This window comes from Gymnoscopelus microlampas (genome assembly GCF_963454915.1).
Source record: "Gymnoscopelus microlampas genome assembly, chromosome: 4".
In the NCBI taxonomy this organism is placed as follows: Eukaryota; Metazoa; Chordata; class Actinopteri; order Myctophiformes; family Myctophidae; genus Gymnoscopelus; species Gymnoscopelus microlampas.
In genome coordinates, this window is record NC_139941.1 from 30,006,839 (window position 1) to 30,078,927 (window position 72,089).

General features: G+C 39.4%; 3 protein-coding genes across 4 annotated transcripts; 1 reads left to right on the top strand and 2 right to left on the bottom strand.

The window, feature by feature from the left end:
• Window positions 1–4,475: 4,475 nt before the first annotated feature.
• On the bottom strand, window positions 4,476–10,321 carry LOC311044214 (beta-1,3-galactosyl-O-glycosyl-glycoprotein beta-1,6-N-acetylglucosaminyltransferase-like). Of its 2 annotated transcripts, none has more exons than XM_084055656.1 (5): window positions 10,252–10,321; window positions 9,364–9,777; window positions 8,682–8,775; window positions 5,481–5,885; window positions 4,476–5,296 (listed from the first exon to the last, which is right to left on the bottom strand). In XM_084055656.1, the coding sequence occupies exons 2-5, from the start codon at window positions 9,687–9,689 to the stop codon at window positions 4,811–4,813; spliced, it is 1,311 nt and encodes a 436-aa protein (XP_083911782.1). In that variant the 5' UTR covers window positions 9,690–9,777; window positions 10,252–10,321; the 3' UTR covers window positions 4,476–4,810. The 2 variants fall into 2 exon arrangements, with proteins under 2 accessions (XP_083911782.1, XP_083911781.1); XM_084055655.1 differs by having other exon boundaries at window positions 9,364–10,076; window positions 10,252–10,319.
• Window positions 10,322–30,155: 19,834 nt separating this feature from the next.
• LOC311044215 (beta-1,3-galactosyl-O-glycosyl-glycoprotein beta-1,6-N-acetylglucosaminyltransferase-like) lies at window positions 30,156–35,220 on the bottom strand (the record flags this gene model as incomplete). Its single annotated transcript, XM_084055657.1, has 4 exons — window positions 34,979–35,220; window positions 34,254–34,347; window positions 33,244–33,651; window positions 30,156–30,641 (listed from the first exon to the last, which is right to left on the bottom strand). Exons 1-4 carry the CDS (start codon window positions 35,215–35,217, stop codon window positions 30,156–30,158), a joined length of 1,227 nt encoding a protein of 408 aa, XP_083911783.1. The 5' UTR covers window positions 35,218–35,220.
• A 9,535-nt stretch (window positions 35,221–44,755) lies between these two features.
• rfk (riboflavin kinase) lies at window positions 44,756–52,394 on the top strand. The gene is made up of 4 exons (XM_084054088.1): window positions 44,756–45,259; window positions 47,733–47,884; window positions 48,882–48,984; window positions 49,284–52,394. The coding sequence occupies exons 1-4, from the start codon at window positions 45,178–45,180 to the stop codon at window positions 49,439–49,441; spliced, it is 495 nt and encodes a 164-aa protein (XP_083910214.1). The 5' UTR covers window positions 44,756–45,177; the 3' UTR covers window positions 49,442–52,394.
• Window positions 52,395–72,089: the final 19,695 nt, after the last annotated feature.

The following is a 72,089-nucleotide window of genomic DNA, read 5'->3' on the forward strand; positions in this document are numbered from 1 at the left end:
TAGTTGTACAGGAAAAACAGGTAATGGCTCATTTGTCGAACTATACGGGAACTATTTGAGACCCCCTTTCAGTGGGTCTCAACAATGTACTTGTGGATTACTAAAATGACAAAAAGTATAATGTTATACATGAATGTTTGAATAACAGATGCAGTCCTCTACAACTACTATGACATTCAGACAGACAGATACAGGTCATACACACTAATACATGTAATGTTAGTATCAGTATCAGTATCAGTGGCAGGGATTGGTTTACTGTGGTTTTAAAGTAGCTGTTATATGTTACAAGTTAAAAAGCATTTATTAAGGTGGCTATTGCATGCTATTTTGCATGTTAAGACATAGCTGGGTTACAACCCACACGCAGTGGCACAAACAGCCAGGCATAGCCCTCAACAAACAGTTTCCCCATTAATACATACACAAGATAATTGCAAACACCTGAACAGGAAACCAGTAAACTCACATGTGACAAATGGAAAGCATGACCACTGTGATTGGCTGCGACGCATGGATGGAGCAGGTAATGAGGGAGTGCTGGTTTTGGTTCACGCGATAACCGATGCCATCAGTTGCTCGCCTATCGGCTTGCACACCTCAAGAGCCTCAAGGCTTTCGGCATATTTTTGTTGTTGAAACTCCAGCGATTTAAAAAGTCTTTGTAAAACCTCACATTATGCAGCACATTGTGTGAACCAAAATTAGCACTCCCCCAAAAAATGTTTTTGGGCATAGCATACTGTACATGTGTTTGTGCAGCTATGCATCTGGTGCAACCCAGCTCTATTTTAACTTTTTTTTTTTGTCTTGATTTTCTTTACATTTGCACCATGAAATAATTGTGTTCCCTAGCACCTTCTTCACACATATTTGGATTACCAAGCACAATAGACCTTTTCTAGTTTTCTGTAACTTTTTTTTAATGTTTAACTTCACCCTGTTCGTAAGTTAGTTTCAGCTCATATAATATTATACTGTATGTACAGTAAAACATATATAATAATGTTAGTTGATAGTTTCAATACTCAATCCCACCGAAGTAGACATTCCATCGTGAGTCTGTGTAGTGACAACATATCTTTGTCTTTGTCTCTCCCTCTTTCCCTCACTTTTAGAGCTGATAAGAGGGGAAGCTCAGCTGTTTGACAATTAGATGATGTCTGGATGCCACCTGTCCTCAGCACCCTACAGTATTCTGTCCTTTACAGTATGTACAGTATACAGTATGCACATATTAATCAACCTGCACTGCAGTGTACAGTATGGTCGATCTACAAAACATAATGGGCAAAGTATCAGGGAGTTGCTCATGCAGAGTGTTAATTTGTTTGTATCTAAATCAATTAAGCTTTAGGTAAAGTAGGAATGAAACTGTATTCACATTATTCTGAGTACAGAGACTGACACAGAACAGGCGTTATGCTGTGTATGTTACAGAGTAGCCTACTTTAGGTCTACACTGCCTGTATTCATTTTATGTATTTTGCTGAGTTTCGTTTTTTTCTCTCAGTGAGTTCCTCTGTAACTTGAAAGTTTCACATCTTTTCACATTACATGCTGGAATGGCTCTCCTACTCACAGTATCACACCCCATAGAAATGTGCTGCCTAATTTATACTTTATACTTCGTTCAACTGAAAGTATGATTTCTAACCCGATAAAACGCATTGGTTAAAAATGTTTGGTGAACGCCAAATTTCGTACAACAAAGTTGGACTTAACATTCACCTCTAGTCAACTCTCTGCCATGCTATAACTTCACATGTGTAACTTCTCTTCTCTTATAAAGGGTGCGTTCGGAAATGCGCACTGGGAGCGCACTCACGTATTAGTTTGTATTGGCCAGTGCGCTCAGTGCTATATATCCGAACGCACCCTAAATATGGGAAAACAAGCTGTTGGGCATTGTAAAGAAGTGTTACATTGTAAATGCATTATTGATATTAAATGGACAAAAAACAATGGAGACGAATTTTGGTACTTTCAACCTTAAGTTTTGTACATTTTTGTTTTACAGTTTCACTTCGTAAGATGAATTACTACATCTAAATAAACTGTATTTATGACCTCAAATATTGTGACAAGCATGGATACAGAAGAACATTTTAATCTATCCCTAAACCTTGCCTTATACTGTACTGCCGAAAAAGAGCAGATACCGTCTATTTTCGTTGTGCGACACTATTGAACGACAAAGTATAAACAAGACTTAACACTTGTTCCCATTGCTACTAACTATTTTAGTTGGTAAGAAAAAACTGTCACAAATTTCTACTGGAATTAAGGGACACTGAACAGAATTTAGATCACCTAACCTAGATCACCTAATATCTAATGTTAATAAGAAGCAGTTGAAATGACGTTGCTGCATTGATAATTTTATCAAATAATATAACATTGTCTCCACTCCAGTGACAATCCTACAGTACATGGATTACCTGTGTGAAACAGTCCATTGCTTTTTGCCTCAAAGAAGGTATGAAAACATTGTGCTTAAATACAGTAAAAACAGAATGTTGTATTTAAACTCTGTATAGACACGAACAGGGCTACATTTGTGTATTTGGTCGAGCTTACTGTGTATTTTGAATGGTCTCCATCATGCTGTTCATGCCTATGTTATCGAATGACTTGGCTTTGGCTTGTGTTATCCTAAATAATGATTGAGTTACGTGTGTGTGTGTGTGTGTGTGTGTGTGAGAGAAATAAATTATACTGAAGATTGTATGGTACCTGTATAGGTTAATGTCAGTGTGTATTCATTCACCTTTCACTTTGTCTGTGTATATGTAGGCTATGTCAAAGATTGCCCACAGCCTATTAATCTGCTGTAAAATGTCTTTTGCTTTAATAAAGATTTGTTCCTGTACCTTCTCCCCATGATCAAATTCTGGTGTTTTCTCTGTAATACTATCTTGAATTTGAGCAAAAACTTTTTTGCTTCTTCTTATTTATTAATTTATATTTCTGTTGTTTTAGAGAACTTTGTCATGTTTTTACTATTTATTTATTTTATAAGTGTGATACAGATCACTTTTTAAACCCTATGGCCTAGCTTTCCCCTTAGTGCTCAAATACAAACATTAATGTGAAATAATTCCAATATTTGGGGTTATGCTTAACATTTGGCAAGTGAAGTGTCTCACTCGGAGTGAGAAGATCAGTGAGTTTTTATTTCTCCATATGCACAAATGAACAAACGTTTCGGCTATCCAGCCTTCATCAGTATGCTTAACTACATGAACCCTAGGGTTCATATTTTGGGGCAAACATTCAGGGCAAATGGCAGATCTACAAGCTCACAATGCGTTTGGAGTTTGTGGATTGATTATTTTCAGCAAAGAGATTTGGTGTAGGGTAAAAAGGAGCAGACCAAGTAGGTGAGAATGGCACTTCTGCTTTCCAGTACAAGTGGGACAATTGGGGAGCATTGTAAAATGACCATCACCTAGGTCCTAGGCAACAGGCAGTAGTACGCACTGTACAGAACAGAACACACACAACCAAAGGTTTATGAGGATAACAAAGGCGCTATTGCACTGGCAAATAACCCTGTAATCATAAAGATGTACAAACATGTTGATATGAATTATAATTTTAATAAGACAACTGTAAATGACGGGAGGGTGAGCTTGGAAACAATGGTGGCAGACATTACGACAAATCGTGCAACATAAAAAGTCAAAGAAATATAGAAAATATGCTTGACAGATTATAACAACTGGTTCAACCATTTTGCATGCAATGACTTATTCAATGAACTCATGCCAACCTCTTAAACCCATACGGTATACTTCCTCGATCGGGGTCCCCCAGGGGGCTATCCTTGACCAACTCCGACGTTCAAGCACACAGCACATTGCATTCTGAAACATTGTAGATCCGTAACAGGGCCACTTGGGTTCAAGTGGTTTAAAAGCAGGCATTAATAAGTAACTTAAACCTCAATTAGACTGCTATAGGCAGAGGTAGGTCATTCCATAGTCATCAAACATACAGTACGTCTATACTTAAATGGTAAACATATGGATGGACATGTTTATCTAATCATGGAAGTGAAGTGATATAAGAACACATTTCCTCTTTATAGTATCCACAATATTTTCTTATATTGTTAGTACCCATTGATTTCTGGGATATACTAATGTTTTCTTATTGGATGTGAGCAGTACTGAGATAAGAGAAAAAAACATCTTGTTTTCAGTCCACATATTTTATGTCAAATTCAAGGAAATATAAGTTTTAAATGTGAGGAACATGAAGAGAAAAAAAACATGAATATCATAATAAAATGTATATATTTTAGAGTAATTATAATAATTGCATTATAAAATGTGTCGGCTATAGAAATACTATTGGTTCAATTATCCCAAAGAAGATCATAAAAACCCAGCTTCTTTTAATTTCTTTTAAAGTTACAGTGTATCGCACTACTGACACAGCATTTACAGCATTAAAAATGTTCATTGCTGGCTTTTTGATTTCCTTTAATGTCAGTGCTGACTCACTGGAAAATCACATCAAATTCAACTTATTGTTTGAATTGTTTCCCACAAAATTGCAGTTTCTTTTAAAATAAATAGTAAGAGTGCAAGTGAAAGTAAGAAGGTTCAAGTGGTTTTGAACCAGACATAAATTAGCTATCTTCTAAAATGCCTGTAGAAAGTGCAGTCCTTAACCACATAACCACTTCCTCTAGGGCTCGATTATACTTGGTCTTCTCCTTTTTACCCTCAACACCAAATGTCTTTGCTGAAAATAATCAATGGATTCTTGGGTCTATGAGTCTGAGACCTTCTGAAAACACTTAATGTTGCTGTGCCAGTGCCTTGTTTCTGAGGTACTTTTCCAGACATTGGATAGCGATGACGTCCGTGTCTACATCAAACTTATTGGCAAAAAGGTGATGTTGCTGAATAATCCACTGCAGATCCCCAGCACCATATACACATATTGCCCTAACATGTGTGCCATGACACTCTGGGTACACAGCCTCCAGCTTACCCTGTGGCCCCTCATGCCACACCCACTTCACTAGCCGTGCAATAGCATTGATATCCGTCATATCATATTTGGAATTTGGCCACACTGAGCCAGGAACAGCAGGCATGCGCTGGATGGTGGACCAGAGAAACTCATCAGGACTGAACGTGTCTTTTGCCCAACTGATCAGTTCCTGTATGCGGTTGTCTTCCAACACACTGCGGACATAGCCCCGGCTAACCACGATGTAGGCATTTCCCGAGAAGATGGGCAGATCAAAAGGTGGTGGGCTCTTAGCCTGCTCCGTTTTCTTAAATGAGAAAGAATAAATAAATGAATATTGTGTGTCTTATAATTGAAAGCAATCTAAATGGAATATATTCTATGTATAGCAATGCTTAACATGCAACTGCTTGGCTGCACATTTCTTATCCAAAAAGAGAATCAAAGAGACTTTTGACAATAAAATCTGACATATGCACATGAATGATTACCTGGATCTCTCCATCTACTATCTGATGAACTGACTTCACCCTCTCCTTCTTCCCATCAGACATTTGCTCTGACTCCATGCTGTTTCTACCATTCAGTGCTCGCACGCTCCTCACAATTTCTAGGTTGGTTTTCAGTGGGAAATCCTGACCACACAGGTTGATGAAATACTTCCAGGTTGTGCTAACATTGTAGAGATCAGCCATGCAGTTGAGATCAGCCTGTACGCGTGGCCAGGCAGCGTAGACTACACTCACAGGCTGGCTGACCATGAAGACATTAGGGAAACAAGAAGAGATACCCGAGACAGCAGCCAGGACTGAAGCCTCTGCCTTCTTGTCAATGTGGATGCAGTAAACATTCTGAGGGGCGTAGATGGCTCGCAGCAGATGCTCAAAGTTCTGCACCTGTATGAATAAAAATAATTAAATGCTTTTGTACCAATATTCATAATTTGCATAATATTTTTATCTGTCATTATCTCTGCTCATTATCACACTTTTTTCTACTCCGACAGATTTCTTACAAACATTTATCTGGAGTTATGTGATAAAAATGTATCATACAGATTTTCGATATTACATACCAAATGGCTATAAATGGCTTGGATCGCTTTGACTGCTTGTTCTTCTAAGGGACCAGTCGAAATTTACAGAAGGGGGTCCCTGGAGGAAAATAGGGGAGGGTCATGCCTTTCTAATCTATATATACAATTGGCAAACTGGATGTGTGTGTGTTTGCGTGTTTGTCACTTGCATGTTAGGTTTGGCTTTTGGTTTGCGTGTTGCAGTTAGGTTTTGCTTTCGGTTTGCATGCTGCAGTTAGGTTTTGCTTTCGTTTTGCGCGTTGCCAAATCATGTGCGAGAAACAAGCACCGGTTGAATTGATTGATAATTAATTGATAAAAAAACGTTTTTTATATACCTCTTTAGTACAGCAGAACAGTGGTCAATGACCCCTCTATATTTCAAAGGATACAAAGGATTCAAATCCAGTAACACCTTGGTCTATTTAGAATCAATGACGGTCATTAACAAGCCATCAACGCACAGCGAGTGTGAACAACCCAGTCAAATCTATTCAGCGTCTTAACGATGGTGGTTGAACAATTAAGCAACACTTCAACAGGCGTTAGGCATATTGGAGAGATGCATTATCGCAATTTCCAACACAGAGATATCCTCTTTTAAGTGTTTTTGTTGCTCATAGAATTACATACACCAGGTAGGTTACAATGACCAATTTATAACTGGATATTCATAATCATTTGAAGTAATTCTGTGCATGTGATTAATTTGGATCTATATGGACAGCTGTGCATAGATGCCAGCTTAGCTCCACAAGTAAAACCAGAATCATCAGGCCATAATTGATAGCCTAATTTGTTACATGTAGGCCATGGGTTTTCAATTGATTATGAACCAGGGACCACCACCCTGACTGAGAATCAACCTGGGGACCACTGTTGTGTTGGGAGGGGGGATATGGGCGTGGTGTGGGGGAAAAAGCTTGAAATTAAATAATGACTGTTAAGGCCTCAATTTAATTTGTTAATTGGAGGTGAATTAAATCAAGCCCTTAACAGTCATTATTTAACTGAGATATGCCAGTGGAAGAGCTCAAAAAAGATTGAGAACCACTGATCCATTCCTTTCCCATGGTTGCGCTTATAGAGCGTCGCAGTTCCCGCCCACTTCCTGGTGCCGGAAGTAAATACTCAATGCATTTTTCCCATTGACTTATACAAAAATATTTATATAAATTAATTTAAGCCTAGAATCAAGCTATCCAGGATAGCGGTGAATCATGACCATAAAACGTTTGATTCTGTGAAAAAACTTTTTTGAAAACGGCAAAACAAAGGGTATTTATTAAATATAGCATATCATATCATTAAATATAAAATAAAATAAAAACACAGAAAAAAAGGTTTTATGGTCATGATTCACCGCTATCCTTGATAGCTTGATTCTAGGCTTAAATTGATTGATATAAATATTTTTGGAAAAGTCAATGGGAAAAATGCATCGAGTATATTACTTCCGGCACCAGGAAGTGGCGGAACTGCGATGCTCTATTCTGTTCTCTTAACCATCCATATTAAACTCATGTTAACTGATTCATTGCAACATATGTATGAGCAAGCACATGCGATTGATATGGGCACATTTCCTACTAATGATGACTCAACCAGGTAAACCGGTGCAGTTTTCCTTGAAATTCAAACTCCCATTTCAGTGGAAGTTCTTCACATCCGACTTCCAAGTAACTGACAACATTGATGCGTCATCATACATCATACTGTTTGTCAACCTGTGGTCGATAAAATATAATACAAATCTTCACTTTCCTACATTACTAAATGCATGGTCAGGGACCACATGCAATACCTTCACGGACCACCAGTGGTCCAAGGACCACTAGTTGAAAACCCATGATGTAGGCAACAGTGTAGTCAATGTAGTTAATAAGTAAAAGGGCAGAGTGACAAAAGTTGTAAACTACTGACTACCAAATATTCAACTTTCTTCAATCTGCCCAGGATTCAATGGGTTTCCCACATGCAAGTTGAGAACACTGTCCATTCTGCTACCACTACAGGCACTACACTGTGCATTTAGATATCATACACCATACAGTAAGAACTCCTATAACTTTCACCGGCAAAAAAAAGTTTATTTATTTATTTTTTATTAAAAAAATAATTAAAAAAATATTATGATACAGTTTGACATCATGACAATAGCTATTGTCACATTTTAATACCACGATAGGCTATATCGTGGGACAATATATCGTGACACTATAGGCGGGCAGGGTTAATCTTTTTTTTTTAATCACTTGGGGATGGTCATTGATTATTTTTTTTAGTCAAAGGGAAGGTCATGGCATTTTAGATCAGGGCACATACATTTTCTCCAGGGGTACCCTTCTTTAAAAATTGACCTGTCCCTAACTACAGAACTTTATTATTTTTAGGTCAATTTGGACAGACAATGACATAGGGGTCACTGCAGTCATTTACATTCCTGGCCTGATTTGTGTTCCCAATCTGCCTATACAAACATAATTGACGTAAGGCATTAAAAACCAGCATCCTTTATCATAGCCTTTCCCCCATTTCCCTGTGCCTTTTCACACACGGGCAAAACTTCATAACAATGTCTTCACATGCATCACAGAAAAGAGTAATACAATTATACCTTATGGTGGGCAACAATAGAAAAGGCCAGGGGGAAGTCCTCCTCTTCTTGGCTCAGAGGGAACATCAAATACTTCCTGCTTAACTTGAACTTCCTGTAATAAATATATTATTAGCTTATAATTGATTCACTATGGGAGATTCATGCAACTTAATGTTAATTAAAAACTGCAACTGTTACATTTCAATCTTGTAATAATAATGAATATACATGCTTTTGTTCAGTGGTGTAAAGTGAGTACATTTACTCAAGTAGGTCTACTGTCTGTACTTAAGTAAAATGTTTATGTTTTTTTACTTTAGTGGAGTATTTCCAAATGTCTACTCCATTATATCTCAGAGGCAAATATTATACTTTTACTCCACTATATTTGAAAACTTTAGTTACTTTGTAGATTTTGATTATTATTACAAAATATACATTACCCACTTCAGCCTATACATTTCGACAATTTGAAAATAGCCGATCTTAAAGCTCACAATGCGTTGCGATATTGTGAGCTTGTAGAGCTGGTATTCTAAAAATATTTTAACACATTTTATTTGAAAACATGTGAAATGGCACATTCTGCACAATGAATACTTTCTACTTTTGGTACTTTAAGTACATTTTGATACAAATGCTTGTAATAAGAGTATTTCTACATTGCAGTATTGATGCTTTTACTTAGGTAAAACCTCACCTGCAGTCCTGGGTGGCATTGATGTAATACTCATCAGGGATCAGGACACTACTCTTGAAGTCTTTAGTGATTGCCAGTAGCTTGGCCTCCAGCAGTGCCTCGGTGTCTCCTTGCAAGATTGCAGAGCAGTCAGAGTTATCTTCAGGGCTCCCATCAACAGCAGTGTATTCCAACCAGCTATAACCGTGTTTGTAGCCAATATCCCAGTCCATCTCTGAGGTGGCATGCATTAAAAGCATCCACAATGATCCCAGAATGACAGTGAAAATTAGCCAGCGGAGGCGGCAATTACGCCCTCGTACCAGCCTTGTAATAAAGTATGCCATTTAAGGGGATAAAAAGGGATCCTACTGCTTGAACATGGCAGGACTGAAGGCTGTGTTTGCTCAAGTGTGTAGACTCTTCAATGATTTCCTAGGCTAGTATAGGCAATAGGCTAGTCAGTGGAAAGTTGTTTCATTAAATAGAAGGCAAGATAACCAATTTATGACCAGAGCCTATGACACTTGATTGTTGAAACAATCAAAATGTAGGCAATACTTTGACTCAAAACTAGGTAGGCTACAGTCCATCAAAATCAATAAACAAAAGATTCCAAGAAAATATTAAAATGATTCCAGTCAGTAACATAATATCCATATTATGTTTCCTCTCAAGGTGCAAAGGTCCAGGTGGGTGGTCTCTTAATTGTCACATGAGTTAGGCTATTAATCCTGCAAGTGAGGTAAGATAATAAATACACACTCATCCTATAGCTGCTGTTCAGTGATAAATCAATCAAATCAAACATCAATCAATCAAACCATAACATGTCAGCTGTGTTGTAGCCATAAATCATTAAATGAATACATTCAACTTATATAGGGCAATTATATGGGGTCTACTTACTCTCTCGAAAACGAAAACGTTGTATAGCTTTACCAGACAGCGTGGTGACATCCTGCCTTGTGCTTTTGACTATACTGACTCAATTGACTATATTGATTTGACCTTTTATATGGATGGGGAAGCAGCCAGGTCGGTTGCTTTTATCCCCCAACCTACCGTATCTGAAGTATTAGCGCCACCGAGTGGCGAAAAGAAAACATTCACAGAGTTTTACTTGGCTTTTAAAGCTTTCAAGGCCTGCTCTAGCCTGCTAATATTGCGCGCGCGCGCGCGCACACACACGCGCACGCGCGCGCGCGCGCACGCACGCACGCACGCACACACACACACACACACACACACACACACACACACACACACACACACACACACACACACACACACACACACACACACACACACACACACACACACACACACACACACACACACACACACCTATAGCACATTTGGAATCAGTGAATTTGAATGTCATACTAATCTACTCTCCCCCCTTGAGTTAACCTGTCATGCTCCTACTGGTGCTGGTAATCCTTATCTTTTTAGTTTTACTGTATTTATATACAAATGTATTGGTAATTAATTAAAACATGATTTTATTTAAATGCCATAACCAACTGGTCTCCTCACTTATGCCTGACTTGCATTTTTATTCCTGCAGGGATTAAATTAATCTAAATACATTTTACAGTTAATAATCTTGAGAACCATGTTTCTGCTGTTTATTTTACAATAAAACAACTTGTACTTGATTGATTATTATGTTTTTGATTATTTTATTTTATTTTCGTGCCCAAGACACCATTTTATCTTACAGCATGTTTACAGTATATTCACATAATACATTCAATTACAGCTCAGAATTATACAGTGTGTTCTGTCTTCTCTCCCAAGCTTGACAAATACAAATTGTAGTAGCCTACTGTTCAGACCTGAATCACTCCCATGAGTCCCATCACTGAGTAGTGAACCTGCACTGAGTGACGTTAACAATGACTCGTGTCAATCACAGGCTGATGGCACGCACCTGATTGTGACTGATAGACGCCGATCAATCACGGCTGGACATGATTGTGTTGAGGGTGCCGGCCGGGACACTGTAAAACTGCGAACTCAGAAGAGCCAGGTCGTGTCTGGAGAGCGGAGCTCGTTCAAGTTTAAAGGCGAAGCCAGCTGAGCTTCTGTCTTGCACTCCCTGCGGAGGGTGGTTGCTGCTCGCATGCCTGTTAGGGCTGCCGGCAGTGAAGATAGATAGGAGTGCTAGCGACAGGTTGCTGCGCTAGGCAGGGCGACGGACTCGGCGAGATTGAGGGGACTAATTGGAGCGCTTCTCCCGCTCTCCAGTTGTGTGAGTGGTCTCCTAACTGCCGGCACACACACCAGACTTTTTTCGCACACACGATGCACACACGCACATATACGCACACGCGCACTTTTAGATCCAGTCCTATTTTAAAAGTCTGCGTATGGGGGACTCGCGTATCTGCGCGCCTGGTGTAGCCGCTATCATTGATAATCAATTGGATCTAAACAAACGCGCTGTACGCACCACGCATACGCTGGCTTTGAAAAGTCTGGTGTAGATCGGCCGCCTGGTCCGGGGACCACCAGTGGTCCTTGGGGGAGTACCAGGAAAATTAGTTAACATAGCGTCGGAATCATTTTAACCACTCAGCTTTGGCTATTCAAAAATAGCAGATATACAAGCTCATAGCGCGGCACCGAGTGTCCGGCCATGATCTGCTATTTTTGAAAAATCTTAAATGTGTGCAAATCTTTGAAAAAAAACAACTATATATATATATATATATATATATATATATATATATATATATATATATATATATATATATATATATATATATATATATATATATATATATATATATATATATATATTAAAGCGAACATTTTTAACTCAAATCTTTGCGACTGGGGGGTCCCTGGCACAACATTTTCAGATGGTGGTCCGTGGCCTAATGTATATCAATTTAGGGGTCCTTCATTGGCATGAAAAAGGTTGAAAACCACTGTCCTAAAGTCAACGGAGACTGCTCACGGCGTTGGACGGGCAGACGCGACTGACTTTCAATCAAAGCAAAGCTGCCAACCCAGCGCCAAAGCTCAGACCCGTTGGGGGGTCACATATGCCTACCTCGGGGAAAGTTAAGTAGGCCTAGTAACCTAGTTTTAGAGTTTCTAGTAAATGTGTATGTCTAGGATTATGAATTCATGCTCTAGCTGTTTTAAATAGGACTATCGTTTAGTTATCTGATCATTTAATGAATTGTATTATGAGATTTCCCTGCTATGAATGGTATATGTGACTGGCCTGGTTACCTAATCTTTTTAGGACAGCTCAAGCGAAGCGAGCTGTCCTCTATGGAGAGAGATGAAAGGCGTCTGAGGTATGTGGGATGTAACCTCTGCAGGCTTATAAAGAGAGGAGGTGGCTTAGGCGAAAAAGGGGCGTAACGGGGCGTGATTTGGTCAGGGACTCTCTGTTTGTGGGAAAAAGTGGGCCGGCTTGCTAAAAAAGGGTCTGGTTGCCACCGATTGGTTGCTGCAACTTGGATTCATGCAGGGAGACGCCCCCTCTTTGCTCCAAACACCGATTGGTTGCTGCAACTTGGATTCATGCAGGGAGACGCCCCCTCTTTGCTCCGAAAATTTTGGAACGGCTGCCTGTTGTCACAGGCACTCAGGCACTGCAGAGAAGTAGACACAGTGGTGGAAAAAGTACTCAAATTCTTTACTTAAGTAAAAGTACCAATACTGCAATATAAAAATACTCCGTTACAAGTAAAAGTCCAGAATTAAAAATGTACTTGAGTAAAAGTACAAAAGTATTGGCATCAAAATGTACTTAAAGTACCAAAAGTAAAAGTACTAAATATTTGAAAATAGCCGATCTACAAATATTTGAAAATAGCCGATCTACAAGCTCACAAGGCGTCGCGATGCGACGCGTTGTGAGCTTGTAGATCTGCTATTTTCAAATAGCCTATAGGTATGAAATAGGGCTAAAGTGGTTAATGTATATTTCATTATATCATAGTTTATATCTGAAAAGTAACTAGTAACTAAAGTTTTCAACTAAATGTAGAGTAAAAGTGCAATATTTGCCTCTGAGATGTAGTGGAGTAGAAGTAAAAGTATTGTAAATTGGAAATACTCAAGTAAAGTACAAATACCTCAAAACTGTACTCAAGTACAGTACTTTAGTAAATGTACTTAGTTACTTTCCACCACTGAGTAGACATGTAGACTATAGACTATGGAGGCATCAGAATTTTGTATTAAATTATAGAATGCACCAAAACATTAATAAGTGTTGACTTGAATCTATTTAAGCCACAATAAAGCCCCGCTTTTATTTTTGATTTTTATTTGGGGTTTATTTAGCATAGTTTTAGATGATTTTCTGTGCACATTTCTTCATTTAAGCATCGCGAGCTGCGAACGGCCTTTTTGCATGTAGTTGAAGCGCAAGGGGCGGCGGGGGGGAGAGAGTCGCAGATAGACAGCTGGAGAGTTGAATAACCTCCTCTTCAAATAACCAGATTTATTTACCAAAGTAGCCTATGTAGGCGACCTACATGTTTATGTTTTAGCTTAGACACGGGTAGCCTACAATAGTTGGTAGATGATTGGTAAATTATTAACCATGACAACGACTCAAAGACTTTTATTTTGTACTTTCTTGAACCACAAGCATATCGCTGCACCAGTAGGCTACATGAGAGAGAAAAAGGGGGGGGGACCACTTGATACACAAAAACAAAGCTGGCAATGTATTGCTAATATCCAGGGATGCTTTGTTAGGCTACAGAGTGCAAAGCACTACATTTAGCCAGTGAGAATTGCAGTGTACATAAAGTGCGCTCGGAAAGGTTTATTTTAGGAGCGCTTTGTGATGCACCGTGCAGTCAAATCCGCGGTGTCAATAAATTCCACTGCCCGCTCTTTGATGAGTCCTCCATCCTCCATGAATCGAATACAAACTGCAACTAGTTCCCGTTTGGAAAGCGGGAAATCTTTATACGCGAGTAGGCCTATTGCAAAATATTGTCCAATGTCCACTGAGTTCAGCCTTTATTTTACCAAGCAGGACTGATGCTGCAGCCTGAAGCAGCTTGCCCTGAAAGTGGTTTAGGCGACCGTTCGTTTAGGCGTCCTCGCGTCGCTGAGTTTGCTCTGGACAAACTTTTTTTTTTACGCTGGTGCCATTGCTGCCTCTCTGCTGTCTCAAGAATCAAACATGAAGAGAACGAGGCCACTCAGGCCAGGACATGTGTGTGGTGTTTATATTGTGCGCTTATGTCAATAAACCGGTTCTGTGAATGAGGGACACAGACAGACACATTTCACACTCGAGTGTGAAATGGGATTCTGAGAATACACATTGGCTCAATTGCTCAAAAGACCCAACATCCTCCAGACACGCAGGACGTAGAGAGAGAATGGATGTGTATTACGTTATTTGTCAGCCTTAAGTATAGGGGCGATATTCATAGTAAATACACAAAAAGCTGTCTGGCGGAGTTAAGGCACAGTGGCCCTCATTTATCAACGCGGTGTAGCCCGAATAATGAACGTACGGCGATATCACCGCACCTTTCGGCATTTATCAATATATCCTGACGTGGGCTTCATCCTACTTTACGCTGAGATCTCACGTCTGGTCGAGACCAATTGTTGACGTTGGCTGCGCCCGTTTATTCCATTCTAGACCTGCGGAGCAGACGGTCTGACAGGCATCTGGACACATATATCCACTCCAAAATGTATATCTACACTAATAAATAATCCCTGTGAAAATATAACATTTTATAAAGTAATTTAAACAAACTGCTTTAACAGTCATTCGGTTAGGCTTGCAGATCTGCATGGCTGCGTTGGCTATTTGAAAATAGCAGATCTACAAGCTCACAACAGGTCCCATCACTACGCGTTGTGAGCTTGTAGATCTGCTATTTTCAGCGCAGCAGCGATTCTGCGAGATAATTTTCGGGAGCCCCGAGTCCCCGACATTCTTTTCATGGACAGTGAGGTCGAGAGAGAGAGAGAGAGAGAGAGAGAGAGAGAGAGAGAGAGAGAGAGAGAGAGAGAGAGAGAGAGAGAGAGAGAGAGAGAGAGAGAGAGAGAGAGAGAGAGAGAGAGAGAGAGAGAGAGAGAGAGAGAGAGAGAGAGAGAGAGAGAGAGAGAGAGAGAGAGAGAGAGAGAGAGAGAGAGAGAGAGAGAGAGAGAGAGAGAGAGAGAGAGAGAGAGAGAGAGAGAGAGAGAGAGAGAGAGAGAGAGAGAGAGAGAGAGAGAGAGAGAGAGATAACCACGATAACGCAATGGTGATTATGAACCACGTACCCAAACCCGTTAAAGGCTGCTTTTCCCAAGCTGAACTATACTATTGTTCAATGAAAAGCATTGTAATCCGATTAGTGGCCATTTTTTCATAATGTATTCGAGTGCAATACACCTACCAACCGATAGGGTCACTCTGTTAAAAGCATATGGCCACCGATCAGATTAAAATGCTTTTTATTGAACAATACGGATGATACAGGTACTTTTGAGAGCCCATATATACATGTAACCTCCGTCGCCATGGGATAAGCACTTTATCTTTGAAATATGAACGTTTATGTAGATGTACGGGTCATAAATGGAGAAAGTGCAAACACTAGGTTGAAGTTCATCCATGACGGTCGTGACAGTCGACCGTCGTGTATCCGTGGCTATTACTCCCTCTAACATTTCCCATGTTTTTAGCAGTGGTGGAAAAAGTACTCAAATTCTTTACTTAAGTAAAAGTACCAATACTGCAATATAGAAATACTCTTGTTACAAGTAAAAGTCCAGAATTCAAAATTTACTTGAGTAAAAGTACAAAAGTATTGGCATCAAAATGCACTTAAAGTACCAAAAGTAAAAGTACTAAATATTTGAAAATAGCAGATCTTCAAGCTCACAACGGGTCGCGATGCGACGCGTTGTGAGCTTGTAGACCGGCTAGGTATAAAATAGGGTTAAAGTGGTTAATGTATGTTTCATTATATCATAATTTATATCTGAAAAGTAACTAGTAACTAAAGTTTTCAAATACATGTAGTGGAGTAAAAGTACAATAGTTGCCTCTGAGATGTAGTGGAGTAGTAGTAAAAGTATTGGAAATTGGAAATACTCAAGTAAAGTACAGATACCTCAAAATTGTACTTATAAGTACAGTACTTGAGTAAATGTACTTAGTTACTTTCCACCACTGGTTTTTAGTGTATTGAAATAATGTCATGCATATTTGTCCAGTGCATAGCCTACTGCAGGCCTTGTTGACTAGATTTAGAATAGATTTTTAAGCTCTTGCTCCTGAAATGATCGATTATTTTTTAAGGGGAAACGCCATCATTTAACATGCAAGTCAATGGGTGAGAAGGACATTGCCAGGCACAAGTGTAGGTAATTAATGTATTTGTGCAAGATGACCCTGCTACTGTATATAAAATGTGTATATTACTCGTTCATCATGGTTCATGTTCAAATAGCTCAATCCAAAATATAATGCTGTAGGCCTAAGTGTTAGGCTGTATTTACGCACCTGCTTAATTGTAATTAATGCTTAAATATAGTTATGACCGGTATTTTTTATCAGATGTCTGATACATTTGATTCATTCCGGACATTGGGACCAGCAGGTTACAATCCTATATCGTAACCCCTGGTATTGACCACATTGCTTAGCAGAGTTCAGTGATGCAAATGCATGTCAAGTTGATCAACAGATTGTATTATTCTCCAATGCAATAACAGTACTGAAATGAAGGCTATAAGGGCAATAATGGGAGCCCTTTCTTTTTTAAAGTAACTTCAAAGTTACTTTTCACAGTAACGCATTACTTTTTGGTGTAAGTAACTAGTAAAGTAACTGAGTTACTTTTACATGACAAGTAACTAGTAATGGTAACTAGTCACTGGTTTTCAGTAACTAGCACACCACTAGCACAACACTACAACGGTGTCTAACCTTGAGTTATACTTCTCCAGTACAACGGTGTCTAACCGAGAGTTATACTTCTCCAGTACAACGGTGTCTAACCGAGAGTTATACTTCTCCAGTACAACGGTGTCTAACCGAGAGTTATACTTCTCCAGTACAACGGTGTCTAACCGAGAGTTATACTTCTCCAGTACAACGGTGTCTAACTGAGAGTCCATGCAGATCACAGTTGACAAATATTATATATTATCGGAGCTATTATTAATGTTATCGGTTTTATCGTGATGACGTCATAATTCCTGATATCGAACCGATAATTATCAGGCCGATACTTATCGTGCACTAATAATTTTATCGCAAATTATTGTCTCCGCCAGGCCGAAGGCATGGCGAGAGAGTATGTTTTACCCCCTGTCCGTCCGTGTGTCTGTGTGTGTGTGTGTCCGTGTGTCTGTGAACAGCTAATCTCTGGCACCGTTGGCTTGATCGCAGTGAAACTGTGCACACACACTCCCTGGATGCCAGAGCAGAACCTCTGCCCCAAATTTTTCACATGGGCCTTTTATAGCGCCACCAGGAGGCTGATTTGTGCAAAAGACATTTTTGGACAGTACTCCTACAGATTTTATCCAAACATCACGCAAATCGGTGCACAGTATCTCTATAGTCATGTGATCAACACAGATCTGCCTGATTTTCCATATTCCATCCTGATTGGCTAAGGTTGGCTTCCAAAGTTTGCAGGATTGGTCCATTTTGAACTAAATGCCTCAAATCATGAACGCAGCTTGTGATTTATGTGAAATTTAACACGCATGTTCCCACTAGGCCGAGTAAGAAATGCCATTTGAAAATGTTCAAATCAGCCTCATGGTGGCGCTATAAAAGGCAGATTTGTGTTTTTAACTATCTGCACCGATCTGCGTGAAACTTTGCACACATACTCCCTAGAGGCCAAGGAAAAATATCTGCCCTGCATTTTTCACATTAGCCTTTTATAGCGCCACCAGGAGGCCGACTTATGTAAAACTTTTTTTTTTTTAGATTAAGCCTTCACATTTTTTCCAAATTTCACGCAAATCGGTACACATGATCTCTATAGTCATGTGATCAAGATGCATCTGTTTGATATTTCATATTCCATCGTGATTGGCTAACATTGACATCTAAAGTTTGCAGGAGTGGCCCGCTTTGAACAAAATGCCGCAAATCATGAACACAGCGTCCAATTGTGGTGGAACTTTGCACGCACATTTGCACTACGTTGAAGAACAAACGCCACCCTTTTAACATTGCCCTATTATAGCGCCACCAGGAGGCAGATGTTTCTTTTTTATATTACTTTTAATTTTGTCCAAACATGCAAATCAGTACACATGATCTCTATAGTCAAGTGATCAAGATGGATCTGTCAAATTTTTTATATTCCATCCTGATTGGCGAATTCCGAAAATTGCTGGCCCACAATAACCTACCTGACCTGGCGGAGACCTGTGCTCCGAGGAGCACTTTTTCTGGTTTTTATATTTTTCTCTGTTGTTGGTGACAACTCTAGTGCGACGCCACGACGGCACGACGGTGTCATGAATGCGTCCTTTCACAATATTGTGCGTCAGCGACGCAGGACGCAGGCCTATGAGCATCTCTGCTCAGTGCGGCTGCAGAGTTCATGTGCAACATCGCATGGCTGTGGCTTTACAGTTTTCCTTCGCCGTGTCTGTAGGTCACCCCCAGGGACCCCCAAGGGTCTCCAGGGACCCCTAAGGGGGGGGGACGACCGCGGACCTCCTTTTTTTTTTTTTTTTTTTTTTTTCATCCCATGCTTTTGTACCCCCAAAACTATTTTCTTTTTTTTGGGGGGGGGGGGGGGGGTCCTGCGCTGTCCATCATGACATCTATGTCATTCTTTCTTGTTATTAGTGTCTGCTGCTTTAGTATCTAGTTAAATAAATAAAGTATCCTGTTTAAATTCACATTGGAAGTTCTGCCTCCGTACGTTATTAATGCTTACAGTAGAAATATTCTGTGGGCGGGCTCTTTACATTTCTCATACCTGAGACACTAGAGGGTAGTAGAGTACAGGGTGACGTCCTGAGTGAGACGCATATTTAAAGGACGACTTCACCACTTTTCAACATATCTTCATATAATAGGTCCTCACTAATGCTCATGATAAAATGGTACAATTTTTTTCTAATCAGTCTGTGTCTCAGAGGAGGGCTGTAGACAGTTCAGAAACCTGTCTACCAGTGACATCATCGATGGGGAATCCAAGCTAATAGAAACTGCAGGCTTTGTATTCCTGGAAAGTTGCAATGCAATAATAGATCCCATTGTTCTCGCCTTAATACAAATCGGAATTAAAAAAATGTAATCTTTTTGGGGGAAAAAATCCTGCCTAACGATGATGTCACTGGTAGACGGGTTTCTGGACTGTCCACAGCCCTCCTATGAGACAGAGACCAAGTAGGATTTTTTTTAATCATTTTATCATGAGAATTAGTGAGGACCTATTATATGAAGATATGTTGAAAAGTGGTGAAGTCGTCCTTTAACAGGGTTCTGAACATTCCGTTAAGAGCTTAGTGCAGTTAGTCAAGGGACAGTGCACTCCTCAGCAAGTATTATACATTGCTGCATACTCTTTTCGAAACAGGATTTGGCAATTCTTTATTTTGTCTATTTTCTTTACAAAAACCAACATGCAGGAATTTGAGATTTAGATTTTGGTGATTACTTTTTTTTTTTTTTTTTTTGGTCAAAGTGTAGAAATGGTTGGACAGTTCAAATTATTTTGGTAATTGGACAAATGTCTCTCGTACAAACTCTTTCAATATTAAGCAACTTGGCTGAGCTGTTTTGGTTTATCAGCCATTGTGATTGGTATGAGGAACAAATCATAATATCTTGTCAAGAAAATATTATTGATGAAACAGTTAACCCCTAATATGAACTATTAAAACAAGATAATTCTGTCAAAGAATACATGAAGACTAAACTCAAAAAAAAAACATTCTGGATAAAGCCATGATACAGACTTGTAAAAAGAGAGCCCTTCTTTTCCCCAAAGCAGTTTGCCTGGCAACCCTGACCCATGTGCATGATTATCCAACTCCTATCTAGTGCCAGTGCCACCATGTCAATCAATTCTATTTTATGTTTTATTATAAATACCAAGGACCCCAATGGAAACAAGACCGCAAGGACTTTATTGGACGGACCTTTTAGACTAAGTATTATAAATGTAGTTGTGCTGTTTATATGTTTTGCCTAATAAAATATGCAATCAATCAATGCTATCTGTATTACCAAATTGAACAGGACAGTGCTTGGTATGTAGCCTGGCTCCAGCCCCTGAATCGCTAGCCTCGCATACAGGGTCTGGTGACACTATAGAAGGCGGGGGTTTCTCTGTTGAAAATCTAGCAGCATGGCCCAATCGGGATCGGGATAATCCAGTATAAACCAATCGCCAAATACCCATCTCAGAAAACGGCTGCACTGGGAGGGCTTTCAGACTGAATAATGGAGAGAAACAAAATGAAAATTCAGGGTGTGTGTCAGGCTACTTGGTATGTGCTGTACTCTACTATTGCTTACAGAATCAGCCCTGCCAGCAATACTGGGAGGTTACACTGTGTGACCTCCCAGTATTGCTGACACTATTATGTGTAACTTACACATAATAGTTTTGTAAGGAGTTAGATATAGCACACAGACAGACCATGGACCGTCCATGGTCTGTCTGTGTGCGATGGAGCCAAGAACATTGGTGGTGGTGCGCAATCGGTCCCTGGAAGAGAGAAGAGGACATGATCTAGTTATGTCTCTTGGAATATTGATTATGGTGATAATTCCCTTGGGAATAACTAACTTTCTTTCCTTTTCTTCATTGTCATTGAAACAATTTTTTCAGCCATCACAAGTGTTCATAGCATCAGTCAGCCTGCTAAGTTCTGAAAATCTAGAGTTTGTTTTTCTTTCTACAGGCAAAAAAAGAAGGCCTAAGTGCACAGTCACACCGCACCTTTATTCTACCTATGAAGGCGGACTCTGCCAATGCTTTTCAAGAGAAATCCGGAAATCCGCAAATCCCATTGAAAAGCATTGACAGAATCCGCTGCATAGGCAGAAGCAAAGTTCTAAATAAGGAGAAGAGGAAGGGCTAATTAAGGAGTGAAGAGGAGCAATTTAGGCTTGCGTATGGTTTCTTATAAAGTTTGGGTGGATTTTTTTATTACCGCAGAGGTATATTAGTAATAAGAAATACAGATATAATGACATAATGCTCCTTCGTCAGAGTAAAATGAAGTTTACAGCAGTAATCCATTAAAGGAGTTTGTCATGCATGCACTGTCCATGCATAAAACTGGTTTTGTATGACAATTATAATTTAAGCATTCTCTGAGAGACATACAAAGTGAAAGGTCAGAGTAAGCACCCTAAACCCTAAGGTCAAACAATCAAGTCTGCATACAAGAAATTAACATTTCCGCAGCAGGCTTTGCAAACTGAAAACATGTGTTGGGTATTTACAAAACTATCAGCATCTAAGATGATTTCCACTGAATGTAATCCACAGAATACCTGAGGTATATTTTTAATGGTTCCAAGCAATTATAAAACCACATGAAACAACATGGTCAGTAGATTGGAGGCAGTAGATCTCTCCAATGCAGTAAGATGCAGACAGAATCAGAAACAGATGGATTGAGGGACATGGAATGCGAGGGGAGTGAATCTGTAACCAACTCTAAGAACTTGCTGATCGCCAACTTGGCCCAGCCCCTAAGAAACATGGTTGGAATTTGATAGAACTCATACAATAGTATGTCCTTGACAGCTCTTCTACCAGTTGTCTTGAAATGCAATAACAGAATTCAACCTGATGTGAGGATTTAGAATGAAACTTTCTCACAGGACAAAATTCCCACACTGTATGTTATAGTAACAATAATTATTAAGAACAGGTCATATTTCATAAAGATTTAGTGGAATCACCTTTTATCCCAGCTTTGATTCTCAACCTGGGTTTTCAATTATAAAAATCCCTTTGCAATCCTTTCATAACTAAACAATATACTCCTTCTGGGAAGATTGTATTAGACCATGTGGACAGCCCTTTAGAATTCAGACATGCAGCCAGTACTTACAGGAACCAATACACAGCAATAATGAGTGTGATGTCATCTGTAGGAAGGCCTACAGAGGTCAACACTATCACCATCGGGACTAGTCCAGCCTGAGGGATTCCAGCTGCTCCAATACTAGCGGCAGTGGCTGTAATAGAGCTTAAGATTTTTGCCCGAACCTGACAGGACCCGACCCGGCCCGTCGGCACGGGCTGGGCCGGGTCCAATTGGTCACGTATTTGTCGGGCTTTGGGTCGGGCTGGGCTAGGCAACAAAATGCAATTTTTTTTTTATCCAAATAAATGCATATATTAATTAATTTGTAGCATATTCTTTTTTTCTAACAGACTCTTGGAAAAGGGAGAATGACTCCTGTTCTTAACGAATTACCAAAATTTTATGAGAAAAAAGGCTGCATGCAGCAATTAAGCTTGTTTTAGAAAAATGACGGGCTACGGGCTGGGCTGGGCCCAATGTGTCAATTATGTATCGGGCTTTGGGTCGGGCTGGGTTGAGAGGGGCTCAAATATTTAGGCCCGATTAAAGCTCTAGGCTGTAATACTGATGAACAAGAGCAAAGGAAGACAAAAATGAATGGTATGTCTTAACCATATGAACCCTAGTGTCCCTATTCTGGGACAAACATTCGTCGAAAATAGCAGATCTACAAGCTCACAACACGACACTTTGTGAGCTTGTAGATTGGCTATTTTAGGCAAAGATATTTAGCGTAAAACTAAAACCGGAGGGGGCCTAGTATAGAGCTCTGGGCGAGTCTGGTCAACTAATTATAGGGTTTAAGTGGTTAATATCTGGAAAGGAATAAAGTACTAAACACAAATATGTTACTGTATAATAAGTAGCCCTAGTGAAATCTTGGCAAAGAACCCACAGAAGACAGTAATAATCAACCCCATTTTTATCAGGAAACCTTTTGGGGTCATTTCAGTTTGGAAACAAATAATCACACTAAAACATGCTATAATATAGTGAAAGGAATTTGTGAACATTGTTAAGGAACAAAAGTATACAAACCTGATAGTGAGAATCTGTCCAAAGTTAAGGTCATAATTGTTGACCTGAGCAATAAAGATGGCTGCCAGGGCTTCATACAGGGCTGTGCCATCCATGTTGATGGTAGCACCAACGGGAAGCACAAAACGGGTCACACGCTTATCCACCTTGTTATTTTCTTCCAGGCACTTAAAGGTAATGGGCAGTGTAGCAGAACTGAGAGAGGATTGCAGGTTAACGGAAGAGAGCGAAAGAGAAAAAGTGAAGGGGGAGGGGTGCAGAGAAAAACAGAATACAGTGAGACATAAATTAAGACCTGAGGTCGATTCTACAAATGTCTTCTAAATCCTAACAGTTTTCTGAAAAACCTACTACTGTATATCAGTGGTGCTCAAACGTTTTCAGCCCAAGAATAATATGTGAACAGGCAGCGAACAGGTCGATAATCTGTGGGTCCTCACAACACTGCCGGTAACGTGTTGCGAGGGATGATTGAGTGCTGAGTAGCCTACTGACCTGTTAACCGGTAAGCCTGTTTGGTTCTGTTTTGTATCCTCGCTTTTACTGTATTTTGTATGGTCTACAATGAAATGTTTTTATATTGTCAGGTCTGTTCCACGGTACTGTTGTCGTGCCGGTCCATTGTTTGGGGTGTGGCATTTAAACGTTTAAACAGAATAAATATGAGTATATGTATGTGCAAAGGTGAACAAGGGTTGATATATGTGCGTTTGTTTGTGTAACACTGTTTAACTTTCATGTATTATTTCATTGCTCAACAGATACAGGTGGAGACGGGGCCTGTTCTGTGGTGTGTGTGTGTGTGTTATTAGTCATTAGCAAACCATGACCTTGAAAAATGGGATAAACACCAAACCGAGACCCTACACACAGAATTCTGCAAATCCATTCTCCGTACCCAGCGAAAAACACCAAATAATGCATGCAGGGCAGAATTAGGACGATACCCACTCATAATCAAAATAAAAAAGAGAGCACTTAAGTTCTACAACCACCTAAAAGAAAGCGACCTAGATGCACTCCATAACAAGGCACTCACACACAGCGAAACTCTAGAGAGATGCCCCCTCAGCCAGCTGGCCATGGAACTCCGGGCACAAACACAAAACAGAGCCACGAGATAGAAAACCCATTGGACCAAACAAAATTATAAAACAGCAAAAGGAAAACTACCTGACACATTGGAAAGAAGCAACACAAAAGCAGAGTAAACTAGAATGCTATCTGGCCCTAAACAGAGAATACGCAGTGTCAGAATACCTGAGCATAAGGGAGTTATAAGGGAGTTTGGGACACGTTAGTGGTTGCACTTCCCCCCTTGAGGTGAGAGAGGGACAGGGAGAGTGTGAGACAGGTATGTGGTTGTCCTGGACTTTTAATGCCTAAAGAATCGCATATTGAACATTATATGGGTTTGAACGTTTGGTTGATGAAATGATTTGTATTGCAGTTGTGTTGCTGTGAGTCTGTCGTGGGCACGTGGACTCATTCCCTTTACAAGTCTATATGCAGCCAGCAAGGTGTGTTTGTTTGTATTTGCTTTATTGTCTCCGCCAGGAGACTATGTTTTCGTTCTCGTCCTTCCGTGTGTCCACCAAGCTAACATTGGTCAAGCTTCACGTGACACGTGACAATATGTTGAAAGGGTGTGCTTTGATTGGCTAGCGAGACGCATGATGAAATAGAGACCTATAAATAGGTGTGTCACTTCAAAACATCATTTATATGTTTCGAAGTGACAAAAGTCACACCTATCCATCATCCAAGCTAACATTGGTCAAGTGACACGTGACAAAATGTAATATTGACAGGATTAATGGAGAGTATCTTTTCCTCTCCGTCCGTCTCTGTATGTGTCCGTCTGAGAACACCCAACATTGGTCAAGCTTCACGTGACATCACAATATGTAATATAAATAGGTAAGACAGGATCAATCAGGAACAGTACTTTCCAGTACAAATTACCCGACCGTGCGCGTGTGTCCGTCTGAGAACACCCAACATTGGTCAAGCTTCACGTGACATCACAATATGTAATATAAATAGCTTAGACAGGATCAATCAGGAACAGTACTTCCCAGTACAAACTTAGATCACAGCTGAGATCACACAATGCAACTAACTCCCATTACGCGAACTGAAGAAGCAGCAAATCATCGTCTGAAACCTGGTGAAGAAGCAAAGGCGCAACGCCGACAGCAGAAGGCCCAAGCTAAGAAACAGAAAAGAACACTTGAATCCCTAAATGACAAAAATGTCTGTTTCTCCTGGTCAAAGAGCCAATATAGTAACAATGTTCTATTTTTAGTAAGAATTAGAACATTTCTAGAAAACTATGGTTAAAGATAGGGTAAGTGATTTCCTTTGGTTAAAATAGCACAGGTCCGCTGGCGGAGACCTGTGCTCCGAGGAGCACATTTTCTAGTTTGTTATGTGTTTGTTTATTAGTACAATGTTTACGTCATGTTTCTGTTAATGCGAGTGTTTGTTTGTTTATGCTTTATTTTATGTAGTTCGACGTTGACGTTATTTGAGTGCTTCAAATAAACTATCAGTATGCAGGACCATGTGATGTGTCGTTTATGACTACTGGAGGGAGTGACAGTCGAACTTGATGCAGCTCCACGCGGAATCAACGAATCTGCGTGGCGTCTACCCGACCGCAGCCAGACCACGGACCTGCGTGAAGCCGAGCCCATTTTCCAACACAGGATTCGGCTCGCAGTTCAGACGGAACTGCGTGGTGGACGTTCGTTTCGTTAACCCCTTCATGCCAGACGACATCTCACCAAGACGGCAACACACACAGGCACAGCCACTCTTTTAACGTGCAAGGACACACGGGTTCATCAAGCAAAGGCTTCATTCCGAAGACAATTTTAAGGTCAGTCACTAAAAGTGAATATTTGAATGGTGACAAGGAGTGAAGGCTACAAGGAACTGGATTGTATTGTGTCAAAACAAGAACACTTGATAATGCCACCACAAGGGCGCATTTCATTAAGTTATTTCATTTATGCAAAGTAAAAAAGCTTGTTGTGGAAATGGACATTGAAGTAGGACATTTCTCTTTGTGTGGTTCAACTTGGTGGTCTTTTGAAGTTCTGGTTAAATGTTGAATTGAAAGCAAGCCTCATCTGACATCCTATTCTGAGTGTTAGGAAAATGTTTTTTAAAGGTTTAATTGGACTGGTTGTGTAAAATAAGTTGTGTGGGTTGATCAACTTATTAAAAATGTGTCAAACAGCTAAAGAGTCCAACATTGTTAAACAACTAACTCAAGAACCAGCACCACAGAGTAAAACTAAAGATGCTGGAACCACCATAGATGAAGTGTTTGAGCCTCAAAGAGAGTACACAGTAACTGAGAAGTTGTATCGTTTTGATTGTGTTTATGTAGGCCTACACTGGAAAGTACAAGAAAATAAAATAAAATCATGTGTCATTAACAAGGCTCCACCAAGTAAGTGATTTACAAGAATATATTAATGCTGTGGAAAAGGATCTGGATGAATTAAAAGGCATTTATAATGCATATGAAAAAAATCGAAATTCCAACCAGTTACCTGCGTCGCAAATTAGACAAATGTATTCAAATCTCTCAAAATGTTGTCCATGATGCTCATGTCCAGATTCAAGAAACAGAGGAAGCAATCTGCAACAGAACAGTTGTATGTGTAGAAGAAAGCCTGCCGTGCAGCATCACTAGTTATTATGGGGTGTGCATCTGTCCACTCCAAGGCGATACGATGCGTATCCGATACATGGGCTTCGATTCGATTCAGAGATAATTAAATATTAAATACAAAACGATTCGATTCTATTGGGTGCAATTACATGCGATTTCGATTTGTTTGGAATTTGATACGATTTGATACGATTCAATACGATTCGATACGATGCAGTGCGATCTGGTTGTTATCCGCTACAGGTTTAATGAAATTTCCCAACTTAATCTATAAAGTTAAAGTTGCATGGCTTGGCTGACCTTCAAATACTGGAATAAGATGGATGGTAAGTAAATGTATCACACCATTGTGTTTATTAGGGGTGTGCATCTGTCCACTCCAAGGCGATACGATGCATATCCGAAACATGGGCTTCGATTCGATTCAGAGATGATTAAATATTAAATACAAAACGATTCGATACGATGCGCATCGATGTAGTCGCATCGTTAATGTTAAAATCGATTATCGATTCACATCGATAATTTTCGACACCCCTACTAGTATTGGGGGGGCACAGGCAAGCAGCACAAGAAAAGGAAAGATGTTAAGGAAAGGCAACAAGAAGCTCAGGTGAGCAAACAAGTCAAAGACCCTGGTTTTCAGGGTACTGGTTGCTCAGTTACTTTCAACCTCAACAAGGAGGTGGCAAGGAAAGTAACTGGACCCAGACTGCAAGCTACTGTTAAAAAGAGCCCCAAGATTACAGCAGCTTGTAGTAAGGACAAGCCTGCGACTGCTATGAAAGCAGCAACCAAAGGTGCCACAAGGAAGGGTACACAGGAAAGTTCACTTTCAAAGAGGTGAGAGAGAGAAGAAGCAATATGACGTAGTTAAGAAGGTGTACAAGGAGAGTGGTGGAGGAGCCTCCACACCTTCCAAAGGGGACACAAAGAAAAAGTTTACCCCTAGGATATGTCAAGGTGGGAGAGGGCAAAATTGGTAGGCCGCCTGACAGAGGTCATGGACTGAGGTCTTAAATGTGCTCAACAAGGTTTTCAAACATACAGTAAGGTGTCAAAGTGTTGAGACACAAAGGTGAAGCCACATAAGTTGGCACGGTTATTTTGTTTATTTTGTCTTTGCATTTAAGGTTAACTGTTTTTTGTTTGCACTTAAGATTCTCTTGGTAAACAGAAACCTGTTTGACTGCTTAAGGCAGAAGAAGTGTATAAGGTTCTTTATAAAATGTATTTGTATTGTACACATGATTTAAAGATTGTACAAAGGTTTGTTTATTGTACAGATCAATTTGAAAGAGAAAATGTTACTGCTTGAAGCAGAGTGTTCTTGATTTTAATAGTAGTTCAGTTGACACCTTGTCAAAGCAATAACTATGCAGAAAAAAGCAACACATACTGTGGAAACAGATCGCACCAACAGCAACAAATATAATTTATGTTGAGCATTATAATCATATAATTTTGCCATCTCCATGGCAGGAGGAAAAGGGAAAAAAAGGCTATGCACCAACAACACATACAATTATGTTGAGCATTAATTTATATGCCTATTAGTGTCTTAACGTCGCCATCTCCACAGCGAGAGGAAAAGTTGGTGAAAGTTCCCTCCCATCAGGGATGTGCTGTGGGTTTTTGAGCTAGTGGAGCTCTATTTTAATGACGTCACGCGCATGTGCACATAGCCGCTCAGCTCAGCCATGGATCACAACCTAGCCATGGATCACACAACGCTCGTCCGTCACGAGCATCATGGCTGAACTTCAACCTGGTTTTCTCCATTACAACCCATACATCTACATAAACGTTCAAATTTCAAATATAAAGTGCTTACCTCATGGCCACGTACGTTACAATTCTGTACGGGCCATCAGAAGTACCTGTATCTTCCGTATTGTTCAAATAAATCTCTGATACATGTGTATCGCCGGTCTTATTTTTGTTAAAGTAAATAGCTGACTCTCACGTGTAATGAAGAGAATAAGACGTTTGTTTACAGTGTAACCTCACGACCAAAGGCTGATAAAACCTGGAATGGATATTATATTGTTACGTCCCCGTCTAGGGGAAAAAGCGATGCAACATAAAGTGGGAGTGAAACACGTTTTTATTTAGAACTTAATATATATTTACATGACATGATATACTTAAATAGACTTTAACGCGTGTGTGTGGGCAGGGGTGATGGCCTCCATAATATGTATAATATATTAAAAAAGCATGCATTAATTAGTACCTTAAACTTCAATTAGACTGCTATAGGCAGAGCTCAAGAGGCAAGTCATTCCATAGTCATCAAACATACTTGCTTACATGGTAAACATATATGGATGGACATATCTAATCATGGAAGACAATTGGGCCTCATGTAGGAAGTGATATAAGAACACATTTCCTCTTTATTTATAGTTTCCACAATATTTTCTTATATTGTTAGTAGTACCTATTGATTTCTGGGATATAATGTTTTCTTATTTTTGATGTGAGCAGTACTGAGATAAGAGAAAAAAACATCTTGTTTTCAGTCCACATATTTTATGTCAAATTCAAGGAAATACAAGTTTTAAATGTGAGGAACGTGAAGAGAAAAAAAACATGAATATCATAATAAAATGTATATATTTTAGAGTAATTATAACAATTGCATTATAAAAATGTGTCGGCTATAGAAATACTATTGGTTCAATTATCCCAAACAAGATCATAAAAACCCAGATTATTTTAATTTCAGTTACAGTGTATCGCACTACTGACACAGCATAAAAAATGTTAATTGCTAGCTTTTTGATTTCCTTTCATGTCAGTGCTGACTCACTGGAAAATCACACCAAATTCAACTTATTGTTTGAATTGTTTCCCACAAAATTGCAGTTTCTTTTTAAATAAATAGTAAGAGTGCAAGTGAAAGTAAGGTTCAAGTGGTTTTGAACCAGACATAAAATATCTTCTAAAATGCCCGTAGACAGTGCAGTCCTTGTTTTTTTTTTTCAGCAAATGTCTTTGCTGAAAATAATCAAGGCATTCTTGGGTCTGTGAGTCTGAGACCTTCTGAAAACACTTAATGTTGCTGTGCCAGTGCCTTGTTTCTGAGGTACTTTTCCAGACATTGGATAGCGATGACGTCCGTGTCTACATCAAACTTATTGGCAAAAAGGTGATGTTGCTGAATAATCCACTGCAGATCCCCAGCACCATATACACATATTGACCTAACATGTGTGCCATGACACTCTGGGTACACAGCCTTCAGCTTTCCCTGTGGCCCCTCATGCCACACCCACTTCACTAGCCGTGCAATAGCATTGATATCCGTCATATCATATTTGGAATTTGGCCACACTGAGCCAGGAACAGCAGGCATGCGCTGGATGGTGGACCAGAGAAACTCATCAGGACTGAACGTGTCTTTTGCCCAACTGATCAGTTCCTGTATGCGGTTGTCTTCCAACACACTTCGGACATAGCCCCGGCTAACCACGATGTAGGCATTTCCTGAGAAGATGGGCAGATCAAAAGGTGGTGGGCTCTTAGCCTGCTCCGTTTTCTTAAATGAGAAAGAATAAATAAATGAATATTGTGTGTCTTATAATTGAAAGCAATATAAATGGAATATATTCTATGTATAGTGATGCTTAACATACAACTAATTGGCTGCACATTTCTTATCCAAAAAGACAATGAAAAAACAAAGAGACTTTTGACAATAAAATCCGACATCACCAACCCAGCAAAAAACATTAAACATGATTCACAACTTCATACCCTAACATTTCGCCAATGGGCTTTAACGTTTTTAGATATATTTTATTTAGAACTTTCAACGGCGAGATTACATGGAGCAAGTGAGAGGAACATTGATATGTGGTCTAACGTCGCAGATAAGCTTAAAGACTTGGTTTAAGTGTTGTACACAGTGTTATGACCTTGCACAGGTATGCATGGTGTTTGGCCCTTGCATTTCGAGACATTGTTGGTCTGGGGAGGGGTGGGTGGGTTTATTACAGGGACAGAGCTCTCAGCTCTGGACCTGTTTTATTATTGGCAGTATTTTAGTTCTTCTTCTGCCACTTTTCGCAGTTCTGGCTGAACCGTGCTGTCGCTTTTTACGAAACTCGGCCATATGGTAGATGGTCATGAAAAACGATCAAGAAATAATTCTCACAATCTTTCGTCCAAAGGTGGCGCTATAGCACTCAATTGAAAAATGCCAACTTTGAACAGGTACAACTCATGCCCTGTTTGACCTACAGCCATGAAACTTGGATACACATATGCTTCTCCTCATGTTGAACAACTTTCACCCTCTGACTTTTGACCTCTAACCTTTAGATCTCCCACCATTTTGAATTATATGAAAAACAACCATTGGCTCATAACTTCTGCATTTTTTCACTTATGGAAAATCTGCCGCTTTTGTTTTGTCGGCAAAGGTCCTAAGTTCATGTGTAAAATGTTTCGTGCAGATTACTCAAAAACCCCAGGAGGAAATAGATTTTAACTATTGCAGTTTTATGAAAATTATTCATCTGCCCCTAACACATACATGCAAGACTCACATTTCTTTGAAACGTTGCAGTAATGTAGAGAGTCATTCCAAATATCACTGAAACCAATCTCACTCCAATTGGCCAAAGGGGGGCGCTATAGCAATTTTTTGAAAATGCAAACTTTAAACAGGCAAAAGTCATGCCTCGTTTGGCCGAAAGTCGTGAAACTTGCTTACACTTGTGCCTTGACTCATGAGGAACACCAGTGGCGTCGTTAGGCGGGGGCTTTGGTGGCTATAGCCACCAATGTTTTATCCAAAGCCACCAATAAGAAAAATAAAAAAATAAAACGTTTTTTTTTTCTTTTTTAATTATATATCTATCACCCTAACCTAACCCTACCCCTAACCCTAATGTGCCCGTTGCCTGCGGGGCTAAGCCCCCAACCTAGTAGAGACCTAGCGACGCGTCTGAGGAACACATCTATCGCTTTGACCAGTAAGCTCCGCCCTTAGATTGTCTGCAATTTTGAGCAGTTTGAAAAACACTTAAACCCAGGATTTTTCAGCTATTTGCGTGAAACTGTATCATCTGTGTGATCTCCTTTTTCACAGTTCCTTGTCTGTTGGTCCAATGGCGTCTCCCTTAAATGAGTGCCTCACAATTTCAAGGTCGCCAGTTCAAGCCTCACTTGATGCAGACTTCATTTAAGTTGAATTGCAAACAACATGACTGTATCAATGAATGCATGTGCAAATGGTAAAGATAACCTGAAATGCTTATTTGAGAGTACGTTTTTTCAATGTATGACATACTTCATTCTGAAAATAGCCGATCTACAATCTCAAAACTTTTCAGATAGCAACGTGTTTCTGAGCTTGTAGATCGGCTGCTTTCACTGTTTTCGGTTGCGAGGAGACATACAATTTCTCTATTGGTAAATGGTTTGTGAACGAGTGATCTTAGTGGTGGCTTGGTTCATGACAGAAGGCAAGAGTTTATGATCTTCAACAGACAACATCAGCCTGGACAAAGCTATAGCACTATAGGTAGTGTTGCAGCCTATTAGTCCTAAGGTTGAGAGTTCGATTCCTGTTAGTGGCAATAGGTTGAGATGTCCAATCAATCCATTCCGTTTCCATCTATCTCTCTCATCAATCTATTCCGTTTCCATGTCTCTCTTCAATCTATTCCGTTTCCATGGCGCGCGCTCTCTCTCTCTCTCTCTCTCTTCAATCTATTCCGTTTCCATGTCTCTCTCTCTCTCTCTCTCTCCAATCTATACCGTTTCTCTCTCCAGTTTCCATGTCTCTCTCTCTCTCTCTCTCTCTCTCTCTCTCTCTCTCTCTCTCTCTCCCTCTCCCTCTCCCTCTCTCTCTCTCCAGTTTCCATTACTCTCTCTCTCTCTCTCCAGTTTCCATGTCTGTCTGTCTGTCTCTCTCTCTCTCTCTCACTGGCCCCGTATTATCGCTGCTTGCAGCTATATTTATTATTATAATTTGTATTATTATTTTAATTAACCTTCTGTGTTGTTTTTAAGTTGTGTATGTGTTTGTATCTTGTTTTTGTTGAAAAATGTATATGATAATAAAAACAATTGATAACAAAAAAAACACGATTCACAACTTGGGGGGGAAATATATGCATATGAATGATTACCTTGATCTGTCCATCTACTATCTGATGAACTGACTTCACCCTCTCCTTCTTCCAACCAGTCATTTGCTCTGACTCCATGCTGTTTCTACCATTCAGTGCTCGCACGCTCCTCACAATTTCTAGGTTGGTTTTCAGAGGGAAATCCTGACCACACAGGTTGATGAAATACTTCCAGGTTGTGCTAACATTGTAGAGAAGATCAGCCATGCAGTTGAGATCAGCCTGTACGCGTGACCAGGCAGCGTAGACTACACTCACAGGCTGGCTGACCATGAAGACATTAGGGAAACAAGAAGAGATACCCGAGACAGCAGCCAGGACTGAAGCCTCCGCCTTCTTGTCAACATGGATGCAATAAACATTCTGAGGGGCGTAGATGGCTCGCAGCAGATGCTCAAAGTTCTGCACCTATATGAATAAAAATAATTAAATGCTTTTGTACCAATATTCATCATTTGCATTATATTTTAATCTGTCATTATCTCTACCGCAGATTGTGTTTTTACCCCTGTGTCCGTGGCCAATCGCAAAAACTAGTAAGATTAACCACGGTCAAAGGCTATGGGTGTCAATTCCCAAATATTTTATTCAAATCTGCCTCCATGGTGGTGGTTCTATAACAGCTCACTTTATACTGTATTTTGGCGTATAAGTCTTGCACCATACGTCAGATAGACTAAAAGAAATTCTAATCACACTTTTTTCTACTCCTACAGATTTTTTACAAACATTTATCTGGAGTTATGTGATAAAAATTTATCATACAGATGTTTTATATTACATACCAAATGGCTATAAATGGCTTGGATCGCTTTGACTGCTTGTTCTTCTAACTACAGTACTTCGTTATTTTTAGGTCAATTTGGACAGAGATGGGGGTCACTGCAGTCATTTACATTCCTGGTCTGATTTGTGTTCCCAATCTGCCTATACAAACATAATTGCCTTTTCACACACGCGCAAAACTTCATAATTGTCTTCACATGCATCACAGAAAAGAACAATTATACCTTATGGTGGGCAACAATAGAAAAGGCCAGGGGGAAGTCCTTCTCTTCTTGGCTCAGAGGGAACATCAAATACTTCCTGCTTAACTTGAACTTTCTGTAATAAATATATTATTAGCTTATAATTGATTCACTATGGGAGATTCATGCAACTTAATGTTAATTAAAAACTGCAACTGTTACATTTCAATGCTGTAATAATAATCAATATACATGCTTTTGTTCAGTGGTGTAAAGTGAGTACATTTACTCAAGTAGGTCTACTGTACTTCTTTTGTGGAGTATTTCCACATTTCTACTCCACTATATCTCAGAGGCAAATATTATACTTTTACTCCACTATATTTGAAAACTTTAGTTACTTTGTAGATTTTAATTATTATTACAAAGCATACATTACACACTTCAGCCTATACATTTCGGCCATTTGAAAATAGTCAATCTAAAAGCTCACAATGCGTTGCGATATTGTGAGCTTGTAGATCTACTATTTTCAAAATATTTTAATACATTTTATTTGAAAACTTGAAAACAATGAATACTTTCTACTTTTGGTACTGTAAGTACATTTTGATACCAATGCTTTTGTACTTTTACTCAAGTACATTTTGAATGCCAGACTTTTACTTGTAATAAGAGTATTTCTACATTGCAGTATTGATACTTTTACTTAGGTAAAAAAAAAAAACTTTTTCCACCACTGCTTTATTTGTTTTACAGAACCTCACCTGCAGTCCTGGGTGGCATTGATGTAATACTCATCAGGGATCAGGACACTACTCTTGAAGTCTTTAGTGATTTTCAGTAGCTTGGCCTCCAGCAGTGCCTCAGTGTCTCCTTGCAGGATTGCAGAGCAGTTAGAGTTATCTTCAGGGCTCCCATCTACAGCTGTGTATTCCAACCAGCTATAACTGTGTTTGTAGCCAGTAACCCAGTCCATCTTTGAGGTGGCATACATTAAAAGCATCCACAATGATCCCAGAATGACAGTGAAAATTAGCCAGCGGAGGCGGCAATTACATCCTTGTAATAAAGTTACGCCCAGCCTTGTAACAAAATATGCCATTTAAGGGGATAAAAATGGATCCTACTGCTTGAACATGGCAGGACTGAAGGCTGTTTGCTCAAGTGTGTAAACTCTTCAATGATTTCTTATAGTATAGGCAATAGGCTAGTCAGTGCAAAGTTGTTTCATTAAATAGAAGGCAAGATAACCAATTTATGACTACAGCCTATGACACTTGATTGTTGAAACAATCAAAATGTAGGCTATACTTTGACTCAAAACTAGGTAGGCTACAGTCCATCAAAATCAATAAACAAAGAATTCCATGAAAATATAAAAATGATTCCAGTCAGTAACATAATATCCATATTATGTTTCCTCTCAAGATGCAAAGGTCCAGGTGGGTGGTTTCTTTATTGTCACATGAGTTAGGCTATTAATCCTGCAAGTGAGGTAAGATAATAAATACACACTCATCCTATAGCTGCTGTTCAGTGATAAATCAATCAAATCAAAATTAATCAATCAAACAAACCATAACATGTCAGCTGTGTTGTAGCCATAAAATATTAATTTAATACATTCAACTTATATAGGGCAATTATATGGGGTCTACTTACTCTCTCGAAAACGAAAATGTTGAATAGCTTTACCAGACAGCGTGGTGACATCCTGCCTTGTGCTTTTGACTGCTACTGACTCAATTGACCATATTGATTTGACCTTTTATATGGATGGGGAAGCAGCCAGGTCGGTTGCTTTTTTCCCCCAACCTACCGTATCTGAAGTATTAGTGCCACCAAGTGGCGAAAAGAAAACATTCACAGTTTTACTTGTTATTTAAAGCTTTACTAATATAAGCGTTAATTAAGCGTTAATTACGTGTCTGAATTTTTTCCCCTAGCGTATGGTAAGTCGTTATTTCTGAATGTTGTTATTTCATGAAATGGTTAGAACACTAATATTTTTGCCTTTTTATGTCATGTAGGCTAATTAGCATAGATAGATCGATAGATAATATCTATCTATCTATCTAGTATATCTATATGACTGATTGATTGATACCTTTATTGATCCCACAGGAAATTCAGGCGCCAGAGACAGCACAGCATAAAGAAGATCCCTGATATACTGAGACATGCCAGCAGGCAGTATGTTGGAACATATTAATGTCATATCAAGTAGCAATGGGGGGCATTGGGGGTGCCCATATCACCACACAAGTACACATAATAGGGATATTTAACTTTCAAACGTGTTTGGGGTCATTTTAATATCCAGGCCTACTGAGGCTTTTGTGAGCACTCCAGACAGTTTTTAAGTTGCTTGATTCAGTATTTGGATATTGATAACTAAATACTGAAACTGGTCAGGCTACTGCTTGGCCTCACACCTAACTCACTTAACCCCTGCTCATTTTGCTTGGGTGGGATGGCTCAGGGTAGAGGACAGAGTACAGCAACTTGCAATGGGCCTGGTCTACAAGATATGCAACACCACAGAGACCATGTAGCCTACCTGTCAAACTACTTCAATAGCATTAAAGACTCACACAAGCACAAGTGAACACCAGAGGGAGCTCCACAAATCATGTTCAACACAGATTTGCCTCAAACAAGGGGTTATGCTTGCTGCAGATGTGACTATAATGCTGCCCTCAGAAGGTATTCCAATGACTATAAGTCACATCTGCAGCAGGAGAACTAATGTAACCCCTTGTTAGAGCCAAATCTGGGTTGGTGCGATAACATGTTTGTGCATTTCTGTGGTGAGAACTGTGGTGAGAACATGCTTGGGAAATAAGACATTGGGAGAAATTGATGAGATAATGCTGACACATGACCCTGGAGAGAGAGAGACCCTGGAGAGAGTTCAAAGTGGGTGTCTCAGGCTCTGCACTCTCCTTGTTTGCATCCTACCTGACAGGTCGCTCCTACCAGGTGATGCTGAGAGGGTCTGTGTCAGAACCTCACAGGCTCACTACTGGGGTTCCCCAAGGCTCGGTTCTGGGTCCTCTTCTTTTCTCTCTCTACACTACATCTCTTGGTGCTGTCATCCACTCCCATGGCTTTTCCTACCACTGCTATGCCGATGACACCCAGCTGATCCTCTCATCCTCGCATTGCTGCTTGTCTAGCTGACATCTCGGAGTGAATGTCGACGCACCACCTGAAGCTCAACCTGGACAAGACCGAGCTGATGTTCCTCCCGGGGAAGGGCTGTCCGCACCGAGACATGGCCATCACCATTGATAATGCTGTGGTGACGTCAACTTGGACTGCGAAGAATCTGGGTGTAACCTTGGACGATCAACTGTCGTTCTCGGCACACATCGCATCAGTGACGCGGTCCTGCAGATTCCTCCTCTACAACATCAGGAGGATTCGCCAGGCTATGGATTCCGTCCTCACGGAGAAGGCAGTCCAGGTGCTCATCCAGGCTCTTGTCATCTCCCGCCTGGACTACTGCAACTCCCTCCTTGCTGGTGCTCCGGCATCTGCCATCAGACCTCTGGAGCTTGTTCAGAAAGCTGTGGCTTGTCTCGTGTTCAACCGCCACAAGTTCTCCCACACAACTATCCTTCTCCGTTCTCTACACTGGCTCCCCGTAGCGGCTCGCATCCAGTTTAAAACCCTGGTGCTAGCCTATAGGGCAGTGAAAGGAACAGCTCCTTCTTACCTCCGGGCTATGGTCGATGCTTACACCCCTGCCCGACCACTTTGGTCTGCCACCTCGGGGCGACTGATTGCCTCGTCACTCAAGGGTCCTTCTGGCCGATCTACACGGTCACAACTTTTTTTTGTTCTGGCCCCACAGTGGTGGAATGAACTTCCCACTGATGTCAGGACAGCAGAGTCACTGCCCATCTTTCGCCGCAGGCTGAAAACCCACCTCTTCAGGAACTACCCTTCCTCTTTGCCTGGCCTACTTTTTGTTATCTAGTTGTACGAACTCTTGTTTTATTGTTGTATTGTTTTATTGGATCTTGTTTAGTCGATACACTTATTTGTTTTAGCTCTTGCTCATTTGATTTTGTTATTTTGTCTCATCTGTTTAAGAAATTAGGTAGCTGATATATTGCACTTTTACCTTAGCGGTATAGGTATACTCTTTGGTTGCTTGTTTTTGCAGAAAATGCACTTCAGACTTCTGGTGATTAGTAGTTTCGTTCCCTACCTATGTTGAATGCACTTATTGTAAGTCGCTTTGGATAAAAGCGTCTGCTAAATGACTGTAATGTAATGTAATGAGAGAGAGGGGGGTGAGAGAGAATAGGTGTAGCAGTAGGAGGAGGAAACAGAAGTGAGGAGGAATGTATATGCATGTAATGTGACGTGTGTCAGACTTAGAGATTCGGATCATCATGCTGCTCATCACGCTGCTTGCTGCTTATCGTCTGAGACTGTGAACTCTTCTATAATAAACCCTTGTATGATGTAACTTTCACGACTGGACATGCGTTCTTATACCACCTCACCTGAAGATGTTGGCGATTACTAAGGACCTCATAAATCAGCAACTACACTCTCCAGATACTTCATTAATCTCCATCACTGGTGCCAGCAGTGACACAGCTGACAGCGGGGACAATGCCACCTGCTCCTCTCCCCCTTCTACAGATAATGCATGTTTTACAGTAGCCCAGATGTCTACACTCAATAAAACATTTGACAAAACCAGGCCGTGTGTGTTTGGGGATGTCTGTATTGAGTGGGGCACTGCATGGGGACAGTGATAGGAGTCCTACCCGCCACTAATTAGAGAATTAAAAAGGCACATCTGACAGTGGCTTTAGCAGACAGGCGACAACTACAATTGTAGTCTGTAAAGCGATGCTTATTTTAGAAGGGTAAAATGTGTGATGCTGATTATCCATGCAAGATAAATTGCCAGTTGGAATGATCATTTGTATTATGTTTGAATTAACCTTTCCATTCCAGCCATATTATTTTGGTCGAGGAAATCTCGCTGTTTCCATTCACGGCTGATGAATATATATGTGCGTTGTTATTGTACTGTATCCTTACCCCAAACAATCATCAAACGTGCAAGCTAAAATGATGCCTTGTAATGTTTACAGTTTGCTCACTTGTTGCATCACAGAACTAGAAGGAAACAATGTCTACAAATGAAGAGAGAAATATTCATTTGAAACACACTTTCACAAAGTCTTTCATTTTATGACATTGTGAATGGTAACTCAATAGAAGTTGACACAATCTGAAAGAAAACTGTTCAGAATTCCCTGGGCTGGAGAAGTGTTTTACTCACCTCTATACTTTGTGTGTAAGTATTTGTGAAGCGTTTATGCTGATGGACTGTATGGCTGCGGTGGTGGTGCTCCAAAGTTAGATTTTGTTCACCACAGGAGTCAGAACACACAGCTGTCCATAGTTGAATATCTTGTCTAATATGGCAGAGAACAAAATGGCCCATAGATGGGAACAAAAAGATTGAATAAATGTTTTTGGATAGTGACACGTACTGTATACTAGAGCCTGACCGATGCCCGATTTTTGGGTCTGATGCCAATACCGATTTTGGAGAGTCCCCCCACCGATTACCGATACTAAGACTTATTAAAGTGCAAAATCAATTCTAATCAATTTGAAAAACATTGATTTGATTAAAGACAATTCAAAAACAGCCAATCTAGTAAATCTGCTATTTTTCTTTTACGTAAAACTTTTCGCTTATGATGACATGCCCAAAACAAATTGAGACACATCACGCTTCAAAAGTCAAAGAATGGCCGATATATCTACTGTATAGTGTATACAAGTTTAGAAAGGATGTGTTTATGGAGCAGAGGCATTGCCAGCACTCCAAACATAGTGTTTGGTATGGAAATAAAGTTGGATTACAGACTTGAAGATGATTTGAGGACAGATGTAGGATAGCGCTCTTCATGATTTGATAAGAGGAAGGATAGATGATGACACCTGAATCAAACAACATTAAGGCTGTTTTGCCTTGTAGCTTAATCACTGACACATGGAAGAGACACACTCCAATATCAAGCACATGCTTCCATTGTTGGTTTATTACAGTTATCATATGCTGTGTTATTCCATACAGCAACTGGGGCATTTTAAGCTGAGCGTTGGCTAAGTGAAACCATGCAAATCCTCTGGAGAGCACAATGGGGGCTTGAGACAAAGCTGTTTTTGCATTCCTACTTGGGCGAGAATTTTGGTGTTGGCCAACCTAGAAACCCCACATTGAAGATCATTCATCTGCTGAAGTTTTGAGGCACTGATATTGACATGTTTTTCCCAGTGGTCTGGGTCTGAGTATTTTGTTTTTCATAAAGTGACAGTAAATCTTTTTAGAACCATATGTGTTCCATTTGGACAATATACCACAAGAGTCCTCTTGTTCTTTAATCATGTCAAGTAGGCAGTTTCAGACTATAAGATCCACCATCCACAACATATCATAAAAAAAGAACCAGAAATAATCAATTATCTCATTAGATGCCCTTTTTCATATATGACCTGGTCTAAGTGTACTGATTTTGTGGAACAAAACTCCTCTCGCTTATGTGGCAATTAAGGCACCATGTTTAAAACAGTATCTTATAGAGCTAAGTTATAGAACTGCAAGATTGTCTGTTGGTGCAAATCTTCTGTCAGCATCATCAATCATGCGGTGCTATCCGGCCCAGAGGCAAACCACAATGGCACCAGACCAAGGAGAATTAAGAAAGAATATTTATGAGTTATGACAAATAAACACAAATAAACAATGGTATTTTTTCACAGCCATAACTACACACAAAGGATTTGTGTTGGGAAATTCCATGGCTATCATAGGCACACATTTTATCATATCATTATGGAAAGGAAATTATCCCTATTTTGGATTACAATGAAACTGTTGCAATGGGTTGTTGTAGATATTGTCTGTTGAATACGATGCTCGATTGTAGATGTACTGGAAAGATCTAAAATCACTCAAGAATAGTTACTGGACTAAAACAGCAATTTATTCCTATTTATTGATTGCAATAGATTTCCACTGAATAATATTCTTCAGTATGGACTTTGGAGTTTTGATTTATTGTTATAAGCAAAGTTTATTGAAAAGAATGCCATCAAGGTTTGAAAGGAGTGTCTTAGCAGTGTGTAATTTACCAAAAGAGATTTAAGTTTTCACTTTCCTCTGCTGCATTTATTACTGTCACAGTTATCACTGCTAATATGAAATGATTGCCACAATTACAGTACACGATTACTTCATTTCAGACTTGGTCACCTGTGTGAGTACAGCATTTCTGCACACTGCCTATCTGTATTCATTGCGCAGCACAGCGAGAGGCATTACACTGAATGTCTAACGGAGACAAGTTACATCCATAAAACATTCATTCTGTACAACATTCCATATTATAACATTCTCTCATTTTGACCCCCAAAAGACTACACAAAGGCCTAAAGCATTGTTTTTGCAACTGTTGAATTTGAGTGCATGAAGGCAAACCAGTGTGATTGTTCCTGTGTCTGCACTGCTGCTTCACTCCCACTAATTGTTCTAGAGTCTTCACAGGTCCCTCTCACCAGGTGTATAGAAGGTCAGTCAATAGAATGTGATTTCCCCTGTCTAGAGCTGCAGTGGGAGACAAACTAAAGCCTAATTTATAGTCCCGACTCCCTACAGTATAGGCTACTACAGTCATGTGATGGAATATAGATTAAGCTTAAAATTCAGAGGAGGGGTCTGAAGACAAATGTTCAGGCAAATAGTGTCTTGTGTAGGCCAATTTCCTCCAGAATGTCAGAGTTGGTGTTGGTATTAAGATATTTGACTATCCTTTTAACTTGGAGGTCTTCGTTGAAATAGTTTCATAGGTCATAGGGCTGCTGGAGTATGACAGACATGGCTGCAAGGTTTTTCTAAAGCTGTTTCCATTGGCCTGTGTTTACCTGACACTTGGACTGACAGCAGAGTGATTGGAAATATCCACCATTCACTGCTGTGAGCTCCTGAGTGCCAGGAAAGTGCTTTTGTAGTCTGGCTGTAATGGGTGAGTTTGAATTGAAGGTTGAGAGAAATCTGGCCTCACTCCACTTGTACACTGTGAGGAACTGACACACCGTAAATAATAGTACCCTGGCGCTGATAGCATCGCAGCTACAGCGCAATATATTTTATTACATTTTATTAAAATGACTGGATCAACACTTGGCATCACAGCATCAAATGTACACGTATGTCAATAAGTGTATCAAATATACAGGACATGAACTTTAAGGGAATGAAAATAAAAAAGCCAATACTGGGCAAAAAAATATCACAATTTGAACACACATATATGTACATTTATTCTATATTCTGCATAGTTTTTCTTTTTGGGTGCAACATATAGATATTTATTTTACCTCAACCCAAAGAAGTTGCAATGAATGATCATTGCTTATTAATGATCGTTGAATGATCGTTTTTGCTTATTAGTTTTACACTACCTTTATTACTGCATTACTACTAGTAGTACCTTACTTGTATTATAACTAAAATGTTGTAATAACTTGTTGGACATTGGTCTAGTGGCGACCCTTAAATCATAACTGCCATTCCTGACAAATTCTGTCAATTCAGTAGTGTGTAGTGTGTATATTTAAGTTGATACGATAGATGATTGCTCCAACAAACTAAACACCTTATTTCACATGTTACTTTAATTACTAATTTAAGGGTAAGGGAAAGGGGGCTACTCTACATCAAACAATTTAATCTAACTAGAACCTTGCTTTGGACTGTAAGCAAAGTCAAGGCTTTCAGACAACCCTCTTTGTAGTTTATTAGCTATCTATCACACTGTTAAACAATGTAGTGGATAGGTCACATTATTTCTGGATGCCTGGCTGGAAGACTGACAGAAAGAGTATGGCTATATTATTTAACATTATTATTTTTTTGGCTTGGGGAGAAGAGGGGACCAATAATTACAGAGCAACAAACACTTTACAAGGATGATTATGCTAAATTAATGTCTAGTTATAGACAGTGCAAAGTTTAAAGCTTTATGAAAATAGCTATGTGAGTGAGTACAACTTATTATCATCAACATTTTACCCTGCTGCCTGTACCCTCGTTCTCACTCGCCAATGGTGTAAAAAGTAATTCAATACATTTACTCATGTTCTGTACTTAAGTAAAATTGAGGTATTTTTACTGGAGTATTTCCAATTTTCAGTACTTTTACTTCTACGACAAGTACATCGCAGTTACTATGTAACCCTACAGGATTGAGTTGCGGCTTCAATGTGTGCCTCGAATGAGAGTTGACTGTTCACGACAACATCAAGGCTCGTTGGAACCCGAAGCCACCAGGGAGTTAGTTGACTATGGAAATAGTTAGATAGATCCTATTGTGTGAAGAATGTGTAAATAAAGTTTGTAAATAAACTAAACAAAGGCAATATGAAGAAACAAATATTAAGAGAAAGTTGTTTCTGTCCTTAAATCAACCATCTGCATTCGGTAATAGTGGGTAGCTGCACACCTGCACTGACAGTTAATGCATTGTGAAAGATAATTTAGGGTCAGGAGGATTAGGTTTGTAGGCCGGCCTTGGGTTGTAAGGTAATTCTGTCAGTGCAGTCTCTGAGTCTGCAGCTCCTCCTACTGATAGACAAGTGAACAACAGCCTGGAGAGACAACAGAGCTGTGATTGGCTGTCAAGTTGAGCCAGAACCATTGAAAGAGACGGTTCTAATCTCATCACCACCACCACCACGCGATCACATGGCTCATGTAGCGAGCGTAACTTTAGCTCTGATGAATGCGTACCAACCATAGAGTTAAAAATAAGGTACCAACGTTGGAACTACACAGTCAGTAGTGCGAAAGTGCTGGGTCACGAGTGACGAGTTGCATTTTTTGTTTGCAGTGGAAGTTTTACAATGGATTGTCGTAACTCTCTTTCTTACCGGCTCTGAGCTGACCCAACCCATACTTGACCACACTTGGACTGCGATTGGGTAGCTTCAACCAACTAGCCAATGAGTAAATAGCCTGGCCCTGGAGGGACGCGACCTTCCCTCTGGACTATGGGATCTTGACGCTATGTAACCTCCACAGTGTTGCCATGTCCGCTTATTATGAGTGACTTTGGGCTTGCTTCCAAAAGTTTGTTATTGTTATTTTAACCAGTGGTTCTCAAATATTTTCGTGTCATGGTTTGGACCCCGAAATCAATATTTGTCCCTAACCCCCGATTGGAAAATGTTTTGTGCCAGGGAGCCAGGGATATTCCACATTTTATTGAATGGTTTTTTAAAAAAAAAAGCAGATTGATGCGTTGTGAGCTTGTAGATAGGCTATTTTCAAATATCCGATGTATTCAGTATTATATAGGTTTAAGGTGCTCATGTGGCCGCCGACATAGTCGGCTTTAGTCGCTTCTTTCGGGCTTGTTTTCCTCAGAGCCTGGTTTTCCTAGACCTGGTTGTTTCTTTCTCTCACAAAATCTGGCAACACTAAACCTCAGCTTTCAGTTCAAAACGCAGCATCATCTCCCTCAAGCCCACACTGTGCCTGTGCGACTGCGAGGTGCTCGTTAGCAATTGAGTGAACCGACGTGACAGAGAGGATATCTTGTTTTTGTAGCTTTTCTGTACAGTGTAACGGGCACTCTCCCCACTGTTTAGAATTAAGAAATATCAGTGAAGTACTATATCGTTACATATGCGGGCCTAGCATAGTCCAGCTTTAGCTCGCTAGCTTAGTTAGTTGGTGGTGGTGGCACCCAAAATAAAGTTAGCTCGTCGTCTAGCCAAACACAAGGGCGACCTCTGATCTCTGTTACGGAAACAAACCGTGTTTATTTTACACAACCGGTCTGCCAACGACACTGAGGTTATATTTGCTGCTCTGTTCAGTGTGTAAATCGAACAGAAGCCTTGATACACAGGAGACATGAGGAGTCTTCCGTACTTCTGCCGGGGAGAGGTTGTCAAAGGCTTCGGGAGAGGAAGCAAAGAACTGGGGATTCCTACTGGTGAGTGGCTTTATTTAACACAATATGTTGCCTCTTTAGAAACAGCTGCCGCCTATGAAATAGTCACACTGCAACTCAGCAAGTTGTTGTTGTAGTAAAGATGTAATGTTAACGTAAACGTGACGTCAGTTCCGAGCAAAACGTTTTGTTGTTTATGAATGACGCATCGTGCGTCATTTCACTTGTTACAAACCTGAGGTCATCCGAGGCAGCTTGGATATCCATGTCCATTATTTATTCGGCATTTGAGCCACGGACCGCCGTTTGCTGAGATTTAGACTCTCAGACCCAAGACTTGAAATATGTTGCTATTGTTGGATACGATTTTGTCCACAATTCCATGCTGTATTGATGTTGGTACCATAGGAGAGATTACAGGCAAACGTTGATCAAAATGACAATTCTTTAATTAAGTTACGCAGCTGTTTAACAATAATTTAACTATTGAGAGCGTAAAATGAAACCAAATGGATCCATTTGGTTTCATTTTAAGCTCTCAAGAGTTAAAGATATATAAGAGTCCATTTGGTTACCAACTCTACATCATTTAGCTGGGGACCACCTGGAACCCCCTCACCACTGATATAGACAACCACTTAAAATGTAAAATAAACGTAGGTTTGCGTTTACATGTCACGATTTGTTATTTATTTTGACTGTGATAGATATTCATGTTTTTATTATCTGTAGATTTACTGTCCTTATTTATGTCAACACTGTTTGCCTCTTTGTCTTCACTGTAGTTTTAATGTATTGGCCTTATTTATGTCAACTCTGTGTGTGTGTGTGTGTGTGTGTGTGTGTGTGTGTGTGTGTGTGTGTGTGTTTATTACAGTATATTGTATACTATATGCTACTCCTCGTAGTAGTATGCAATACATGTAAAAATGACCATGTATGTAGTGTACTACACTTATAAAAAGAGAGAGAATGGATTTTATTTGGTGCAATAAAGCATCTGTCGCATTGGAGCCCTCAGTGTGCGAGCGTTTATTTATTCTTCTGTGTACTACTACACTTATGACAGATGATCTGTGCCACCAGGCCATGAACTCATTCCAGGGAGCAATTACCTCAGGAACATGTCATACCTTTCACAGGCAGTGAGACAGGCATATTTATGAGTTTAATCCTGATTTATACGTCCTTGTACGACCATGTCACTGACAGAAAAAAAGTGTTGTGAACATCATGAAGCGTTTTGAGCTTATAGATCGTCTGTTTTAGGCGAGTGAATTGTGACACACTCGATACCGTTGTATGATGGAGTATTCATTATTGAGTCCTGATGATGAAGGGAAACCAGACGGTTAACATAGACAAAACTGTGTGCCCTATTTGCCTCAAGAAAGCCAAACCTGCATTCACAAATCAAAGTGCTTCAACGGAGAGCTGAAATGCCCCTCGCACAAGTGAAGCCATCATCGAAGCCACAGCCAATCAAACCTTGCACGAGCCAACCCACCATTGCAAGTATTATTGCTAAATCAATAAATTACAAAAGGTTTAAACATGGAAAATATGTACGCTGCCACAACCATTGATAACTTTGCAAAAGGGTACACTTTAGTGCACTGTCATACATACGCTTCAGAAACAGATGCGTCCCATTCACACCGCCATCTTCGTCCACTTCCATTCTCTATGAGTAAAGGGATGGTGTTTACAGTTGCACCGCATTGCATTAAATGCATGGCGTTCCACATTGGTGACCTTTGACCAGGCGTCAACCAATAGGAAAGAAGCACGTGGTTGACCCAATTATTATTATGTAAATACAAAAGTACAGTATTGTACCTTAAGACTTGTAATTTGGGTCTTTGGGATATGTTGTCATGTTTATAAATATATGTTTGGTATTAGTCTAACATTTAATTGTATCTGTGAACTTATGTCTGCGATTGGCTAGTTTCAGTACATTGCAAAATTGGGACAGGAGCATTGTGATTGGCCAGCCTGGTGGGACACTTATCTCATAGCCTGGAGGGACGATTGTTGTGTGACTATAACAAAATAAAATGCATAGTAGTTGCCAATGACCAAATTGGAAAATTGAGATCCCTGGCCTGCTGGCAGGCACAAGAAAGATGGCAGAGTAGTTTGCAAGATTAGCTGAAGACAGACACACAGAGTCAAACATGCTCAAATTCAATATCTCTGCCACTTAGTAGAGATAATTGAGGTCCAGTGGGGTCAAAAGCCTCTTTTACAGTTTAATCTTACTATATCTATTACTTGCATGAGAACTAGAGTATTACAGAAGCAAAGAAGCGCTACCAAATGTTGATGTGTTACCCAACTTACAGGTCAGGTGGAAACTTGCAGTACAAAACATAACTTTACATTTGACTAGCAAATCACTGAAAAACGTATAGATTGATAAACTGAATTTGTGTATAATTGTTTATTTTATTTATAATTGTATTTTGACAAGTATCTCACTTTCACTCACCCCTATTTCATCTCCCTTCAGCAAACTTTCCCGTCTCAGTGGTGGAACATCTTCCTGCAGATATTGGCACAGGAATTTACTATGGCTGGGCATGCATAGATAATGGAGACATCCACAAAATGGTGATGAGCATCGGTTGGAACCCTTATTACAAAAACACAAAGAAGTCCATGGTTAGTAATAACATGACAATTGTTCTCAACAAGTTAACTCACTGAGTGCCAGAATTATTTCTGGCTATTTCTGGCCAGTGCGATTTTTTTTTTTTTTTTTTCAAAAAAGGAAAAGTTAAACAAGGAGTGGATGGAGCTGCAAATCTTCAGATAATGATATCTTGGGTTCTGAACATTTATTTCAAAAAAAAAAAAAAACGTAACTCATTGCCTGCCATGGACGAATTAATTCGTGAAATTCTGCTATGGCCCAGTCTGCCAAGGACGAGTTTGGACGAGTTTTGAAAACATAAAAAAAAAACACTATATATTTTTGGCAAAACATGCTTGCCACAACTATGGAACGGATTACCGCTATCGGATAATTTATTTCCCCCCATTCTACAAGACCCTTGTGTGTGTGTGTAATGAGGGGATCACCGTGCGGATAGCATTCACAGAAAATATTCCATGATTTTTCAAAGGTTGATAAAATCGCTCGTTTTCGCTGGCAGTAGCTTAACACTATTACACTATTACTCTGGCAGTAGAGTTAAAACCTACACAATGCGAGACGTTTTTGTCAAAATACAAGTGTAACAATCCAAATAATGTAACTGCTTGAAAACTTTTACTATCACCCAATTGCCCCCAACTAAAATGCTGTTCATTTACCCCAATAAGCTGTAGTGTTTGGGAACGACTAGCCTTCTTGGTTAACACAACAGTCTTGCCCTGAATTTACACCCTAAGGCAGCACAAAACCCAAGCTGTGTACCGCCACAAACAGATTCAGGTTTAGGTTAGAGCAGTAGTTCTCATACTTTTTTTGGCTTTATTGAGTTAGTCACACAATAAAGTGATCCTTTACCTTTAAGCCGGTGTGTGGGCTCTACCTTTTTTTTTAAATGTTGTTTTCTTTGGCCTGGCACCCACTGTCGATGTGTGTGTGTAAAAGAGTTGCAATTAGTGCCCCCTAAACACTGTTTAAAAAAATGCATTGTGTTTTTCATCACAGGAGACTCATGTGATTCACACATTCAAAGACGACTTTTATGGACAGATTCTCAGTGTTGTAATGGCAGGTTACATTCGTCCTGAGAGGAGCTACGACTCACTTGGTAAGATTTATAACACAAATAACAGTCCCCCAAATTCAATCTAACAGTCATCCCTAATGTCCTTCCTTTTTTCCTCCCCTTGTCTTTTGTTTCCTTTCTCTCAATTTATCCCTCTTTCTCTCTCCCCTCCATCTCCTCTTTAATTCTCTCACCATCCCTTCCCCTTCTCTTTTGCTCGATTCTAAAATCCCCTCCCCCTGGTTTACACTGTCTTTCCCTGCTCATCTATTCTACATTTACTTCATATCATTTATCACTTTTTTACCCCCTCTCTCCATCCTTCCGTTTTTATGAAACAGAAGCCCTAATAGGGGCAATAAACAATGACATAGAAGAGGCCAAGGCGAAGTTGGAGCTCCCAGAGCACCTCAAGCTGAAGGAGGACAACTTCTTCACCACATCATCAATCGCACCCACTGCGTCGTCGTCATCACAAACGATAATCAACGGTCACTGACAGATGACTCTTTCTTGAGCTCTTTGCACACACATGGAAAAACAAAACACACCCTACTTACAATGCACAACCCTCACTTGATCATGAAGTAAGGACATTGTCTATACTATAGTGATGAATCCATCAACTGCCATTTTCTTTTTTTACTTTGACTTTTTTCTAATTTTGTCTTAGTCTTGGTTGAGGAAGCATTCTTCTTGTCACTGCAGACAACCACTTGAATTCATGGATGATTTTGAGTTCTGTACAATCTCACCACATTACCTCATTAAGCTCTTATGTGGTGCAATGCCCTTTGATTATCATTTCCCCTTTGTTTTACTATTTCTACACATTCTCATTCAGATTTACATAGGCAATGGCTGTAGTATGAATAGATAACTTGAAATCCTGTTCATATGCTTGTCAATCTTTTAAATCTGTGTAATAATAGTAATATGGGAAAGTGTTTGTATGGACCTTGTGAGGGGAGATGATGGTATGTCTTTTATTGTGAAAGGCAAGGCTGGACCATGAACTCTCGGCTCCCCTGTCCATTGCTTATCCCATTTGGAGCTTTGCTCTTTCACTCTCTTTGCCCTTTTTGTGAGCGCTATCTCACCAAGGTCAAATATGTTACTTATTGAGTCTTGTGTGTTGAGATTTGTTTTGGCAGGGAAGGTGTTTATATCTGGGCATTAATGTTTCGAACTCAATAATATACCTGCAAAGCTGGACAGAGCGAACAGAGACAGACAGACTGATGTTTTACTGAGGAAAATGTAAATGTTACAGTTAAATATCGGAGTTTTTTCCATGTTTTCTCTCACTGTTTAAGGAAATCAATTTGAAATGCAACATCCCTGCTGGTAGGACTTATAGTCACAAACTCGGTATGATCACTGCCCATAAAAATAGGTGATTCGTTTGTCCTAGTTTATATCGAAGTTGGTTGTTTATTTTAGTTATGGAAAATGTACTTGCCCATGCTTGTAGACTCTAACTGAATTCATTTATATGACCAACAGTCGAGTATTCTACTCTATTTTCTTACATCTGTAACATTTTGTTTGTTTGGATTCTTTAATTGGCACAATGTTGCCCCCCAAATCACTTGAAATCTAGATGACTTTTAGAACACCAATACTGTTCCTGGAAGCCAGAACATTTGACCAATCCGTAGATACAGTTTAGCTTTCTGTTGCATTTTTCACTGGCTAACCTCGATTAGACTTGTAATCACTAAGCCTTTTCTAGGTTTACAAGTGATAAGCACTGATAAGGGGGGAGTCTAAAGTCCATCCAAATCCTTATATTGTGGTTCAGTATTTCTGGGAATGTTCATACTTTAATTCATATTGTGAATTGTGAAATACATGAAATCACTATTTGTAATTTATGTTACAAGATTGTGTCTTTTTGCTCACACGCTAATAGCTGAATCATCAACATGGTTACATTACAGCTTCTGGAACATGATAAGGAATGCCTAAGTGAGTGTTCTTTAAGCTACTCTTAATGTATTTATGGAAATAGTTCAAATTCGGACTACCCTATGACTAAGTACAGTGCTTCTAACTTCAATCATTTATCATTCAGTGGAGACTTATTGAGAGTGAAAATTACTATTTTATGAATATTGTTTATTTTTGAATAGATGCTAAATATATTTCTTCTCCCTTCCCAGGGACAGATTTACTCTTGTATAGATTTTGGAATGCCACTGTTGCCCCATAAGTCAGCTTTATTTATTATAGTAGGCTACGTTAGTTCTGTAAATCGCTTCTCAAACTTTATCATCTGTAAAAGACAAGTTTGCAGCTTTTAGAAGGCACACAGAAACACATTAGTCACAGAAAATACTCCATATAATATATATGGTCTAATCCTAAACAACACTGTGGTACTTTTGATTCATTTTATATACCTTTTCTTACCATATAAGATCATTTGGGTACAGCCTTCCCTTCCTCTCCCGATGTACTTGGAGTTAAATGATAGTTCAGAAGTCTAATGCACTGCTTTGTAAAAGCAATCTTGAATTGTGACCGAAAGATGAAGGATAAAAAAAAAACTTCAACATTTCTGAAACAGCGCAAAATATCTCCCCATTTTTGGCAACATTTAATTTCTAAATTAACTCAGACACCCCTTGTAGAGTCAATGGAACTATATGCTATTAATGGTGCACTCATTTTTCAATTATAATTATACAACAGTTGATTATAAGTTCTAGTACATAGACATTGTAGGAAAGGTGTTTTTCTCTCTATTAGAAGAGCTTCAGGTTTCAAAAGGTGTTACAAAAACCAACAACCGGTAGGGTAAAAGACTCAAAGAAAAGGGGATTACAGCGAAACCTAGTCACAACTTGTTTTATTTGAGTAATTGTGTACCTCCTACACTGTAATTACAGCATAAGGGGCCATAATCTACATAATTTAAAGGATATTCAGTTCAGCCATATCCTGGTAGTGCTGTAAAGCTGAATTTATACTTTGTTGTATGACTACATCGCTAGGCAAAAATAGCAGCTTTCAAGTAAAACGTGGCATGCTGCGTCATTTTTTTCTTTCTTCTTTTTAACTTGAAAAAGTGTTATTTTTGACAATCAATGCGGTTGTAGAGTACTACAGAGTGACTGATGTTTGCCTAATTTTACTTGGTACATGTTCATATAATTTTGCTCTATTGAATGCATAATTCTACAGTATAAGAGTTGGACTCAGTTCTCAGTTGGTATGTTATTGCTCCTATTCTCCTGCTCTCAATCAGTCATGTTCTTTTTAAATATATTACTGTAATGGCCATGCAGGCAGACAGGAAGTGAGTGTTGTCTGTTATGTTGTAACAGAATGAGCAATGCAAACATGGAATGGAGGTTTAAAACATCTGTTACTATGTCACCTTTGGCTGGTAATGACAGAGTAATATTTAAAATGACATTTTGCTAATTAATAAAGCCTACTGAACTGCTTACATACAGAATGTGTTTGTCCATTATTGTATTAGTATGATAGTATTTTGATTCTGGTAAGCCAATTGATGAAGTTCAAGATTTATAAATGACAATGTTTTTACATGTTTATGAGTATATACTGTGCATCAAATGATATTGTTAGGCATTTTTATAAATTATACCCAATCTTTGTTTTGTTACAATGTTACACTTCAGACTTTGCCTGAACTCTAAGTTTAGGCAATCTGTTGTTACTCTTTAGACTTTGTTTAGCATCCCTTTACTGGGGGAACATAGCCAAAATGAGCAGTTCTGCTATTTAAGAGATTTGGCGTGGAAGGAAAAGAGAGCGTACCAAGTACCATGTCAACTCGGGGCCACTTGGTCTGGTTAAAATATGCTTAGAAAGCCAATGACCCAGGCTGGAGCATATACTGTATCTAAGCATCTGAAGCATGTTGTAGTGGATTGGTGGTCATTTGTTTTAGAATTATGTGGCATCTTCAAGTTCTGCACCAACCCCTATGGAAAATTACCAATTGAATGGGGTTCTACACCATAAATGGCAACATACATATGCCATATTGTTTTTTTTCTTTTTCTTTACTGATATCTGATATTTGTCTGCTGTAGGCCCTTGACTGTCTCAGACCGTACATGTGGTAAAAAGAAGGTTATATGACTGCTTCTGTATGCTTTCAGAACATTGTCATTTTATACTAAAGTATATTTACTGTATATCTGCATATATAAGCCATACTATATAAAAAGTGCTCAATATTGGCAAAAGTATGCTACTATGCTGCCATAAAAAATAACACAAAATCCTTGCTTGGTGACACCTTGCTTCCACCTTTCAAGGCCATATGAAAGGGTAATAATGGGTTATTCGTTATTGGAGCATGGACTAATGGAGTATAAGCATGCCATTTGGTGTACCGTTTATATTGAGCATTTGAAATGATAAGGCCATATAATGTTTACAGTTTTTGATAGATGGGTCTAAATAAACCACCTCTTCTAAGGAGGGAGACCAGTCAAATAATTTCATTAATGGGCAGTCACCCGGTAAACACCACCACAGTAGATATTAAATTAATAAAAGCAGGCTAATTGTGAGAAAGGCAACATAGAGATTAAAACATTATAGTACATGCCACAGTATACTACTGTATGTAATCAGAAATGATAATAATTATAACGTCAAAGTCTATACTATACAATGCATACTATGTGTACTGTAGAGTTAGCATGACAGGCACCATATCTACTGATGCATCTGACAGGAATATTATGTATGACTGCCTTTGAGCTGAATGGTTTTAAAAGATTGAGTCCTAATCTTTGTTAGACAAAGCCTGTCAGCCTCACTGAACAGAAAATGATAGTTATCTTAGATAGGTCTAAGATATCTATAGTTCCTTCCGTCCAAGAGGCGGCAGAGTCTAGGGGTTCAAATCCACCGTGCATTGCGTCCGAAACCACATACTAATGTAAAATAAAACATAGAACAGATCAAAATGCTGCAATTGTGCTCATCAAGTGTCTACTCACTAAGGACAATAGAAACCAATGTGTTAAAAATCAATATCAATACCCCCATACACAACCCATTTGTACAATAATTGTATAAATGTACCAATTATAAAATAAAGAAGACCTGCAGGTAGAAAGGGGACCTACCCAAGACAGTAAAGTATGTTGTACATGATTAAAAAACATTTAAAACAATTACAGGAACGGCTTGATGTTACACTGACCATGAGAAGCCAACTTGCTATGCATCTCATGTCTGTAATGGATTATAATCAGCTTATAGCACTGTATGATTATAAATTTGTTTTAAGAACTAAAATACGCATAACCCTTTATACGACTGTTTCTCAACCAATTGTCCATGGACACATATTCTTAAATAATGACTGAAATATTATGCTAGTGAGCAGAGCGTTTTTGAGTGTTTCTCTTACTTTATCCAGCCTTCTATATTAAACTCATGTTAACTGATACTGATTTGTAACTTATATATGAGTGAGCAGACACATTCAATTACATGGGCACATGTAATAATGATGACTAAGGCAATCCGGTAGGTACACTTCGCCTTCTTGAGATTCTAACTCCCTTTTCTGTGGAAGTTCTTGACCTCCTACTTCCCAGTAACTGCTGTCAACTACATTAGCGCATCATCTTCGTCATCTTAGGTCACCAGGTCATTGCCTGAACTGTTTTTCAACTAGTGGTCCATGGACCACTAGTGGCATGACATGATTACTGGTGGTCACTGGTCAGATGGCCCAGCTCAGTCCTTTCAGATTTGTAGAGGGGAAAGGGGGACAAGCCAGGACTCCCTGGGATTCCAGTCATAGACACCCAGTCATAGAATTTGAGAAGCATAAATAGATAATAAAGCTACTTTTTAATTTTATGCACTCAGCAATATACTGTATATTTTCACACTCAAAAAACGGGTTTGCAACAAGGTGGAAAAGTGGACATGGTCGTTTTTTTAATTGTAAATGTATATACTGACCATGATACTGACATTATACTGCCCATGATACTGACCATGACTAACCATGATACTGAAATGATAGTGATACTGACATTATACTGCCCATGATACTGACCATAACTAACCATGACACTGACATGATACTGGCGTTATACTGCCCATGATACTGACCATGACTAACCATGATACCGACATGATACTGACCATGATACTGACATACTGATCGACCATGATACTGACATCAGTTGCATCCATGTGATGTATTTCTTTATTAGCCAGAAATACACACAAACACACACATATTCCTCCTCAGTGTCATTAAAGTGCAATGCACTACCTTGTTCTGCTTGAATGAGATATTGAAATGATTGTGCTTTTTTATTTAACATTTACTCCACTCCTGAGCTCCTCTTCATTCTGCCTGAACTTGATGATTTACTAAGTATGGCTGGCTACCCTGTCCTTTGCGTAGGTAATGTTAATGCTCATAATAATTATTGTGGGAAAGTCAGGAAGAAGATGCTCCTTATCATTTAGATAATTGTAATTTAATCATCATGAATGACAGCAGACCAACCCGATTTGCAATCAAATCAAATCAATAAGAGGGCTTTAGGGTAAGGCAGGAAGTAGAGAAGTGGAAATTAAATTATGTATGCAAAGGGAACAGCACATACAATGCATGTTTCTCTAATAGAGCTTAAGGATGCAGTGCAGGCAGGGTCAAATACCATGCCAGGCCAAGATAGGATAACTTATGTATTGCTTTAACAGTTGGATAATATTGTGTTGGATGAAATCCTTGCTCTTTGTGATTATATAGGAGGTAGACTAGTTACCAAAAAAATGGAAACATGCAGTAGTGATCCCAATTTTGAAGCCAGGAAAAGACCTGTCCTGTCCATGGTCTTATCCTATAGCATTAACATGTGTTCTGTGCACAGTGCTAATAGAAAGAATGGTTATAAATAGAATCTTATAGGTTTATCTTCTGGACGTTGCTGATTTTTTGTGAACTATCAAAACCATTCTTAGATCAGATGATTGGATTGGGACCAGCCGCACCTGAGCTGGCTGCTGGCTGAGGGAGACGCCCGGCCCTTGCCCTTATATGTCGTGCAGGGGAGGGACCAGGAACGTGTGGCACAACAAATTCTTTATTAACAGTTTGCAAATAGTACAGTGGTACAATTATACAATGATGCTAAAAAGATAACAAAAAAAGCCTTATACAAAACAAATTATTAAGACATCATCAACACTAGTAGCAATAAACGTGTATGTACAGTAAGCTGTTGTGGGGGGGGGGCTTAAAAGACTTTTCTAGGACCAGTTACAAATTGCTGACAGGTGCTCTTTTATGGCGGTTTTGAAGGAGGGTAAGGAGTCACACTTTTTGATGTCTGTTTCTAGGGCTTTCCACATTTTGGTGGCATAGCAGTAGAACAAATTTAACCCCATGTTTGAGCCGTATGGGGTTGTGGCTGTGTGCATGTCTTTCACTTTATTGAAGTAGTTTGACAGGTACATGGGTATCCCTGTTCTCTTTCTTGAGTATCTTGAAGACCAGGGCCGTTGCAAGTTGCAACACTCTGTCCTCTACCCTGAGCCATCCCACCCTAGCATAATGAGCAGGGGTTAGGTGAGTTCTAGGCGTGAGGCCAAGTAGTAACCTGACCAGTTTGTTTTGTTCCTTCCCCGTCTTACCCGTTCCTGTTGCCTTTATTACAGTCTATAAGAGTGGGGCTGTGTTGATGCAGCTTGACTTAAAGCCAAATGTAATTTATTTTATCTTGGCTTCTTCCAAATACCAGGAATACACATATAGTTAGTACCCCATCTCCTGGACGTCTCCTTTTCTTCCATTTATCCTGTTTTTAGCGGTGCCAACCGCTCTACGTTTGACTCTGTCTGCGTGTCCGTTTGTTTGAGCACGGGCCGCTTGTTTGAGCACGGGATGAGCACAGCAAAGAAGCAAACAGCTATAACTTCAGTTTGCAGCATGCCACCAAGTCCAAATTTGGTATGTGGACTTAGACCACCAATAGGGACGAGCATGAATTGATGACGTTATCAAAGAGGGGTCCAGGGACCCCCAGCGCCCGTATGAGCACGGGATGAGCACGGGATTTTAAACAGCTATAACTCCAGTTTGCAGCATGCCACCAAGTCCACATTTGGTATGTGGACTTAGACCACCAATAGGGACCAGCATGAATTGCTGAAGCCCCGCCCCCTCTGTCTTCCCATTGGCTGGCCTTCAAACAGCCATAACTCAAGTTCGCAGCATGCTATGGAGTACAAATTTTGTACATGGACTAAAGCCAGCAATAGGGACTAACTGTCATTACTTAAGCCCCGCCCCCTCTGTCTGCCCATTGGCTGGGCTTTAAACAGCCATCATTCCAGTTTGCAGCATGCTACCAAGTACAAATTTGGTAAGTGGACTCAGACCACCAATAGGGACGAACTGAAATGAGTTAAGGCCTGCCCCAAAGGCACCGCTTCCTTCACACAGGGTGTGATTATTTTTTTTTCGTTTCGGTAGTGTCACTACCGAAACGGAAAAAAATGTACTAAGTCCAGAGCTCGATGAATGTTAGGGACCAAAAAAAAAGTCAGTACCAATCAACTTTAAATTGCCTGAAACGTACTCCTAACAGGTTTTTGGGGGATTTTTTTTTTTTTTTCGTTTCGGAAGTGTCACTACCGAAACGGAAAAAAATTTACTAAGTCCAGAGCTCGATGAATGTTAGGGACCAAAAAAAAGTCACTACCAATCAACTTTAAATTGCCTGAAACGTACTCCTAACAGGTTTTTTGGGGAAAAAAATGTACTAAGTCCAGAGCTCGATGAATGTTAGGGACCAAAAAAAAAGTCACTACCAATCAACTTTAAATTGCCTGAAACGCACTCCTAACAGGTTTTTGGGGGATTTTTTTTTTTTTTTCGTTTCGGTAGTGTCACTACCGAAACAGGGAAAAAAAATCACAAAAAAATCACTACCAATCAGCTTTAAATTGCCTGAAACGTGCTCCTAACAGGTTTTTGGGGGAACAATTTTTTTTCTGTTTTCGTCACTCGTCACTTTTCGTCACTACCGAAACGGAAAAAAAGAATTCACAAAAAAGTCACCACCAATCAGCTTTAAATAGCCTGAAACGTGCTCCTAACAGGTTTTTGGGGGAATTTTTTTTTTTCTGTTTTCGTCACTCGTCACTTTTCGTCACTACCGAAACGGAAAAAAAGATTCACAAAAAAATCACTACCAATCAGCTTTAAATTGCCTGAAACGTGCTCCTAACAGGTTTTTGGGGGAACATTTTTTTTTCTGTTTTCGTCACTCGTCACTTTTCGTCACTACCGAAACGGAAAAAAGAATTCACAAAAAAATCACTACCAATCAGCTTTAAATTGCCTGAAACGTGCTCCTAACAGGTTTTTGGGGGAACATTTTTTTTTCTGTTTTCGTCACTCGTCACTTTTCGTCACTACCGAAACGGAAAAAAAAATTCACAAAAAAATCACTACCAATCAGCTTTAAATTGCCTGAAACGTGCTCCTAACAGGTTTTTGGGGGAACATTTTTTTTTCTGTTTTCGTCACTCGTCACTTTTCGTCACTGCCGAAACGGAAAAAAAAATTCACAAAAAAATCACTACCAATCAGCTTTAAATTGCCTGAAACGTGCTCCTAACAGGTTTTTGGGGGAACATTTTTTTTTCTGTTTTCGTCACTTTTCGTCACTGCCGAAACGGAAAAAAAAATTCACAAAAAAATCACTACCAATCAGCTTTAAATTGCCTGAAACGTGCTCCTAACAGGTTTTTGGGGGAACATTTTTTTTTCTGTTTTCGTCACTCGTCACTTTTCGTCACTACCGAAACGGGAAAAAAAAATCACAAAAAAATCACTACCAATCAGCTTTAAATTGCCTGAAAAGTGCTCCTAACAGGTTTTTGGGGGAACATTTTTTTTTCTGTTTTCGTCACTCGTCACTTTTCGTCACTACCGAAACGGGAAAAAAAATTCACAAAAAAATCACTACCAATCAGCTTTAAATTGCCTGAAACGTGCTCCTAACAGGTTTTTGGGGGAACATTTTTTTTTCTGTTTTCGTCACTCGTCACTTTTCGTCACTACCGAAACGAAGAAAAAGAAATCACAAAAAAATCACTACCAATCAGCTTTAAATTGCCTGAAACGTGCTCCTAACAGGTTTTTGGGGGAACATTTTTTTTTCTGTTTTCGTCACTCGTCACTTTTTGTCACTACCGAAACGGAAAAAAGAATTCACAAAAAAGTCACCACCAATCAGCTTTAAATAGCCTGAAACGTGCTCCTAACAGGTTTTTGGGGGAACATTTTTTTTTCTGTTTTCGTCACTCGTCACTTTTCGTCACTGCCGAAACGGAAAAAAAAATTCACAAAAAAATCACTACCAATCAGCTTTAAATTGCCTGAAACGTGCTCCTAACAGGTTTTTGGGGGAACATTTTTTTTTCTGTTTTCGTCACTCGTCACTTTTCGTCACTACCGAAACGGAAAAAGAAATTCACAAAAAAATCACTACCAATCAGCTTTAAATTGCCTGAAACGTGCTCCTAACAGGTTTTTGGGGGAACATTTTTTTTTCTGTTTTCGTCACTCGTCACTTTTCGTCACTACCGAAACGGAAAAAAAAATTCACAAAAAAATCACTACCAATCAGCTTTAAATTGCCTGAAACGTGCTCCTAACAGGTTTTTGGGGGAACATTTTTTTTTCTGTTTTCGTCACTCGTCACTTTTCGTCACTACCGAAACGGAAAAAGAAATTCACAAAAAAATCTCTACCAATCAGCTTTAAATTGCCTGAAACGTGCTCCTAACAGGTTTTTGGGGGAACCTTTTTTTGTCTGTTTTCGTCACTCGTCACTTTTCGTCACTACCGAAACGGAAAAAAAAAATCACAAAAAAATCACTACCAATCAGCTTTAAATTGCCTGAAACGTGCTCCTAACAGGTTTTTGGGGGAACAATTTTTTTTCTGTTTTCGTCACTCGTCACTAGTCGTCACTACCGAAACGGAAAAAAAAAATCACTACCAATCAGCTTTAAATTGCCTGAAACGTGCTCCTAACAGGTTTTTGGGGGAACAATTCTTTTTCTGTTTTCGTCACTCGTCACTAGTCGTCACTACCGAAATGGAAAATAAAAATCACAAAAAAATCACTACCAATCAGCTTTAAATTGCCTGAAACGTGCTCCTAACAGGTTTTTGGGGGAACATTTTTTTTTCTGTTTTCGTCACTCGTCACTTTTCGTCACTACCGAAACGGGAAAAAAAATTCACAAAAAAATCACTACCAATCAGCTTTAAATTGCCTGAAACGTGCTCCTAACAGGTTTTTGGGGGAACAATTCTTTTTCTGTTTTCGTCACTCGTCACTAGTCGTCACTACCGAAATGGAAAAAGAAAATCACAAAAAAATCACTACCAATCAGCTTTAAATTGCCTGAAACGTGCTCCTAACAGGTTTTTGGGGGAACATTTTTTTTTCTGTTTTCGTCACTCGTCACTTTTCGTCACTACCGAAACAGAAAAAAAAATTCACTACCAATCAGCTTTAAATTGCCTGAAATGTGCTCCTAACAGGTTTTTGGGGGAACAATTTCTTTTCTGTTTTCGTCACTCGTCACTAGTCGTCACTACCGAAACGGGGAAAAAAAATCACTACCAATCAGCTTTAAATTGCCTGAAACGTGCTCCTAACAGGTTTTTGGGGGAACAATTTTTTTTCTGTTTTCGTCACTCGTCACTTTTCGTCACTACCGAAACGGAAAAAAAGAATTCACAAAAAAGTCACCACCAATCAGCTTTAAATAGCCTGAAACGTGCTCCTAACAGGTTTTTGGGGGAACAATTTTTTTTCTGTTTTTGTCACTCGTGACTAGTCGTCACTACCGAAACGGAAAAAACAATTCACAAAAAAATCACTACCAATCAGCTTTAAATTGCCTGAAACGTGCTCCTAACAGGTTTTTGGGGGAACAATTTTTTTTCTGTTTTCGTCACTCGTCACTTTTCGTCACTACCGAAACGGGAAAAAAAAATCACAAAAAAATCACTACCAATCAGCTTTAAATTGCCTGAAAAGTGCTCCTAACAGGTTTTTGGGGGAACATTTTTTTTTCTGTTTTCGTCACTCGTCACTTTTCGTCACTACCGAAACGGAAAAAAAAAATCACAAAAAAATCACTACCAATCAGCTTTAAATTGCCTGAAACGTGCTCCTAACAGGTTTTTGGGGGAACATTTTTTTTTCTGTTTTCGTCACTTGTCACTTTTCGTCACTACCGAAACGGAAAAAAAAAATCACAAAAAAATCACTACCAATCAGCTTTAAATTGCCTGAAACGTGCTCCTAACAGGTTTTTGGGGGAACAATTTTTTTTCTGTTTTCGTCACTCGTCACTTTTTGTCACTACCGAAACGGAAAAAAGAATTCACAAAAAAGTCACCACCAATCAGCTTTAAATAGCCTGAAACGTGCTCCTAACAGGTTTTTGGGGGAACATTTTTTTTTCTGTTTTCGTCACTCGTCACTTTTCGTCACTGCCGAAACGGAAAAAAAAAATCACAAAAAAATCACTACCAATCAGCTTTAAATTGCCTGAAACGTGCTCCTAACAGGTTTTTGGGGGAACATTTTTTTTTCTGTTTTCGTCACTCGTCACTTTTCGTCACTACCGAAACGGAAAAAGAAATTCACAAAAAAATCACTACCAATCAGCTTTAAATTGCCTGAAACGTGCTCCTAACAGGTTTTTGGGGGAACATTTTTTTTTCTGTTTTCGTCACTCGTCACTTTTCGTCACTACCGAAACGGAAAAAAAAAATCACAAAAAAATCACTACCAATCAGCTTTAAATTGCCTGAAACGTGCTCCTAACAGGTTTTTGGGGGAACATTTTTTTTTCTGTTTTCGTCACTTGTCACTTTTCGTCACTACCGAAACGGAAAAAAAAAATCACAAAAAAATCACTACCAATCAGCTTTAAATTGCCTGAAACGTGCTCCTAACAGGTTTTTGGGGGAACAATTTTTTTTCTGTTTTCGTCACTCGTCACTTTTCGTCACTGCCGAAACGGAAAAAAAAATTCACAAAAAAATCACTACCAATCAGCTTTAAATTGCCTGAAACGTGCTCCTAACAGGTTTTTGGGGGAACATTTTTTTTTCTGTTTTCGTCACTTTTCGTCACTGCCGAAACGGAAAAAAAAATTCACAAAAAAATCACTACCAATCAGCTTTAAATTGCCTGAAACGTGCTCCTAACAGGTTTTTGGGGGAACATTTTTTTTTCTGTTTTCGTCACTCGTCACTTTTCGTCACTACCGAAATGGGAAAAAAAAATCACAAAAAAATCACTACCAATCAGCTTTAAATTGCCTGAAAAGTGCTCCTAACAGGTTTTTGGGGGAACATTTTTTTTTCTGTTTTCGTCACTCGTCACTTTTCGTCACTACCGAAACGGGAAAAAAAATTCACAAAAAAATCACTACCAATCAGCTTTAAATTGCCTGAAACGTGCTCCTAACAGGTTTTTGGGGGAACATTTTTTTTTCTGTTTTCGTCACTCGTCACTTTTCGTCACTACCGAAACGAAGAAAAAGAAATCACAAAAAAATCACTACCAATCAGCTTTAAATTGCCTGAAACGTGCTCCTAACAGGTTTTTGGGGGAACATTTTTTTTTCTGTTTTCGTCACTCGTCACTTTTTGTCACTACCGAAACGGAAAAAAGAATTCACAAAAAAGTCACCACCAATCAGCTTTAAATAGCCTGAAACGTGCTCCTAACAGGTTTTTGGGGGAACATTTTTTTTTCTGTTTTCGTCACTCGTCACTTTTCGTCACTGCCGAAACGGAAAAAAAAATTCACAAAAAAATCACTACCAATCAGCTTTAAATTGCCTGAAACGTGCTCCTAACAGGTTTTTGGGGGAACATTTTTTTTTCTGTTTTCGTCACTCGTCACTTTTCGTCACTACCGAAACGGAAAAAGAAATTCACAAAAAAATCACTACCAATCAGCTTTAAATTGCCTGAAACGTGCTCCTAACAGGTTTTTGGGGGAACATTTTTTTTTCTGTTTTCGTCACTCGTCACTTTTCGTCACTACCGAAACGGAAAAAAAAATTCACAAAAAAATCACTACCAATCAGCTTTAAATTGCCTGAAACGTGCTCCTAACAGGTTTTTGGGGGAACATTTTTTTTTCTGTTTTCGTCACTCGTCACTTTTCGTCACTACCGAAACGGAAAAAGAAATTCACAAAAAAATCTCTACCAATCAGCTTTAAATTGCCTGAAACGTGCTCCTAACAGGTTTTTGGGGGAACCTTTTTTTGTCTGTTTTCGTCACTCGTCACTTTTCGTCACTACCGAAACGGAAAAAAAAAATCACAAAAAAATCACTACCAATCAGCTTTAAATTGCCTGAAACGTGCTCCTAACAGGTTTTTGGGGGAACAATTTTTTTTCTGTTTTCGTCACTCGTCACTAGTCGTCACTACCGAAACGGAAAAAAAAAATCACTACCAATCAGCTTTAAATTGCCTGAAACGTGCTCCTAACAGGTTTTTGGGGGAACAATTCTTTTTCTGTTTTCGTCACTCGTCACTAGTCGTCACTACCGAAATGGAAAATAAAAATCACAAAAAAATCACTACCAATCAGCTTTAAATTGCCTGAAACGTGCTCCTAACAGGTTTTTGGGGGAACATTTTTTTTTCTGTTTTCGTCACTCGTCACTTTTCGTCACTACCGAAACGGGGAAAAAAATTCACAAAAAAATCACTACCAATCAGCTTTAAATTGCCTGAAACGTGCTCCTAACAGGTTTTTGGGGGAACAATTCTTTTTCTGTTTTCGTCACTCGTCACTAGTCGTCACTACCGAAATGGAAAAAGAAAATCACAAAAAAATCACTACCAATCAGCTTTAAATTGCCTGAAACGTGCTCCTAACAGGTTTTTGGGGGAACATTTTTTTTTCTGTTTTCGTCACTCGTCACTTTTCGTCACTACCGAAACAGAAAAAAAAATTCACTACCAATCAGCTTTAAATTGCCTGAAATGTGCTCCTAACAGGTTTTTGGGGGAACAATTTCTTTTCTGTTTTCGTCACTCGTCACTAGTCGTCACTACCGAAACGGGGAAAAAAAATCACTACCAATCAGCTTTAAATTGCCTGAAACGTGCTCCTAACAGGTTTTTGGGGGAACAATTTTTTTTCTGTTTTCGTCACTCGTCACTTTTCGTCACTACCGAAACGGAAAAAAAGAATTCACAAAAAAGTCACCACCAATCAGCTTTAAATAGCCTGAAACGTGCTCCTAACAGGTTTTTGGGGGAACAATTTTTTTTCTGTTTTTGTCACTCGTGACTAGTCGTCACTACCGAAACGGAAAAAACAATTCACAAAAAAATCACTACCAATCAGCTTTAAATTGCCTGAAACGTGCTCCTAACAGGTTTTTGGGGGAACAATTTTTTTTCTGTTTTCGTCACTCGTCACTTTTCGTCACTACCGAAACGGGAAAAAAAAATCACAAAAAAATCACTACCAATCAGCTTTAAATTGCCTGAAAAGTGCTCCTAACAGGTTTTTGGGGGAACATTTTTTTTTCTGTTTTCGTCACTCGTCACTTTTCGTCACTACCGAAACGGAAAAAAAAAATCACAAAAAAATCACTACCAATCAGCTTTAAATTGCCTGAAACGTGCTCCTAACAGGTTTTTGGGGGAACATTTTTTTTTCTGTTTTCGTCACTCGTCACTTTTTGTCACTACCGAAACGGAAAAAAGAATTCACAAAAAAGTCACCACCAATCAGCTTTAAATAGCCTGAAACGTGCTCCTAACAGGTTTTTGGGGGAACATTTTTTTTTCTGTTTTCGTCACTCGTCACTTTTCGTCACTGCCGAAACGGAAAAAAAAAATCACAAAAAAATCACTACCAATCAGCTTTAAATTGCCTGAAACGTGCTCCTAACAGGTTTTTGGGGGAACATTTTTTTTTCTGTTTTCGTCACTCGTCACTTTTCGTCACTACCGAAACGGAAAAAGAAATTCACAAAAAAATCACTACCAATCAGCTTTAAATTGCCTGAAACGTGCTCCTAACAGGTTTTTGGGGGAACATTTTTTTTTCTGTTTTCGTCACTCGTCACTTTTCGTCACTACCGAAACGGAAAAAAAAATTCACAAAAAAATCACTACCAATCAGCTTTAAATTGCCTGAAACGTGCTCCTAACAGGTTTTTGGGGGAACATTTTTTTTTCTGTTTTCGTCACTCGTCACTTTTCGTCACTACCGAAACGGAAAAAGAAATTCACAAAAAAATCTCTACCAATCAGCTTTAAATTGCCTGAAACGTGCTCCTAACAGGTTTTTGGGGGAACATTTTTTTTTCTGTTTTCGTCACTCGTCACTTTTCGTCACTACCGAAACGGAAAAAAAAATCACAAAAAAATCACTACCAATCAGCTTTAAATTGCCTGAAACGTGCTCCTAACAGGTTTTTGGGGGAACAATTCTTTTTCTGTTTTCGTCACTCGTCACTAGTCGTCACTACCGAAATGGAAAAAAAAAAATCACAAAAAAATCACTACCAATCAGCTTTAAATTGCCTGAAACGTGCTCCTAACAGGTTTTTGGGGGAACATTTTTTTTTCTGTTTTCGTCACTCGTCACTTTTCGTCACTACCGAAACGGGAAAAAAAATTCACAAAAAAATCACTACCAATCAGCTTTAAATTGCCTGAAACGTGCTCCTAACAGGTTTTTGGGGGAACAATTCTTTTTCTGTTTTCGTCACTCGTCACTAGTCGTCACTACCGAAATGGAAAAAAAAAATCACTACCAATCAGCTTTAAATTGCCTGAAACGTGCTCCTAACAGGTTTTTGGGGGAACAATTTTTTTTCTGTTTTCGTCACTCGTCACTTTTCGTCACTACCGAAACAGAAAAAAAAATTCACTACCAATCAGCTTTAAATTGCCTGAAACGTGCTCCTAACAGGTTTTTGGGGGAACAATTTCTTTTCTGTTTTCGTCACTCGTCTTTTTTTGATTGAATATTTTATTAGGCAAAAGAATGTAAAACAACACATTTACATTTAAAATACTTTGTCTAACAGGTCCGTTCATAAAAGTCCTTGCGGACTTGTTTCCAATGAGGGCCTTGGTATTCAATTCATAGACATATATAGTGGCACCACAGTTCAAATATCATTACACAAAGAAATAAAAAAAATAAAAAAAACAGCAAAAAAATTATATATATATATATATATATATATACATACATACACATACACATACATATATACATATATACATATATACACATATACACATATACATACATACACACATACACATATATATATATATATATATACATATATACATATATATATATACACATATACATATATACATATATACATACATATATACAACACTATGTACAGCCAGTGGAATAAAAAAAAGGGGGGAAAGATATGTACAAGAACAGGGGGGGGGGTCGGCTGTCTAACGGGAAAATGGTACTACCTCCTCTTTTGGCCTCCTGAAAGGTGATTTTTTAAGGCTCTTTTAAATGAGCCCAGCGAACTGCATTTTTTGAGGGATGGGGTTAGACCATTCCAAACCTGGGTGGCAGTGCTGTAGAAGGAGAATTTGCCCATGTTTGTTTTATGGGTGGGTGGTACCAAATTGTTGTTTGCACTCCCTCTTGTATTGTGACTGTGGGTGTCACTAACCTTTTGGAGGTATTTACTCAGATATGCGGGAATAGGGGGCATATCGGGCAAATTTTCATTTACAATTTTGAACGCCAGTCCCATTTTTAGTTGTTTAACCCTGTCTTCCACCCTGAGCCAGCCTAGGCTGGCAAAATGGGTGGGAGAAAGGTGGGTCATGGGCCCCAATCCGAGGAGTAGCCGAATCAGTTTGTTTTGGGAGGTTTGAAGTTTAGTCTTCAGTGACACTGAGGTGTTGGAGTACCAGGAGGTGCTAGCATAGTCAAAATGTGGTTGAATCAGGGCCCCTGAGAGGGTCCTGAGGGCCTGAGGGTTGACAAAAGAGGAAACTCTGCCCATAAATTTGGTTCTCTGGTTTACTATTTTGACCACCTTTGTCCCCATGCTTTCACCTGACAGGTATTTGTCGAGAATACAACCCAAATAGGTAATCTCTTCTTTGCTAGAGATAACTGTGCCATCGACTTTGACCTTGAAATCATTTACATCCATCTGTCTGAGGGAATGTTTGGTCCCAAAGAGAATGGATTCAGTTTTCCCAAGGTGTAGTGACAGTTTGTTATCAGTAAGCCAAGTACGGATTTTTGAGAGTTCGGAGCTGAGCGCCTCCTCAACTTGCAGCTTGTCCTCTCCCGAGATCAGGAGTGCCGAGTCATCAGCGAACAGGAACAATTTGCAGTTACAGGCAGCATTCATGTCGTTAATGTATAAAAGGAACAGTAACGGCCCAAGAATGCTGCCCTGAGGAACCCCACAGCTCACCGGGAGGGAAGAGGACATGGTTCCGTTGATGTCAACCACTTGTTCTCTTCCCTCCAGGTAGGATCTCATCCAGTTTAGTGATGTGCAGTCAAAACCAATCGCCCTCAGCTTATCAAGTAAAATTGAATGGTTTACAGTGTCGAACGCTTTTTGGAGGTCCAACATGACCATGCCGCAGTATTTGCCCGCGTCTACCTCACGTTTGATGTAGTCGGTCAAATACAGCAGGCATGTGTCAGTGGAATGGGAGGTTCTGAAGCCCGATTGGAATTCAAACAACAGTTTATGCTCGCTGAGGTAGCTGTTGATTTGTTCTTGAATTATTCGCTCTACAACCTTTGAGATGGAACAAAGGATGGAAACAGGCCTATAGTTGCCAGGTTCTAATTTGCTTCCTTTTTTATGCAGAGGGATAACTCTTGCCAATTTGAAATCCTGTGGGACGTGACACTGGCTGATGGATAGGTTTGTGATTTGGGCTACTATGGGGGCAATAGCAGTAGCTGCGTCTCTGAGGAATCTGGTGGGGATATTGTCAAGGCCGGTGGCCTTGTTCGGCTGGAGGGCTAAAAGTTTTTTCTGCACAACATCAGCATTTACTGGTTTGAATGAGAATGAGTCTTTTTTGGCCCCTAGTTTGTCATAGTAAGCATGGATGTGGTCAGAGCCGTACAAACCTGAATGCTGAGGAAGTTTGTTTACCAACTGGGTTGCAATGGTGGTAAAAAAGCTGTTAAAACAGTTCGCTACCGCTTGCTTGTCAGTAATGAGCACGCCACTTGAAATAATGCAGATGTTTGTAGTTTTGGTTTGAATTTTGTTGTTGCAGCCCAATTTCTGTAGCGCTTCCCACAGCTTTTGTGGGTGGCTTTTGTTTGCCTCAATGCTTTCATTTAAGAAATTCTTTTTGGCAGTTTTGACCAATTTGTTTACTACATTTCGTTGATTTCTGCATCTTTCAAGTAGTTGCAAATTTTTGCATTTCCTGAACTCAGAGTACAAATTGTTTCTGAGTTTGATGGCATTTAGGATGTCTCCCTTCATCCAGGGTTGTGTACGGGCTCTGACTCTCACCACCTTCTTGGGCGCTAGGCTATCAATAACAGACACAAAAGCAGTTTTGAAACCAGTCCAGGACTCCTCGGCCGAGGAGCCACTGAGTACATTTGACCAATCAATTTTCTCACTAGTCGTCACTACCGAAACGGGGAAAAAAAATCACAAAAAAATCACTACCAATCAGCTTTAAATTGCCTGAAACGTGCTCCTAACAGGTTTTTGGGGGAACAATTTTTTTTCTGTTTTCGTCACTCGTCACTTTTCGTCACTACCGAAACGGAAAAAAAGAATTCACAAAAAAGTCACCACCAATCACCTTTAAATAGCCTGAAACGTGCTCCTAACAGGTTTTTGGGGGAACAATTTTTTTTCTGTTTTTGTCACTCGTGACTAGTCGTCACTACCGAAACGGAAAAAACAATTCACAAAAAAATCACTACCAATCAGCTTTAAATTGCCTGAAACGTGCTCCTAACAGGTTTTTGGGGGAACATTTTTTTTTCTGTTTTCGTCACTCATCACTAGTCGTCACTACCGAAACGGAAAAAAAAAATCACAAAAAAAATCACTACCAATCAGCTTTAAATTGCCTGAAACGTGCTCCTAACAGGTTTTTGGGGGAACAATGTTTTTTCTGTTTTCGTCACTACCGAAACGAAAAAAAAAATTCACAAAAAAATCACTACCAATCAGCTTTAAATTGCCTGAAACGTGCTCCTAACAGGTTTTTGGGGGAACAATTTTTTTTCTGTTTTCGTCACTCGTCACTTTTCGTCACTACCGAAACGGAAAAAAGAATTCACAAAAAAGTCACCACCAATCAGCTTTAAATAGCCTGAAACGTGCTCCTAACAGGTTTTTGGGGGGAAAAAAATTCACAAAAAAATCACTACCAATCAGCTTTAAATTGCCTGAAACGTGCTCCTAACAGGTTTTTGGGGGAACATTTTTTTTTCTGTTTTCGTCACTCGTCACTTTTCGTCACTACCGAAACGGAAAAAAAAATTCACAAAAAAATCACTACCAATCAGCTTTAAATTGCCTGAAACGTACTCCTAACAGGTTTTTGGGGGAACCATTTTTTTTTCTGTTTTCGTCACTCGTGACTAGTCGTCACTACCGAAACGGAAAAAACAATTCACAAAAAAATCACTACCAATCAGCTTTAAATTGCCTGAAACGTGCTCCTAACAGGTTTTTGGGGGAACAATTTTTTTTCTGTTTTCGTCACTCATCACTAGTCGTCACTACCGAAACGGAAAAAAAAAATCACAAAAAAAATCACTACCAATCAGCTTTAAATTGCCTGAAACGTGCTCCTAACAGGTTTTTGGGGGAACATTTTTTTTTCTGTTTTCGTCACTCGTCACTTTTCGTCACTACCGAAACGGAAAAAAAAATTCACAAAAAAATCACTACCAATCAGCTTTAAATTGCCTGAAACGTACTCCTAACAGGTTTTTGGGGGAACCATTTTTTTTTCTGTTTTCGTCACTCGTGACTAGTCGTCACTACCGAAACGGAAAAAACAATTCACAAAAAAATCACTACCAATCAGCTTTAAATTGCCTGAAGCGTGCTCCTAACAGGTTTTTGGGGGAACAATTTTTTTTCTGTTTTCGTCACTCATCACTAGTCGTCACTACCGAAACGGAAAAAAAAAATCACAAAAAAAATCACTACCAATCAGCTTTAAATTGCCTGAAACGTGCTCCTAACAGGTTTTTGGGGGAACAATGTTTTTTCTGTTTTCGTCACTACCGAAACGGAAAAAAAAATTCACAAAAAAATCACTACCAATCAGCTTTAAATTGCCTGAAACGTGCTCCTAACAGGTTTTTGGGGGAACAATTTTTTTTCTGTTTTCGTCACTCGTCACTTTTCGTCACTACCGAAACGGAAAAAAGAATTCACAAAAAAGTCACCACCAATCAGCTTTAAATAGCCTGAAACGTGCTCCTAACAGGTTTTTGGGGGGAAAAAAAATCACAAAAAAATCACTACCAATCAGCTTTAAATTGCCTGAAACGTGCTCCTAACAGGTTTTTGGGGGAACATTTTTTTTTCTGTTTTCGTCACTCGTCACTTTTCGTCACTACCGAAACGGAAAAAAAAATTCACAAAAAAATCACTACCAATCAGCTTTAAATTGCCTGAAACGTACTCCTAACAGGTTTTTGGGGGAACCATTTTTTTTTCGTTTCGGTAGTGACACCATTGTGTCACTACCGAAACGGGAAAAAAATGACTAAGTCCAGAGCTCGATGAATGTTAGGGACCAAAAAAAAAGTCACTACCAATCTACTTTAAATTGCCTGAAACGTACTCCTAACAGGTTTTTGGGGGAACCTTTTTTTTTTTCGTTTCGGTAGTGACACCATTGTGTCACACCATTGTGTCACTACCGAAACGGAAAAAAAATGACTAAGTCCAGAGCTCGATGAATGTTAGGGACCAAAAAAAAAGTCACTACAAAGTACTACCAATCAACTTTAAATTGCCTGAAACGTACTCCTAACAGGTTTTTGGGGGAACAATTTTGGCCTCCACACTTAGTGATTTTTTCGGATTTAACTTTGTTTCGGTAGTGACACAATGGTGTCACTACCGAAACGAAAAAAAAATTACTAAGTCCAGAGCTCGATGAATGTTAGGGACCAAAAAAAAATCACTACAAAGTACTACCAATCAACTTTAAATTGCCTGAAACGTACTCCTAACAGGTTTTTGGGGGAACAATTTTGGCCTCCACACTTAGTGATTTTTTCGGATTTAACTTCGTTTCGGTAGTGACACAATGGTGTCACTACCGAAACGATTTTTTTTTACTAAGTCCAGAGCTCGATGAATGTTAGGGACCAAAAAAAAAGTCACTACAAAGTACTACCAATCAACTTTAAATTGCCTGAAACGTACTCCTAACAGGTTTTTGGGGGAACAATTTTGGCCTCCACACTTAGTGATTTTTTCGGATTTAACTTCGTTTCGGTGGTGACTGTTCCTTGGAGGAGTTGATGCAAAAAGGAGTTTAGCTTGTTATTAATTCAGTTCCTACATTGACACAATAGTCTATTAATAACATCTCTGTGTTATAATGAATGCCATACTACATTCATTATAACACAGAGATGTTATTAATAGCATCAACTAGCCACTATAAACCCTATACACATTCAATAGAATTTTAATACTAGTCATCAAGCTGCTAATATAGACTGAAATAATTAAAGCGGGTCATGTTTGCATGTTTGGAATTGTAACAGCTGAAATCAATAATATATCAGTATTCTGATATTAACCTGCAGGCCGCATTAAGTGAGGGTGGGGGCCGCCAGTTGCCCATGTATGCTCTAACTGCACCACTGGGGTTTCTTAGTTGTCTACTGTCTTGTATGCTCTTCAGCAGTGGTGGGAGAAGTAAGGCCCAGCATCCCTATTCTGGGGGCGAACATTCGTCAAAAATAACAGATTTACAAGCGCACAACGTGTCAACGTGTTGTGAGCTTGTAGATTGACAATTTTTAGTGAAGAGATTTGGTGTAGATGGTAACAAGGCAAG

What these genes read in the sequence shown, in the direction of transcription:
- LOC311044214 (XM_084055656.1), bottom strand. Translation starts at nt 9,689, where the DNA reads ATGGCATACTTTATTACAAGGCTGGTACGAGGGCGTAATTGCCGCCTC. An exon ending in AATGCCACCCAGGACTGCAG is followed by an intron (nt 8,776 to 9,363) that starts GTGAGGTTTTAC and finishes TATTTATTACAG; the next exon opens with GAAGTTCAAGTTAAGCAGGA. An exon ending in CTATTGTTGCCCACCATAAG is followed by an intron (nt 5,886 to 8,681) that starts GTATAATTGTAT and finishes TTATTCATACAG; the next exon opens with GTGCAGAACTTTGAGCATCT.
- rfk (XM_084054088.1), top strand. Translation starts at nt 45,178, where the DNA reads ATGAGGAGTCTTCCGTACTTCTGCCGGGGAGAGGTTGTCAAAGGCTTC. An exon ending in AGAACTGGGGATTCCTACTG is followed by an intron (nt 45,260 to 47,732) that starts GTGAGTGGCTTT and finishes ATCTCCCTTCAG; the next exon opens with CAAACTTTCCCGTCTCAGTG. An exon ending in GAGGAGCTACGACTCACTTG is followed by an intron (nt 48,985 to 49,283) that starts GTAAGATTTATA and finishes TTTATGAAACAG; the next exon opens with AAGCCCTAATAGGGGCAATA.